This window comes from Schistocerca serialis, chromosome 12 (genome assembly GCF_023864345.2).
Source record: "Schistocerca serialis cubense isolate TAMUIC-IGC-003099 chromosome 12, iqSchSeri2.2, whole genome shotgun sequence".
NCBI classification, from domain to species: domain Eukaryota; kingdom Metazoa; phylum Arthropoda; class Insecta; order Orthoptera; family Acrididae; genus Schistocerca; species Schistocerca serialis.
The window spans coordinates 149,624,223-149,696,311 of record NC_064649.1 but is presented as its reverse complement, the minus strand read 5'-3'; positions in this window follow the sequence as shown (position 1 = coordinate 149,696,311).

The following is a 72,089-nucleotide window of genomic DNA, read 5'->3' as shown; positions in this document are numbered from 1 at the left end:
GAATTAAATACAAAAGGCACAATGCCGACTTAAGTACAAGAAGACTGACTCATCTTACTGTCTATGACTTGAACCTTACCTGTGAGACCAGTTTTAGATTCCGATGCTTCACTTCAGGTTTACTGTATCCCTTAGACCTTCTTTTTACGATGAAACACAGATAAAGAATCGGAGTTAGTACAAGAGGACTGACTCTTCTTACATTCTATGATGTGAGCCTTTCCTGTGAGACCAGTTTTAGATATCGATGCTTCACTCTAGGTTTACAGTATCACATGGACCTTCTTATTGACACTGAAACAAAGAAATTGCATCGGAATTAAATACAAAAGGCACAATACCGACAGAAGTACAAAAGGACTGACTCTTCTTACATTCTATGATTTTAGCCTTTCTTGTGAGACTTGTTTTTGATATCGACGCTTCACTTCAGGTTTACAGTATCCCTTGGACGTTCTTATTGACACTGAAACAAAGAAATTGCATCGGAAATAAATACAAAAGACACAATGCCGACTTAAGTACAAGAAGACTGACTCATCTTACTGTCTATGTCTTGAACTTTTCCTGTGAGACCAGTTTGAGATATCGATTCTTCACTTCAGGTTTACTGTAATCCTTGGACCTTCTTTTTACGATGAAACACAGAAAAAGCATCGGAATTAAATGCAAAAGGCACAATGCCGACTTAAGTACAAGAAGACTGATTCTTCTTACTGTCTATGTTTTGAACCTTTTCCGTGAGACCAGTTTTAGATTCCGATGATTCACTTCAGGTTTACTGTATCCCTTGGACCTTCTTATTTACGATGAAACACAGAAATTGCATCAAAATTAAATACAAAAGTCACAATGTCGGCTTAAGTACAAGAGGACTGACTCTTCTAAAATGCTATGATTTGAGCTTTTCCTGTGAGACCAGTTTTAGATTACGATGCTGCACTTCAGGTTTCCTGTATCCCTTGGACCTTCTTATTGACGATGAACACAGAAATTGCAGCGGAATTAAATACAAAAGGCACAATGCCGACTTAAGTACAATAAGACTGACTCTTCTTACTGTCTATGTTTTGAACCTTTTCTGTGGGACCAGTTTCACATTCCGCTGCTTCACTTCAGGTTTACTGTATTCCTTGGACCTTCTTATTGACGATGGAACATAGAAATTGCATCGGAATTAAATACAAAGGGCACAATGTTGACTTAAATACAAGAGGACTGACTCTTCTTACATTCTATGAATTTAGCCTTTCCTGTGAGACCGGTTTTAGATATCGATGCTTCACTTCAGGTTTACAGTATCCCTTGGACGTTCTTATTGACACTGAAACACAGAAATTGCATCGGAATTAAATACAAAGGGCACAATGATGACTTAAATACAAGAAGACTGACTCTTCTTACTGTCTATGTTTGAACCTTTCCTGTGAGACCAGTTTTATATTCGGAAGCTTCACTTCGGGTTTACTGTATCCCTTGGACCTTCTTATTGACGATGAAACACTAAAATTGCATCGGAATTAAATACAAAAGACACAATGCCGACTTAAGTACAAGAGGACTGACTCTTCTTACATTCTATGATTTGAGCCCTTCCTGTGAGAACAGTTTTAAATATTGAAGCTTCACTTCAGGTTTCCTGTAGCCCTTGGACCTTCTTATTGACGATGAAACACAGAAATTGCAGCGGAATTAAATACAAAAGGCACAATGCCGACTTAAGTACAAGAAGACTGACTCTTCTTACTGTCTATGTTTTGAACCTTTCCTGTGGGACCAGTTTTAGATTCCGCTGCTTCACTTCAGGTTTACTGTATCCCTTGGACCTTCTTATTGACGATGGAACATAGAAATTGCATCGGAAACAAATTCAAAGGGCACAATGCCGACGTAAATACATGAGCACTGACTCTTCTTACATTCTATGAATTTAGCCTTTCCTGTGAGAAAAGTTTTGGATATCGATGCTTCACTTCAGGTTTACAATATCCCTTGGACGTTCTTTTTGACATTGAAACAAAGACATTGCATCGGAATTAAATACAAAAGGCACAATGCCCACAGAAGTACAAAAGGACTGACTCTTCTTACATTCTATGATTTTAGCCTTTCTTGTGAGACCAGTTTTTGATATCGATGCTTCACTTCAGGTTTACAGTATCCCTTGGACGTTCTTATTGACACTGAAACAAAGAAATTGCATCGGAATTAAATACAAAAGGCACAATGCTGACTTAAGTACAAGAAGACTGACTCATCTTACTGTCTAAGTTTGAACCTTTCCTGTGAGACCAATTTTAGATTCGTATGCGTCACATCATGTTTACTGTATCCCTTGGACCTTCATATGGACGATGAAACACAAGAATTGCATCGGAATTAAATACAAAACGCACAATGCCCACAGAAGTACAAAAGGACTGACTCTTCTTACATTCTATGGTTTTAGACTTTCTTGTGAGACCAGTTTTTGATATCGATGCTTCACTTCAGGTTTACAGTATCCCTTGGACGTTCTTATTGACACTGAAACAAAGAAATTGCATCGGAATTTAAAAAAAAGGCACAATGCCGACTTAAATACAAGAAGACTGACTCATCTTACTGTCTATGTTATTAACCTTTCCTCTGAGACCAGTTTTAGATATCGATGCTTCACTTCAGGTTTACTGTATCCCTTGGACCTTCTTTTTACGATGAAACACAGAAAAAGCATCGGAATTAAATACAAAATGCACAATGCCAACTTAAGTACAAGAGGACTGACTCTTCTTACATTCTATGATATGAGCCTTTCTATGAGACCATTTTTAGATATCGATGCTTCACATTAGGTTTACTGTATCCCTTGGACGTTCTTATTGTCGATCAAACAAAGAAATTGCATCGGAAATAAGTATAAAACGCACAATGCCGACTTAAGTACAAGTAGTCTGACTCTTCTTACTCTCTATGTTTCGAACCTTTCCTGTGAGACCAGTTTTACATTCCGATGCTTCACTTCAGGTTTACTGTATCCCTTGGACCTTCATATTGACGATGGAACACAGAAACTGCATCGGAATTAAATACAAAAGACACAATGCCGACTTAAGTACAAGAAGACTGACTCTTCATACTGTCTATGTTTTGAACCTTTCCTGAGAGACCAGTTTTAGATTCCGATGCTTCACTTCAGGTTTACTGTATCCCTTGGACCTTCTTATTGACGATGAAACACAGAAATTGCATCGGAATTAAATACAAAAGCACAATGGCGAATTAAGTACAAGAGGACTGACTCTTCTTACATTCTATGATATGAGCCTTTCCTGTGAGAACAGTTTTCGATATCGATGCTTCACTTCAGGTTTCCTGTAGCCCTTGGACCTTCTTATTGACGATGAAACACAGAAATTGCATCGCAATTAAATACAAAAGCACAATGCCGACTTAAGTACAAGAGGTCTGACTCTTCTTGCATTCTATGATACCAGCCTTTCCTGTGAGACCAGATTTAGATATAGATGCTTCACTTCAGGTTTACAGTATCACTTGGACCTTCTTATTGACACTGAAACAAAGAAATTGCATCGGAATTAAATACAAAAGGCACATTGCAGACTTAAGTACAAGAGGACTGACCCTTCTTACATTCTATGATTTGAGCCTTTCCTGTGAGAACAGTTTTAGATATCGATGCTTCACTTCAGGTTTCCTGTAGCCCTTGGACCTTCTTATTGACGATGAAACACAGAAATTGCAGCGGAATTAAATACAAATGCACAATGCCAACTTAAGTACAAGAAGACTGACTCTTCTTACTGTCTATGTTTTGAACCTGTCGTGTGGGACCAGTTTTAGATTCCGCTGCTTCACTTCAGGTTTACTGTATTCCTTGGACCTTCTTATTGACGATGGAAGATAGAAATTGCATCGGAATTAAATACAAAGGGCACAATGATGACTTAAATACAAGAGGACTGACTCTTCTTACATTCTATGAATTTAGCCTTTCCTGTGAGACCAGTTTTAGATATCGATGCTTCACTTCAGCTTTCCTGTAGCCCTTGGACCTTCTTATTGACGATGAAACACAGAAATTGCTGCGGAATTAAATACAAAAGGCACAATGCCGACTTAAGTAGAAGAAGACTGACTCTTCTTACTGTCTATGTTTTGAACCTTTCCTGTGGGACCAGTTTTAGATTCCGCTGCTACACTTCAGGTTTACTGTATCCCTTGGACCCTCTTATTTACGATGGAACATAGAAATTGCATCGGAATTAAATACAAAGGGCACAATGCCGACTTAAATACAAGAGGACTGACACTTCTTACATTCTATGAATTTAGCCTTTCCTATGAGAAAAGTTTTAGATATCGATGCTTCACTTCCGGTTTACATTATCCCTTGGACTTTCTTTTTGACATTGAAACAAAGAAATTGCATCGGAATTAAATACAAAAGGCACAATGCCGACTTAAGTACAAGAAGACTGACTCTTCTTACTGTCTATGTTTTGAACATTTCCTGTGGGACCAGTTTTAGATTCCGCTGCTTCACTTCAGGTTTACTGTATCCCTTGGACCTTCTTATTGACGATGGAACATAGAAATTGCATCGGAATTACATACAAATGGCACAATGCCGACCTAAATACAAGAGGACTGACTCTTCTTACATTCTATGAATTTAGCCTTTCCTGTGAGACCAGTTTTAGATATCAATGCTTCACTTCAGGTTTACAGTATCCCTTGGACCTTCTTATTGACACTGAAACAAAGAAATTGCATCGGAATTAAATACAAAAGGCACAATGCCGACTTAAGTACAAGAAGACTGACTCATCTTACTGTCTATGTCTTGAACCTTTCCTCTGAGACCAGTTTTAGATATCGATGCTTCACTTCAGGTTTTGTGTATCCCTTGGACCTTCTTATTGACGATGAAACACAGAAATTGCATCGGAAATAAATATAAAACGCACAATGCGCGACTTAAGTACAAAAAGACTGACTCTTCTTAGTGTCAATGTTTTGAACCTTTCCTGTGAGACCAGTTTTAGATTCCGATGCTTCACTTCAGGTTTACTGTATCCCTTGGACCTTCTTTTTACGATGAAACACAGAAAAAGCATCGGAGTTAAATACAAAAGGCACAATGCCCACTTAAGTACAAGAGGACTGACTCTTCTTACATTCTATGATATGAGCCTTTCCTGTGAGACCAGTTTTAGATATCGATGCTTCACATTACGTTTACTGTATCCCTTGGACGTTCTTATTGACGATGAAACAAAGAAATTGCATCGGAAATAAATATAAAACGCGCAATGCCGACTTAAGTACAAGTAATCTGACTCTTCTTACTGTCTATGTTTTGAACCTTTCCTGTGAGATCAGTTTTAGATTCCGATGATTCACTTCAGGTTTACTGTATCCCTTGGACGTTCTTTTTGACATTGAAACAAAGAAATTGCATCGGAATTAAATACAAAAGGCACAATGCCGATTTAAGCACAAGAACACTGACTCTTCTTACTGTCTATGTTTGAACCTTTCCTGTGAGACCAGTTTTAGATTCGGATGCTTCACATCATGTTTACTGTATCCCTTGGACCTTCATATGGACGATGAAACACAGGAATTGCATCGGAATTAAATACAAAACGCACAGTGCCCACAGAAGTACAAAAGGACTGACTCTTCTTACATTCTATGATTTTAGCCTTTCTTGTGAGACCAGTTTTTGATATCGATGCTTCACTTCAGGTTTACAGTATCCCTTGGACGTTCTTATTGACACTGAAACAAAGAAATTGCATCGGAATTAAATACAAAAGGCACAATGCTGACTTAAGTACAAGAAGACTGACTCATCTTACTGTCTATGTCTTGAACCTTTCCTCTGAGACCAGTTTTAGATATCGATGCTTCACTTCATGTTTAGTGTATCCCTTGGACCTTCTTATTGACGATGAAACACAGAAATTGCATCGGAAATAAATATAAAACGCACAATGCCGACTTCAGTACATGAAGACTGACTCTTCTTAGTGTCAATGTTTTGAACCTTTCCTGTGAGACCAGTTTTAGATTCCGATGCTTCACTTCAGGTTTACTGTATCCCTTGGACCTTCTTTTTACGATGAAACACAGAAAAAGCAACGGAGTTAAATACAAAAGGCACAATGCCCACTTAAGTACAAGAGGACTGACTCTTCTTACATTCTATGATATGAGCCTTTCCTGTGAGACCAGTTTTAGATATCGATGCTTCACATTACGTTTACTGTATCCCTTGGACGTTCTTATTGACGATGAAACAAAGAAATTGCATCGGAAATAAATATAAAACGCACAATGCCGACTTAAGTACAAGTAATCTGACTCTTCTTACTGTCTATGTTTTGAACCTTTCCTGTGAGATCAGTTTTAGATTCCGATGATTCACTTCAGGTTTACTGTATCCCTTGGACGTTCTTTTTGACATTGAAACAAAGAAATTGCATCGGAATTAAATACAAAAGGCACAATGCCGATTTAAGCACAAGAAGGCTGACTCTTCTTACTGTCTATGTTTGAACCTTTCCTGTGAGACCAATTTTAGATACGGATGCTTCACATCATGTTTACTGTATCCCTTGGACCTTCATATGGACGATGAAACACAGGAATTGCATCGGAATTAAATACAAAACGCACAATGCCCACAGAAGTACAAAAGGACTGACTCTTCTTACATTCTATGATTTTAGCCTTTCTTGTGAGACCAGTTTTTGATATCGATGCTTCACTTCAGGTTTACAGTATCCCTTGGACGTTCTTATTGACACTGAAACAAAGAAATTGCATCGGAATTAAATACAAAAGGCACAATGCCGACTTAAGTACAAGAAGACTGACTCATCTTACTGTCTATGTCTTGAACCTTTCCTCTGAGACCTGTTTTAGATATCGATGCTTCACTTCAGGTTTAGTGTATCCCTTGGACCTTCTTATTGACGATGAAACACAGATATTGCATCGGAAATAAAATATAAAACGCACAATGCCGACTTAAGTACAAGAAGACTGACTCTTCTTAGTGTCAATGTTTTGAACCTTTCCTGTGAGACCAGTTTTAGATTCCGATGCTTCACTTCAGGTTTACTGTATCCCTTGGACCTTCTTTTTACGATGAAACACAGAAAAAGCATCGGAGTTAAATACAAAAGGCACAATGCCCACTTAAGTACAAGAGGACTGACTGTTCTTACATTCTATGATATGAGCCTTTCCTGTGAGACCAGTTTTAGATATCGATGCTTCACATTACGTTTACTGTATCCCTTGGACGTTCTTATTGACGATGAAACAAAGAAATTGCATCGGAAATAAATATAAAACGCGCAATGCCGACTTAAGTACAAGTAATCTGACTCTTCTTACTGTCTATGTTTTGAACCTTTCCTGTGAGATCAGCTTTAGATTCCGATGATTCACTTCAGGTTTACTGTATCCCTTGGACGTTCTTTTTGACATTGAAACAAAGAAATTGCATCGGAATTTAATACAAAAGACACAATGCCGAGATAAGTACAAGAAGACTGACTCTTCTTACTGTCTATGTTTTGAACCTTTCCTGAGTGACCAGTTTTAGATTCCGATGCTTCACTTCAGGTTTACTGTATCCCTTGGACCTTCTTATTGACGATGAAACACAGAAATTGCATCGCAATTAAATACAAAAGCATAATGCCGACTTAAGTACAAGAGGTCTGACTCTTCTTACATTCTATGATACCATCCTTTCCTGTGAGACCAGATTAAGAATTCGATGCTTCACTTCAGGTTTACAGTATCACTTGGACCTTCTTATTGACTTTGAAAAAAAGAAATTGCATCGGAATTAAATACAAAAGGCACAATACCGACTTAAGTACAAGAAAACTGACTCATCTTAATGTCTATGTCTTGAACCTTTCCTGTGAGAGCAGTTTTAGATTCGGATGCTTCACTTCATGTTTACTGTATCCCTTGGACCTTCGTATGAACGATGAAACACAGGAATTGCATCGGAATTAAATCCAAAACGCACAATGCCCACAGAAGTACAAAAGGACTGACTCCTCTTACATTCTATGATTTTAGCCTTTCTTGTGAGACCAGTTTTTGATATCGATGCTTCACTTGAGGTTTACAGTATCCCCTGGACGTTCTTATTGACACTGAAACAAAGAAATTGCATCGGAATTAAATACAAAAGGCACAATGCCGACTTAAGTGCAAGAGGACTGACCCTTCTTACATTCTATGATTCGAGCCTTTCCTGTGAGAACAGTTTTAGATATCGATGCTTCACTTCTGGTTTCCTGTTGCCCTTGGACCTTCTTATTGACGATGAAACACAGAAATTCCAGCGGAATTAAATACAAAAGGCACAATGCCGACATAAGTACAAGAAGACTGACTCTTCTTACTGTCTATGTTTTGAACCTTTCCTGTGGGACCAGTTTTAGATTCCGCTGCTTCACTTCAGGTTTACTGCATTCCTTGGACCTTCTTATTGACGATGGAACATAGAAATTGCATCGGAATTAAATACAAAGGGCACAATGATGACTTAAATACAAGAGGACTGACTCTTCTTACATTCTATGAATTTAGCCTTTCCTGTGAGACCAGTTTTAGATATCGATGCTTCACTTCAGGTTTCCTGTAGCCCTTGGACCTTCTTATTGACGATGAAACACAGAAATTGCAGCGGAATTAAATACAAAAGGCACAATGCTGACTTAAGTACAAGAAGACTGACTCTTCTTACTGTCTATGTTTTGAACCTTTCCTGTGGGACCAGTTTTAGATTCCGCTGCTACACTTCAGGTTTACTGTATCCCTTGGACCCTCCTATTTACGATGGAACATAGAAATTGCATCGGAATTAAATACAAAGTGCACAATGCCGACTTAAATACAAGAGGACTGACTCTTCTTACATTCTATGAATTTAGCCTTTCCTATGAGAAAAGTTTTAGATATCGATGCTTCACTTCAGGTTTACAGTATCCCTTGGACGTTCTTATTGACACTGAAACAAAGAAATTGCATCGGAATTAAATACAAAAGGCACAATGCCGACTTAAGTACAAGAAGACTGACTCATCTTACTGTCTATGTCTTGAACCTTTCCTCTGAGACCAGTTTTAGATATCGATGCTTCACTTCAGGTTTCCTGTAGCCCTTGGACCTTCTTATTGACGATGAAACACAGAAATTGCAGCGGAATTAAATACAAAAGGCACAATGCCGACATAAGTACAAGAAGACTGACTCTTCTTAGTGTCAATGTTTTGAACCTTACCTGTGAGACCAGTTTTAGATTCCGATGCTTCACTTCAGGTTTACTGTATCCCTTGGACCTTCTTTTTACGATGAAACACAGAAAAAGAATCGGAGTTAGTACAAGAGGACTGACTCTTCTTACATTCTATGATATGAGCCTTTCCTGTGAGACCAGTTTTAGATATCGATGCTTCACATTACGTTTACTGTATCCCTTGGACGTTCTTATTGACGATGAAACAAAGAAATTGCATCGGAAATAAATATAAAACGCACAATGCCGACTTAAGTACAAGTAATCTGACTCTTCTTACATTCTATGTTTTGAACCTTTCCTGTGAGACCAGTTTTAGATTCCAATGCTTCACTTCAGGTTTACTGTATCCCTTCGACCTTCATATTGACGATGGAACACAGAAATTGCATCGGAATTAAATACAAAAGACACAATGCCGACTTAAGTACAAGAAGACTGACTCTTCTTACTGTCTATGTTTTGAACCTTTCCTGAGAGACCAGTTTTAGATTCCGATGCTTCACTTCAGGTTTACGGTATCCCTTGGACCTTCTTATTTACGATGAAGCACAGAAATTGCATCGCAATTAAATACAAAAGCACAATGCTAACTTAAGTACAAGAGGTCTGACTCTTCTTACATTCTATGATACCAGCCTTTCCTGTGAGACCAGATTTAGATATCGATGCTTCACTCTCGGTTTACAGTATCACTTGGACCTTCTTATTGACACTGAAACAAAGAAATTGCATCGGAATTAAATACAAAAGGCACAATACCGACTTAAGTACAAGAAGACTGACTCATCTTAATGTCTATGTCTTGAACCTTTCCTGTGAGAGCAGTTTTAGATTCGGATGCTTCACTTCATGTTTACTGTATCCCTTGGACCTTCATATGGACGATGAAACACAGAAATTGCAGCGGAATTAAATACAAAACGCACAATGCCCACAGAAGTACAAAAGGACTGACTCTTCTTACATTCTATGATTTTAGCCTTGCTTGTGAGACCAGTTTTTGATATCGATGCTTCACTTCAGGTTTACAGTATCTCTTGGACGTTCTTATTGACACTGAAACAAAGAAATTGCATCGGAATTAAATACAAAAGGCACAATGCCGACTTAAGTACAAGAGGACTGACCCTTCTTACATTCTATGATTTGAGCCTTTCCTGTGAGAACAGTTTTTGATATCGATGCTTCACTTCAGGTTTACAGTATCCCTTGGACCTTCTTATTGACGATGAAACACAGAAATAGCAGCGGAATTAAATACAAAAGGCACAATGCCGACTTAAGTACAAGAAGACTGACTCTTCTTACTGTCTATGTTTTGAACCCTTCCTGTGGGACCAGTTTTAGATTCCGCTGCTTCACCTCAGGTTCACTGTATCCCTTGGACCTTCTTATTTACGATGGAACATAGAAATTGCATCGGAATTAAACACAAAACGCACAATGCCCACAGAAGTACAAAAGGACTGACTCTCCTTAAATTCTATGATTTTAGACTTTCTTGTGAGACCAGTTTTTGATATCGATGCTTCACTTCAGGTTTACAGTATCCCTTGGACGTTCTTATGACACTGAAACAAAGAAATTGCATCGGAATTAAATACAAAAGGCACAATGCCGACTTAAGTACAAGACGACTGACTCATCTTACTGTCTATGTCTTGAACCTTTCCTCTGAGACCAGTTTTAGATATCGATGATTCACTTCAGGTTTACTGTATCCCTTGGACCTTCTTATTGACGATGAAACACAGAAATTGCATCAGAATTAAATATAAAACGCACAATGCCGACTTAAGTACAAGAAGACTGACTCTTCTTAGTGTCAATGTTTTGAACCTTTCCTGTGAAACCAGTTTTAGATTCCGATGTTTCACTTCAGGTTTACTGTATCCCTTGGACCTTCTTTTTACGATGAAACACAGAAAAAGCATCGGAATTAAATACAAAAGGCACAATGCCGACTTAAGTACAAGAGGTCTGCCTCTTCTTACATTCTATGATACCAGCCTTTCCTGTGAGACCAGTTTTAGATATCGATGCTTCACTTCAGGTTTACAGTATCACTTGGACCTTCTTATTGACACTGAAACAAAGAAATTGCATCGCAATTAAATACAAAAGGCACAATACCGACTTAAGTACAAAAAGACTGACTCATCTTACTGTCTATGTCTTGAACCTTTCCTGTGAGACCAGTTTTAGATTCGGATGCTTCACTTCATGTTTACTGTATCCCTTGGACCTTCATATGGACGATGAAACACAGGAATTGCATCGGAATTAAATACAAAACGCACAATGCCCACAGAAGTACAAAAGGACTGACTCTTCTTGCATTCTATGATTTTAGCCTTTCTTGTGAGACCAGTTTTTGATATCGATGCTTCACTTCAGGTTTACAGTATCCCTTGGACGTTCTTATTGACATTGAAACAAAGAAATTGCATCGGAATTAAATACAAGAGGCACAATGCCGACTTAAGTACAAGAAGACTGACTCATCTTACTGTCTATGTCTTGAACCTTTCCTGTGAGACCAGTTTTAGATATCGCTACTTTACTTCAGGTTTACTGTATCCCTTGGACCTTCTTATTGACGATGAAACACAGAAATTGCATCGGAAATAAATATAAAACGCACAATGCCGACTTAAGTACAAAAAGACTGACTCTTCATAGTGTCAATGTTTTGAACCTTTCCTGTGAGACCAGTTTTAGATTCCGATGCTTCACTTCAGGTTTACTGTATCCCTTGGACCTTCTTTTTACGATGAAACACAGAAAAAGCATCGGAGTTAAATACAAAAGGCACAATGCCCACTTAAGTACAAGAGGACTGACTCTTCTTACATTCTATGATATGAGCCTTTCCTGCGAGACCAGTTTTAGATATCGATGCTTCACATTACGTTTACTGTATCCCTTGGACGTTCTTATTGACGATGAAACAAAGAAATTGCATCGGAAATAAATATAAAACGCGCAATGCCGATTTAAGCACAAGAAGACTGACTCTTCTTACTGTCTATGTTTTGAACCTGTCGTGTGGGACCAGTTTTAGATTCCGCTGCTTCACTTCAGGTTTACTGTATTCCTTGGACCTTCTTATTGACGATGGAAGATAGAAATTGCATCGGAATTAAATACAAAGGGCACAATGATGACTTAAATACAAGAGGACTGACTCTTCTTACATTCTATGAATTTAGCCTTTCCTGTGAGACCAGTTTTAGATATCGATGCTTCACTTCAGCTTTCCTGTAGCCCTTGGACCTTCTTATTGACGATGAAACACAGAAATTGCTGCGGAATTAAATACAAAAGGCACAATGCCGACTTAAGTAGAAGAAGACTGACTCTTCTTACTGTCTATGTTTTGAACCTTTCCTGTGGGACCAGTTTTAGATTCCGCTGCTACACTTCAGGTTTACTGTATCCCTTGGACCCTCTTATTTACGATGGAACATAGAAATTGCATCGGAATTAAATACAAAGGGCACAATGCCGACTTAAATACAAGAGGACTGACACTTCTTACATTCTATGAATTTAGCCTTTCCTATGAGAAAAGTTTTAGATATCGATGCTTCACTTCCGGTTTACATTATCCCTTGGACTTTCTTTTTGACATTGAAACAAAGAAATTGCATCGGAATTAAATACAAAAGGCACAATGCCGACTTAAGTACAAGAAGACTGACTCTTCTTACTGTCTATGTTTTGAACATTTCCTGTGGGACCAGTTTTAGATTCCGCTGCTTCACTTCAGGTTTACTGTATCCCTTGGACCTTCTTATTGACGATGGAACATAGAAATTGCATCGGAATTACATACAAATGGCACAACGCCGACCTAAATACAAGAGGACTGACTCTTCTTACATTCTATGAATTTAGCCTTTCCTGTGAGACCAGTTTTAGATATCAATGCTTCACTTCAGGTTTACAGTATCCCTTGGACCTTCTTATTGACACTGAAACAAAGAAATTGCATCGGAATTAAATACAAAAGGCACAATGCCGACTTAAGTACAAGAAGACTGACTCATCTTACTGTCTATGTCTTGAACCTTTCCTCTGAGACCAGTTTTAGATATCGATGCTTCACTTCAGGTTTTGTGTATCCCTTGGACCTTCTTATTGACGATGAAACACAGAAATTGCATCGGAAATAAATATAAAACGCACAATGCGCGACTTAAGTACAAAAAGACTGACTCTTCTTAGTGTCAATGTTTTGAACCTTTCCTGTGAGACCAGTTTTAGATTCCGATGCTTCACTTCAGGTTTACTGTATCCCTTGGACCTTCTTTTTACGATGAAACACAGAAAAAGCATCGGAGTTAAATACAAAAGGCACAATGCCCACTTAAGTACAAGAGGACTGACTCTTCTTACATTCTATGATATGAGCCTTTCCTGTGAGACCAGTTTTAGATATCGATGCTTCACATTACGTTTACTGTATCCCTTGGACGTTCTTATTGACGATGAAACAAAGAAATTGCATCGGAAATAAATATAAAACGCGCAATGCCGACTTAAGTACAAGTAATCTGACTCTTCTTACTGTCTATGTTTTGAACCTTTCCTGTGAGATCAGTTTTAGATTCCGATGATTCACTTCAGGTTTACTGTATCCCTTGGACGTTCTTTTTGACATTGAAACAAAGAAATTGCATCGGAATTAAATACAAAAGGCACAATGCCGATTTAAGCACAAGAAGGCTGACTCTTCTTACTGTCTATGTTTGAACCTTTCCTCTGAGACCAGTTTTAGATATCGATGCTTCACTTCATGTTTAGTGGATCCCTTGGACCTTCTTATTGACGATGAAACACAGAAATTGCATCGGAAATAAATATAAAACGCACAATGCCGACTTCAGTACATGAAGACTGACTCTTCTTAGTGTCAATGTTTTGAACCTTTCCTGTGAGACCAGTTTTAGATTCCGATGCTTCACTTCAGGTTTACTGTATCCCTTGGACCTTCTTTTTACGATGAAACACAGAAAAAGCAACGGAGTTAAATACAAAAGGCACAATGCCCACTTAAGTACAAGAGGACTGACTCTTCTTACATTCTATGATATGAGCCTTTCCTGTGAGACCAGTTTTAGATATCGATGCTTCACATTACGTTTACTGTATCCCTTGGACGTTCTTATTGACGATGAAACAAAGAAATTGCATCGGAAATAAATATAAAACGCACAATGCCGACTTAAGTACAAGTAATCTGACTCTTCTTACTGTCTATGTTTTGAACCTTTCCTGTGAGATCAGTTTTAGATTCCGATGATTCACTTCAGGTTTACTGTATCCCTTGGACGTTCTTTTTGACATTGAAACAAAGAAATTGCATCGGAATTAAATACAAAAGGCACAATGCCGATTTAAGCACAAGAAGGCTGACTCTTCTTACTGTCTATGTTTGAACCTTTCCTGTGAGACCAATTTTAGATTCGGATGCTTCACATCATGTTTACTGTATCCCTTGGACCTTCATATGGACGATGAAACACAGGAATTGCATCGGAATTAAATACAAAACGCACAATGCCCACAGAAGTACAAAAGGACTGACTCTTCTTACATTCTATGATTTTAGCCTTTCTTGTGAGACCAGTTTTTGATATCGATGCTTCACTTCAGGTTTACAGTATCCCTTGGACGTTCTTATTGACACTGAAACAAAGAAATTGCATCGGAATTAAATACAAAAGGCACAATGCCGACTTAAGTACAAGAAGACTGACTCATCTTACTGTCTATGTCTTGAACCTTTCCTCTGAGACCTGTTTTAGATATCGATGCTTCACTTCAGGTTTAGTGTATCCCTTGGACCTTCTTATTGACGATGAAACACAGATATTGCATCGGAAATAAAATATAAAACGCACAATGCCGACTTAAGTACAAGAAGACTGACTCTTCTTAGTGTCAATGTTTTGAACCTTTCCTGTGAGACCAGTTTTAGATTCCGATGCTTCACTTCAGGTTTACTGTATCCCTTGGACCTTCTTTTTACGATGAAACACAGAAAAAGCATCGGAGTTAAATACAAAAGGCACAATGCCCACTTAAGTACAAGAGGACTGACTGTTCTTACATTCTATGATATGAGCCTTTCCTGTGAGACCAGTTTTAGATATCCATGCTTCACATTACGTTTACTGTATCCCTTGGACGTTCTTATTGACGATGAAACAAAGAAATTGCATCGGAAATAAATATAAAACGCACAATGCCGACTTAAGTACAAGTAATCTGACTCTTCTTACTGTCTATGTTTGAACCTTTCCTGTGAGATCAGTTTTAGATTCCGATGATTCACTTCAGGTTTACTGTATCCCTTGGACGTTCATATTGACGATGGAACACAGAAATTGCGTCGGAATTTAATACAAAAGACACAATGCCCAGATAAGTACAAGAAGACTGACTCTTCTTACTGTCTATGTTTTGAACCTTTCCTGAGTGACCAGTTTTAGATTCCGATGCTTCACTTCAGGTTTACTGTATCCCTTGGACCTTCTTATTGACGATGAAACACAGAAATTGCATCGCAATTAAATACAAAAGCATAATGCCGACTTAAGTACAAGAGGTCTGACTCTTCTTACATTCTATGATACCATCCTTTCCTGTGAGACCAGATTAAGAATTCGATGCTTCACTTCAGGTTTACAGTATCACTTGGACCTTCTTATTGACTTTGAAAAAAAGAAATTGCATCGGAATTAAATACAAAAGGCACAATACCGACTTAAGTACAAGAAAACTGACTCATCTTAATGTCTATGTCTTGAACCTTTCCTGTGAGAGCAGTTTTAGATTCGGATGCTTCACTTCATGTTTACTGTATCCCTTGGACCTTCGTATGAACGATGAAACACAGGAATTGCATCGGAATTAAATCCAAAACGCACAATGCCCACAGAAGTACAAAAGGACTGACTCCTCTTACATTCTATGATTTTAGCCTTTCTTGTGAGACCAGTTTTTGATATCGATGCTTCACTTGAGGTTTACAGTATCCCCTGGACGTTCTTATTGACACTGAAACAAAGAAATTGCATCGGAATTAAATACAAAAGGCACAATGCCGACTTAAGTGCAAGAGGACTGACCCTTCTTACATTCTATGATTTGAGCCTTTCCTGTGAGAACAGTTTTAGATATCGATGCTTCACTTCAGGTTTCCTGTAGCCCTTGGACCTTCTTATTGACGATGAAACACAGAAATTGCAGCGGAATTAAATACAAAAGGCACAATGCCGACATAAGTACAAGAAGACTGACTCTTCTTACTGTCTATGTTTTGAACCTTTCCTGTGGGACCAGTTTTAGATTCCGCTGCTTCACTTCAGGTTTACTGCATTCCTTGGACCTTCTTATTGACGATGGAACATAGAAATTGCATCGGAATTAAATACAAAGGGCACAATGATGACTTAAATACAAGAGGACTGACTCTTCTTACATTCTATGAATTTAGCCTTTCCTGTGAGACCAGTTTTAGATATCGATGCTTCACTTCAGGTTTCCTGTAGCCCTTGGACCTTCTTATTGACGATGAAACACAGAAATTGCAGCGGAATTAAATACAAAAGGCACAATGCTGACTTAAGTACAAGAAGACTGACTCTTCTTACTGTCTATGTTTTGAACCTTTCCTGTGGGACCAGTTTTAGATTCCGCTGCTACACTTCAGGTTTACTGTATCCCTTGGACCCTCCTATTTACGATGGAACATAGAAATTGCATCGGAATTAAATACAAAGTGCACAATGCCGACTTAAATACAAGAGGACTGACTCTTCTTACATTCTATGAATTTAGCCTTTCCTATGAGAAAAGTTTTAGATATCGATGCTTCACTTCAGGTTTACAGTATCCCTTGGACGTTCTTATTGACACTGAAACAAAGAAATTGCATCGGAATTAAATACAAAAGGCACAATGCCGACTTAAGTACAAGAAGACTGACTCATCTTACTGTCTATGTCTTGAACCTTTCCTCTGAGACCAGTTTTAGATATCGATGCTTCACTTCAGGTTTCCTGTAGCCCTTGGACCTTCTTATTGACGATGAAACACAGAAATTGCAGCGGAATTAAATACAAAAGGCACAATGCCGACATAAGTACAAGAAGACTGACTCTTCTTAGTGTCAATGTTTTGAACCTTACCTGTGAGACCAGTTTTAGATTCCGATGCTTCACTTCAGGTTTACTGTATCCCTTGGACCTTCTTTTTACGATGAAACACAGAAAAAGAATCGGAGTTAGTACAAGAGGACTGACTCTTCTTACATTCTATGATATGAGCCTTTCCTGTGAGACCAGTTTTAGATATCGATGCTTCACATTACGTTTACTGTATCCCTTGGACGTTCTTATTGACGATGAAACAAAGAAATTGCATCGGAAATAAATATAAAACGCACAATGCCGACTTAAGTACAAGTAATCTGACTCTTCTTACATTCTATGTTTTGAACCTTTCCTGTGAGACCAGTTTTAGATTCCAATGCTTCACTTCAGGTTTACTGTATCCCTTCGACCTTCATATTGACGATGGAACACAGAAATTGCATCGGAATTAAATACAAAAGACACAATGCCGACTTAAGTACAAGAAGACTGACTCTTCTTACTGTCTATGTTTTGAACCTTTCCTGAGAGACCAGTTTTAGATTCCGATGCTTCACTTCAGGTTTACGGTATCCCTTGGACCTTCTTATTTACGATGAAGCACAGAAATTGCATCGCAATTAAATACAAAAGCACAATGCTAACTTAAGTACAAGAGGTCTGACTCTTCTTACATTCTATGATACCAGCCTTTCCTGTGAGACCAGATTTAGATATCGATGCTTCACTCTCGGTTTACAGTATCACTTGGACCTTCTTATTGACACTGAAACAAAGAAATTGCATCGGAATTAAATACAAAAGGCACAATACCGACTTAAGTACAAGAAGACTGACTCATCTTAATGTCTATGTCTTGAACCTTTCCTGTGAGAGCAGTTTTAGATTCGGATGCTTCACTTCATGTTTACTGTATCCCTTGGACCTTCATATGGACGATGAAACACAGAAATTGCAGCGGAATTAAATACAAAACGCACAATGCCCGCAGAAGTACAAAAGGACTGACTCTTCTTACATTCTATGATTTTAGCCTTGCTTGTGAGACCAGTTTTTGATATCGATGCTTCACTTCAGGTTTACAGTATCTCTTGGACGTTCTTATTGACACTGAAACAAAGAAATTGCATCGGAATTAAATACAAAAGGCACAATGCCGACTTAAGTACAAGAGGACTGACCCTTCTTACATTCTATGATTTGAGCCTTTCCTGTGAGAACAGTTTTTGATATCGATGCTTCACTTCAGGTTTACAGTATCCCTTGGACCTTCTTATTGACGATGAAACACAGAAATAGCAGCGGAATTAAATACAAAAGGCACAATGCCGACTTAAGTACAAGAAGACTGACTCTTCTTACTGTCTATGTTTTGAACCCTTCCTGTGGGACCAGTTTTAGATTCCGCTGCTTCACCTCAGGTTCACTGTATCCCTTGGACCTTCTTATTTACGATGGAACATAGAAATTGCATCGGAATTAAATACAAAACGCACAATGCCCACAGAAGTACAAAAGGACTGACTCTCCTTAAATTCTATGATTTTAGACTTTCTTGTGAGACCAGTTTTTGATATCGATGCTTCACTTCAGGTTTACAGTATCCCTTGGACGTTCTTATGACACTGAAACAAAGAAATTGCATCGGAATTAAATACAAAAGGCACAATGCCGACTTAAGTACAAGACGACTGACTCATCTTACTGTCTATGTCTTGAACCTTTCTTCTGAGACCAGTTTTAGATATCGATGATTCACTTCAGGTTTACTGTATCCCTTGGACCTTCTTATTGACGATGAAACACAGAAATTGCATCAGAATTAAATATAAAACGCACAATGCCGACTTAAGTACAAGAAGAGTGACTCTTCTTAGTGTCAATGTTTTGAACCTTTCCTGTGAAACCAGTTTTAGATTCCGATGTTTCACTTCAGGTTTACTGTATCCCTTGGACCTTCTTTTTACGATGAAACACAGAAAAAGCATCGGAATTAAATACAAAAGGCACAATGCCGACTTAAGTACAAGAGGTCTGCCTCTTCTTACATTCTATGATACCAGCCTTTCCTGTGAGACCAGTTTTAGATATCGATGCTTCACTTCAGGTTTACAGTATCACTTGGACCTTCTTATTGACACTGAAACAAAGAAATTGCATCGCAATTAAATACAAAAGGCACAATACCGACTTAAGTACAAAAAGACTGACTCATCTTACTGTCTATGTCTTGAACCTTTCCTGTGAGACCAGTTTTAGATTCGGATGCTTCACTTCATGTTTACTGTATCCCTTGGACCTTCATATGGACGATGAAGCACAGGAATTGCATCGGAATTAAATACAAAACGCACAATGCCCACAGAAGTACAAAAGGACTGACTCTTCTTGCATTCTATGATTTTAGCCTTTCTTGTGAGACCAGTTTTTGATATCGATGCTTCACTTCAGGTTTACAGTATCCCTTGGACGTTCTTATTGACATTGAAACAAAGAAATTGCATCGGAATTAAATACAAGAGGCACAATGCCGACTTAAGTACAAGAAGACTGACTCATCTTACTGTCTATGTCTTGAACCTTTCCTGTGAGACCAGTTTTAGATATCGCTACTTTACTTCAGGTTTACTGTATCCCTTGGACCTTCTTATTGACGATGAAACACAGAAATTGCATCGGAAATAAATATAAAACGCACAATGCCGACTTAAGTACAAAAAGACTGACTCTTCATAGTGTCAATGTTTTGAACCTTTCCTATGAGACCAGTTTTAGATTCCGATGCTTCACTTCAGGTTTACTGTATCCCTTGGACCTTCTTTTTACGATGAAACACAGAAAAAGCATCGGAGTTAAATACAAAAGGCACAATGCCCACTTAAGTACAAGAGGACTGACTCTTCTTACATTCTATGATATGAGCCTTTCCTGCGAGACCAGTTTTAGATATCGATGCTTCACATTACGTTTACTGTATCCCTTGGACGTTCTTATTGACGATGAAACAAAGAAATTGCATCGGAAATAAATATAAAACGCGCAATGCCGACTTAAGTACAAGTAATCTGACTCTTCTTACTGTCTATGTTTTGAACCTTTCCTGTGAGATCAGTTTTAGATTCCGATGATTCACTACAGGTTTACTGTATCCCTTGGACGTTCTTTTTGACATTGAAACAAAGAAATTGCATCGGAATTAAATACAAAAGGCACAATGCCGATTTAAGCACAAGAAGACTGACTCTTCTTACTGTCTATGTTTGAACATTTCCTGTGAGACCAGTTTTAGATTTGGATGCTTCACATCATGTTTACTGTATCCCTTGGACCTTCATATGGACGATGAAACACAGGAATTGCATCGGAATTAAATACAAAACGCACAGTGCCCACAGAAGTACAAAAGGACTGACTCTTCTTACATTCTATGATTTTAGCCTTTCTTGTGAGACCAGTTTTTGATATCGATGCTTCACTTCAGGTTTACAGTATCCCTTGGACGTTCTTATTGACACTGAAACAAAGAAATTGCATCGGAATTAAATACAAAAGGCACAATGCTGACTTAAGTACAAGAAGACTGACTCATCTTACTGTCTATGTCTTGAACCTTTCCTCTGAGACCAGTTTTAGATATCGGTGCTTCACTTCATGTTTAGTGTATCCCTTGGACCTTCTTATTGACGATGAAACACAGAAATTGCATCGGAAATAAATATAAAACGCACAATGCCGACTTAAGTACAAGAAGACTGACTCTTCTTAGTGTCAATGTTTTGAACCTTTCCTGTGAGACCAGTTTTAGATTCCGATGCTTCACTTCAGGTTTACTGTATCCCTTGGACCTTCTTTTTACGATGAAACACAGAAAAAGCAACGGAGTTAAATACAAAAGGCACAATGCCCACTTAAGTACAAGAGGACTGACTCTTCTTACATTCTATGATATGAGCCTTTCCTGTGAGACCAGTTTTAGATATCGATGCTTCACATTACGTTTACTGTATCCCTTGGACGTTCTTATTGACGATGAAACAAAGAAATTGCATCGGAAATAAATATAAAACGCACAATGCCGACTTAAGTACAAGTAATCTGACTCTTCTTACTGTCTATGTTTTGAACCTTTCCTGTGAGATCAGTTTTAGATTCCGATGATTCACTTCAGGTTTACTGTATCCCTTGGACGTTCTTTTTGACATTGAAACAAAGAAATTGCATCGGAATTAAATACAAAAGGCACAATGCCGATTTAAGCACAAGAAGGCTGACTCTTCTTACTGTCTATGTTTGAACCTTTCCTGTGAGACCAATTTTAGATTCGGATGCTTCATATCATGTTTACTGTATCCCTTGGACCTTCATATGGACGATGAAACACAGGAATTGCATCGGAATTAAATACAAAACGCTCAATGTCCACAGAAGTACAAAAGGACTGACTCTTCTTACATTCTATGATTTTAGCCTTTCTTGTGAGACCAGTTTTTGATATCGATGCTTCACTTCAGGTTTACAGTATCCCTTGGACGTTCTTATTGACACTGAAACAAAGAAATTGCATCGGAATTAAATACAAAAGGCACAATGCCGACTTAAGTACAAGAAGACTGACTCATCTTACTGTCTATGTCTTGAACCTTTCCACTGAGACCAGTTTTAGATATCGATGCTTCACTTCAGGTTTAGTGTATCCCTTGGACCTTCTTATTGACCATGAAACACAGAAATTGCATGGGAAATAAATATAAAACGCACAATGCCGACTTAAGTACAAGAAGACTGACTCTTCTTAGTGTCAATGTTTTGAACCTTTTCTGTGATACCAGTTTTAGATTCCGATGCTTCACTTCAGGTTTACTGTATCCCTTGGACCTTCTTTTTACGATGAAACACAGAAAAAGCATCGGAGTTAAATACAAAAGGCACAATGCCCACTTAAGTACAAGAGGACTGACTCTTCTTACATTCTATGATATGAGCCTTTCCTGTGAGACCAGTTTTAGATAACGATGCTTCACATTACGTTTACTGTATCCCTTGGACGTTCTTATTGACGATGAAACAAAGAAATTGCATCGGAAATAAATATAAAACGCACAATGCCGACTTAAGTACAAGTAATCTGACTCTTCTTACTGTCTATGTTTTGAACCTTTCCTGTGAGATCAGTTTTAGATTCCGATGATTCACTTCAGGTTTACTGTATCCCTTGGACCTTCATATTGACGATGGAACACAGAAATTGCGTCGGAATTTAATACAAAAGACACAATGCCGAGATAAGTACAAGAAGACTGACTCTTCTTACTGTCTATGTTTTGAACCTTTCCTGAGTGACCAGTTTTAGATTCCGATGCTTCACTTCAGGTTTACTGTATCCCTTGGACCTTCTTATTGACGATGAAACACAGAAATTGCATCGCAATTAAATACAAAAGCATAATGCCGACTTAAGTACAAGAGGTCTGACTCTTCTTACATTCTATGATACCATCCTTTCCTGTGAGACCAGATTAAGAATTCGATGCTTCACTTCAGGTTTACAGTATCACTTGGACCTTCTTATTGACTTTGAAAAAAAGAAATTGCATCGGAATTAAATACAAAAGGCACAATACCGACTTAAGTACAAGAAGACTGACTCATCTTAATGTCTATGTCTTGAACCTTTCCTGTGAGAGCAGTTTTAGATTCGGATGCTTCACTTCATGTTTACTGTATCCCTTGGACCTTCATATGGACGATGAAACACAGGAATTGCATCGGAATTAAATCCAAAACGCACAATGCCCACAGAAGTACAAAAGGACTGACTCCTCTTACATTCTATGATTTTAGCCTTTCTTGTGAGACCAGTTTTTGATATCGATGCTTCACTTGAGGTTTACAGTATCCCCTTGACGTTCTTATTGACACTGAAACAAAGAAATTGCATCGGAATTAAATACAAAAGGCACAATGCCGACTTAAGTGCAAGAGGACTGACCCTTCTTACATTCTATGATTTGAGCCTTTCCTGTGAGAACAGTTTTAGATATCGATGCTTCACTTCAGGTTTCCTGTAGCCCTTGGACGTTCTTATTGACGATGAAACACAGAAATTGCAGCGGAATTAAATACAAAAGGCACAATGCCGACATAAGTACAAGAAGACTGACTCTTCTTACTGTCTATGTTTTGAACCTTTCCTGTGGGACCAGTTTTAGATTCCGCTGCTTCACTTCAGGTTTACTGTATCCCTTGGACCTTCTTATTGACGATGGAACATAGAAATTGCATCGGAATTAAATACAAAGGGCACAATGATGACTTAAATACAAGAGGACTGACCCTTCTTACATTCTATGAATTTAGCCTTTCCTGTGAGACCAGTTTTAGATATCGATGCTTCACTTCAGGTTTCCTGTAGCCCTTGGACCTTCTTATTGACGATGAAACACAGAAATTGCAGCGGAATTAAATACAAAAGGCACAATGCCGACTTAAGTACAAGAAGACTGACTCTTCTTACTGTCTATGTTTTGAACCTTTCCTGTGGAACCAGTTTTAGATTCCGCTGCTACACTTCAGGTTTACTGTATCCCTTGGACCCTCCTATTTACGATGGAACATAGAAATTGCATCGGAATTAAATACACAGTGCACAATGCCGACTTAAATACAAGAGGACTGACTCTTCTTACATTCTATGAATTTAGCCTTTCCTATGAGAAAAGTTTTAGATATCGATGCTTCACTTCAGGTTTACAGTATCCCTTGGACGTTCTTATTGACACTGAAACAAAGAAATTGCATCGGAATTAAATACAAAAGGCACAATGCCGACTTAAGTACAAGAAGACTGACTCATCTTACTGTCTATGTCTTGAACCTTTCCTCTGAGACCAGTTTTAGATATCGATGCTTCACTTCAGGTTTCCTGTAGCCCTTGGACCTTCTTATTGACGATGAAGCACAGAAATTGCATCGCAATTAAATACAAAAGCACAATGCCAACTTAAGTACAAGAGGTCTGACTCTTCTTACATTCTATGATACCAGCCTTTCCTGTGAGACCAGATTTAGATATCGATGCTTCACTCTAGGTTTACAGTATCACTTGGACCTTCTTATTGACACTGAAACAAAGAAATTGCATCGGAATTAATTACAAAAGGCACAATACCGACTTAAGTACAAGAAGACTGACTCATCTTAATGTCTATGTCTTGAACCTTTCCTGTGGGAGCAAGTTTAGATTCGGATGCTTCACTTCATGTTTACTGTATCCCTTGGACCTTCATATGGACGATGAAACACAGAAATTGCAGCGGAATTAAATACAAAACGCACAATGCCCACAGAAGTACAAAAGGACTGACTCTTCTTACATTCTATGATTTTAGCCTTGCTTGTGAGACCAGTTTTTGATATCGATGCTTCACTTCAGGTTTACAGTATCCCTTGGACGTTCTTATTGACACTGAAACAAAGAAATTGCATCGGAATTAAATACAAAAGGCACAATGCCGACTTAAGTACAAGAGGACTGACCCTTCTTACATTCTATGATTTGAGCCTTTCCTGTGAGAACAGTTTTTGATATCGATGCTTCACTTCAGGTTTACAGTATCCCTTGGACCTTCTTATTGACGATGAAACACAGAAATAGCAGCGGAATTAAATACAAAAGGCACAATGCCGACTTAAGTACAAGAAGACTGACTCTTCTTACTGTCTATGTTTTGAACCCTTCCTGTGGGACCAGTTTTAGATTCCGCTGCTTCACCTCAGGTTCACTGTACCCCTTGGACCTTCTTATTTACGATGGAACATAGAAATTGCATCGGAATTAAATACAAAACGCACAATGCCCACAGAAGTACAAAAGGACTGACTCTCCTTAAATTCTATGATTTTAGACTTTCTTGTGAGACCAGTTTTTGATATCGATGCTTCACTTCAGGTTTACAGTATCCCTTGGACGTTCTTATGACACTGAAACAAAGAAATTGCATCGGAATTAAATACAAAAGGCACAATGCCGACTTAAGTACAAGAAGACTGACTCATCTTACTGTCTATGTCTTGAACCTTTCCTCTGAGACCAGTTTTAGATATCGATGATTCACTTCAGGTTTACTGTATCCCTTGGACCTTCTTATTGACGATGAAACACAGAAATTGCATCAGAATTAAATATAAAACGCACAATGCCGACTTAAGTACAAGAAGACTGACTCTTCTTAGTGTCAATATTTTGAACCTTTCCTGTGAAACCAGTTTTAGATTCCGATGTTTCACTTCAGGTTTACTGTATCCCTTGGACCTTCTTTTTACGATGAAACACAGAAAAAGCATCGGAATTAAATACAAAAGGCACAATGCCGACTTAAGTACAAGAGGTCTGCCTCTTCTTACATTCTATGATACCAGCCTTTCCTGTGAGACCAGTTTTAGATATCGATGCTTCACTTCAGGTTCACAGTATCACTTGGACCTTCTTATTGACACTGAAACAAAGAAATTGCATCGCAATTAAATACAAAAGGCACAATACCGACTTAAGTACAAAAAGACTGACTCATCTTACGGTCTATGTCTTGAACCTTTCCTGTGAGACCAGTTTTAGATTCGGATGCTTCACTTCATGTTTACTGTATCCCTTGGACCTTCATATGGACGATGAAACACAGGAATTGCATCGGAATTAAATACAAAACGCACAATGCCCACAGAAGTACAAAAGGACTGACTCTTCTTGCATTCTATGATTTTAGCCTCTCTTTTGAGACCAGTTTTTGATATCGATGTCTCACTTCAGGTTTACAGTATCCCTTGGATGTTCTTATTGACACTGAAACAAACAAATTGCATCGGAATTAAATACAAAAGGCACAATGCCGACTTAAGTACAAGAAGACTGACTCATCTTACTGTCTATGTCTTGAACCTTTCCTGTGAGACCAGTTTTAGATATCGATACTTTACTTCAGGTTTACTGTATCCCTTGGACCTTCTTATTGACGATGAAACACAGAAATTGCATCGGAAATAAATATAAAACGCACAATGCCGACTTAACTACAAGAAGGCTGACTCTTCTTAGTGTCAATGTTTTGAACCTTTCCTGTGAGACCAGTTTTAGATTCCGATGCTTCACTTCAGGTTTACTGTATCCCTTGGACTTTCTTTTTACAATGAAACACAGAAAAAGCATCGGAATTAAATACAAAAGGCACAATGCCGACTTAAGTACAAGACGACTGACTCTTCTTACTGTCTATGTCTTGAACCTTTCCCGTGAGACCAGTTGTATATATCGATGCTTCACTTCAGGTTTACTGTATCCCTTGGACCTTCTTTTTACGATGAAACACAGAAGAATCATCGGAATTAAATACAGAAGGCACAATGCCGACTTAAGTACAAGAAGACTGATTCTTCTTACTGTCTATGTTTTGAACCTTTCCCGTGTGACCAGTACGAGATTCCGATGCTTCATTTCAGGTTTACTGTATCCCTTGGACCTTCTTATTTACGATGAAATAAAGAAATTGCATCGGAAATTAATATAAAACGCACAATGCCGACTTAAGTACAAGTAGTCTGACTCTTCTTACTGTCTATGTTTGAACCTTTCCTGTGAGACCAATTTTAGATTCGGATTCTTCACATCATGTTTACTGTATCCCTTGGACCTTCATATGGACGATGAAACACAGGAATTGCATCGGAATTAAATACAAAACGCACAATGCCGACAGAAGTACAAAAGGACTGACTCTTCTTACATTCTATGATTTTAGCCTCTCTTTTGAGACCAGTTTTTGATATCGATGTCTCACTTCAGGTTTACAGTATCCCTTGGATGTTCTTATTGACACTGAAACAAACAAATTGCATCGGAATTAAATACAAAAGGCACAATGCCGACTTAAGTAGAAGAAGACTGACTCATCTTACTGTCTATGTCTTGAACCTTTCCCGTGAGACCAGTTTTAGATTTCGATGCTTCACTTCAGGTTTTCTGTATCCCTTGGACCTCCTTTTTACGATGAAACACAGAAAAATCATCGGCATTAAATACAAAAGGCACAATGCCGACTTAAGTACAAGAAGACTGATTCTTCTTACAGTCTATGTTTTGAACCTTTCCCGTCAGACCAGTTTTAGATTCCGATGCTTCACTTCAGGTTTACTGTATCCCTTGGACCTTCATATTGACGATGGAACACAGAAATTGCCACAGAATTAAATACAAAAGACACAATGCCGACTTAAGTACAAGAAGACTGAGTCTTCTTACTGTCTATGTTTTGAACCTTTCCTGAGAGACCAGTTTTAGATTCCGATGCTTCACTTCAGGTTTACTGTATCCCTTGGACCTTCTTTTTACGATGAAACACAGAAAAAGCATCGGAATTAAATACAAAAGGCACAATGCCGAGAGAAGTACAAAAGGACTGACTCTTCTTACATTCTATGATTTTAGCCTTTCTTGTGAGACCTGTTTTTGATATCGATGCTTTACTTCAGGTTTACAGTATCCCTTGGACGTTCTTATTGACACTGAAACAAAGAAATTGCTTCGGAATTAAATACAAAAGGCACAATGCCGACTTAAGTACAAGAAGACTGGCTGATCTTACTGTCTATGTGCTGCACCTTTCCCGTGAGACCAGTTTTAGATATCGATGCTTCACTTCAGGTTTACTGTATCCCTTGGACCTTCTCTTTGCTATGAAACACAGAAAAATCATCGGAATTAAATACAAAAGGCACAATGCCGACTTAAGTACAAGAATACTGATTCTTCTTACTGTCTATGTTTTGAACTGTATCCCTTGGACCTTCTTATTTACGATGAAACACAGAAATTGCATCGGAATTAAATACAAAAGTCACAATGTCGGCTTAAGTACAAGAGGACTGACTCTTCTAAAATTCTATGATTTGAGCCTCTCCTGTGAGACCAGTTTTACATAACGATGCTTCACTTCAGGTTCACTGTATCCCTTGGACCTTCTTATTGACGATGAAACACAGAAATTGCAGCGGAATTAAATACAAAAGGCACAATGCCGATTTAAGTACAAGAAGACTGACTCTTCTTACTGTCTATGTTTTGAACCTTTCCTGTGGGACCAGTTTTAGATTCCGCTGCTTCACTTCAGGTTTACTGTATCCCTTGGACCTTCTTATTGCAGTTTTAGATAACGATGCTTCACTTCATGTTTACTGTATCCCTTGGACCTTTGTATTGACGACGAAACACAGAAATTGCAGCGGAATTAAATACAAAAGACACAATGCCGACTTAAGTACAAGAGGACTGACTCTTCCTACATTCTATGATTTGAACCTTTCTGTGAGAACTGTTTTAGATATCGATGCTTCACTTCAGGTTTACAGTATCCCTTGGACGTTCTTATTGACACTGAAACAAAGAAATTGCATCGGAATTAAATACAAAAGGCACAATGCCGATTTAAGTACAAGAAGACTGACTCTTCTTACTGTCTATGTTTTGAACCTTTCCTGTGGGACCAGTTTTAGATTCCGCTGCTTCACTTCAGGTTTACTGTATCCCTTGGACCTCTTATTGACGATGGAACTTAGAAATTGCATCGGAATTAAATACAAAGGGCACAATGCCGACTTATATACAAGAGGACTGACTCTTCTTACATTCTATGAATTTAGCCTTTCCTGTGAGACCAGTTTTAGATAACGATGCTTCACTTCAGGTTTACAGTATCCCTTGGACGTTCTTATTGACAGTGAAACAAAGAAAATGCATCGGAATTAAATACAAAAGGCACAATGCCGATTTAAGTACAAGAAGACTTACTCTTCTTACTGTCTATGTTTGAACCTTTCCTGTGAGACCAGTTTTAGATTCCGAAGCTTCACTTCGGGGTTACTGTATCCCTTGGACCTTCTTATTGAGGGTGAAACACAGAAATTGCATCGGAATTTAATTCAAAAGGCACAATGCCGACTTTAGTACAAGAGGACTGACTTTCTTACATTCTATGATTTGAGCCCTTCTGTGAGAACAGTTTTAGATATCGATGCTTCACTTCAGGTTTCCTGTAGCCCTTGGACCTTCTTCTTGACGATGAAACACAGAAATTGCATCGGAATTAAATACAAAAGGCACAAAGCCGACTTAAGTACAAGAAGACTGACTCAGCTTACTGTCTATGTTTTGAACCTTTCATGTGAGACCAGTTTTAGATATCGATGCTTCACTTCAGGTTTACTGTATCCCTTGGACCTTCTTATTGACGATGAAACACAGAAATTGCATCGGAAATAAATATAAAACGCACAATGCCGACTTAAGTACAAGAAGACTGACTCTTCTTAGTGTCAATGTTTTGAACCTTTCCTGAGAGACCAGTTTTAGATTCCGATGCTTCACTTCAGGTTTACTGTATCCCTTGGACCTTCTTATTGTCGATGAAACACAGAAATTGCATCGGAATTAAATACAAAAGCACAATGCCGACTTAAGTACAAGAGGTCTCACTCTTCTTACATTCTATGATACCAGCCTTTCCTGTGAGATCAGTTTTAGATATCGATGCTTCACTTCAGGTTTACAGTATCACTTGGACCTTCTTATTGACACTGTAACAAAGAAATTGCATCGGAATTAATTACAAAAGGCACAATACCGACTTAAGTACAGGAAGACTGACTCATCTTACTGTCTATGTCTTGAAACTTTCCTGTGAGACCAGTTTTAGATTCGGATGCTTCACTTCACTTTTACTGTATCCCTTGGACCTTCATATGGACGATGAAACACAGGAATTGCATCGGAATTAAATACAAAACGCACAATGCCGACAGAAGTACAAAAGGACTGACTCTTCTTACATTCTATGATTTTAGCCTTTCTTGTGAGACCAGTTTTTGATATCGATGCCTCACTTCAGGTTTACAGTATCCCTTGGACGTTCTTATTGACACTGAAACAAAGAAATTGCATCGGAATTAAATATAAAAGGCACAATGCCGACTTAAGTACAAGAAGACTGACTCATCTTACAGTCTATGTGTTGAACCTTTTCCGTGAGACCAGTTTTAGATTTCGATGCTTCACTTCAGGCTTACTGTATCCCTTGGACCTTCTTTTTACGATGAAACACAGAAAAATCATCGGAATTAAATACAAAAGGCACAATGCCGACTTAAGTACAAGAAGACTGATTCTTCTTACTGTCTAAGAATTTAGCCTTTCCTGTGAGACCAGTTTTAGATATCAATGTTTCACTTCAGGTTTACAGTATCCCTTGGACGTTCTTATTGACACTGAAACAAAGAAATTGCATCGGAATTAAATACAAAAGGCACAATAACGACTTAAATACAAGAGGACTGACTCTTCTTACATTCTATGAATTTAGCCTTTCCTGTGAGACCAGTTTTAGATTCCGCTGCTTCACTTCAGGTTTACTGTATCCCTTGGACCTTCTTATTGACGATGGAACATAGAAATTGCATCGGAATTAAATACAAAGGGCACAATGCCGACTTAAATACAAGAGGACTGACTCTTCTTATATTCTATGAATTTAGCCTTTCCTGTGAGACCAGCTTTAGATATCGATGTTTCACTTCAGGTTTACAGTATCCCTTGGACGTTCTTATTGACACTGAAACAAAGAAATTGCATCGGAATTAAATACAAAAGGCACAAAGCCGACTTACGTACAAGAAGACTGACTCAGCTTACTGTCTATGTTTTGAACCTTTCCTGTGAGACCAGTTTTAGATTCGGATGCTTCACTTCATGTTTACTGTATCACTTGGACCTTCATATGGACGATGAAACACAGGAATTGCATCGGAATTAAATACAAAACGCACAGTGCCCACAGAAGTACGAAAGGACTGACTCTTCTTACATTCTATGATTTTAGCCTTTCTTGTGAGACCAGTTTTTGATATCGATGCTTCACTTCAGGTTTACAGTATCCCTTGGACGTTCTTATTGACACTGAAACAAAGAAATTGCATCGGAATTAAATACAAAAGGCACAATGCCGACTTAAGTACAAGAAGACTGACTCATCTTACTGTCTATGTCTTGAACCTTTCCTCTGAGACCAGTTTTAGATATCGATGCTTCACTTCAGGTTTACTGTATCCCTTGGACCTTCTTATTGACGATGAAACACAGAAATTGCATCGGAAATAAATATAAAACCCACAATGCCGACTTAAGTACAAGAAGACTGACTCTTCTTAGTGTCAATGTTTTGAACCTTTCCTGTGAGACCAGTTTTAGATTCCGATGCTTCACTTCAGGTTTACTGTATCCCTTGGACCTTCTTTTTACGATGAAACACAGAAAAAGCATCGGAGTTAAATACAAAAGGCACAATGCCCACTTAAGTACAAGAGGACTGACTCTTCTTACATTCTATGATATGAGCCTTTCCTGTGAGACCAGTCTTAGATATCGATGCTTCACATTACGTTTACTGTATCCCTTGGACGTTCTTATTGACGATGAAACAAAGAAATTGCATCGGAAATAAATATAAAACGCACAATGCCGACTTAAGTACAAGTAATCTGACTCTTCTTACTGTCTATGTTTTGAACCTTTCCTGTGAGACCAGTTTTAGATTCCGATGCTTCACTTCAGGTTTACTGTATCCCTTGGACCTTCATATTGACGATGGAACACAGAAATTGCATCGGAATTAAATACAAAAGACACAATGCCGACTTAAGTACAAGAAGACTGACTTTTCCTACTGTCTATGTTTTGAACCTTTCCTGAGAGACCAGTTTTAGATTCCGATGCTTCACTTCAGGTTTACGGTATCCCTTGGACCTTCTTATTTACGATGAAACACAGAAATTGCATCGCAATTAAATACAAAAGCACAATGCCGACTTAAGTACAAGAGGTCTGACTCTTCTTACGTTCTATGATACCAGCCTTTCCTGTGAGACCAGATTTAGATATCAATGCTTCACTCTAGGTTTACAGTATCACTTGGACATTCTTATTGACACTGAAACAAGGAAATTGCATCGGAATTAAATACAAAAGGCACAATATCGACTTAAATACAAGAAGACTGACTCATCTTAATGTCTATGTCTTGAACCTTTCCTCTGAGACCAGTTTTAGATTCCGATGCTTCACTTCAGGTTTACTGTATCCCTTGGACCTTCTTATTGACGATGAAACACAGAAATTGCATCGGAATTAAATACAAAAGCACAATGCCGACTTAAGTACAAGAGGTCTGCCTCTTCTTACATTCTATGATACCAGCCTTTCCTGTGACACCAGTTTTAGATATCGATGCTTCACATCAGGTTTACAGTATCACTTGGACCTTCTTATTGACACTTAAACAAAGAAATTGCATCGGAATTAAATACAAAGGGCACAATGCCGACTTAAATACAAGAGGACTGACTCTTCTCATATTCTATGAATTTAGCCTTTCCTGTGAGACCAGTTTTAGATATCGATGTATCACTTCAGGTTTACTGTATCCCTTGGACTTTCTTTTTACGATGAAACACAGAAAAAGCATCGGAATTAAATACAAAAGGCACAATGCCGACTTAAGTACAAGAAGACTGACTCATCTTACTGTCTATGTCTTGAACCTTTCCTGTGAGACCAATTTCAGATATCGATACTTCACTTCAGGTTTACTGTATCCCTTGGACCTTCTTATTGACGATGAAACACAGAAATTGCATCGGAAATAAATATAAAACGCACAATGCCGACTTAACTACAAGAAGACTGACTCTTCTTAGTGTCAATGTTTTGAACCTTTCCTGTGAAACCAGTTTTAGATTCCGATGCTTCACTTCAGGTTTACTGTATCCCTTGGACTTTCTTTTTACGATGAAACACAGAAAAAGCATCGGAATTAAATACAAAAGGCACAATGCCGACTTAAGTAAAAGACGACTGACTCTTCTTACTGTCTATGTCTTGACCCTTTCCTGTGATACCAGTTTTAGATATGGATGCTTCACTTCAGGTTTACTGTATCCCTTGGACCTTCTAATTACGATGAAACACAGAAAAAGCATCGGAAATAAATACAAAAGGCACAATACCGACTTAAGTACAAGAAGACTGACTCATCTTACTGTCTATGTCTTGAACCCTATCCTGTGAGACCAGTTTTAGATTCGGATGCTTCACTTAATGTTTACTGTATCGCATGGACCTTGATATGGACGATGAAACACAGGAATTGCATCGGAATTAAATACAAAACACACTATGCCGACAGAAGTACAAAAGGACCGACTCTTCTTACATTCTATGATTTTAGCCTTTCTTGTGAGACCAGTTTTTGATATCGATGCCTCACTTCAGGTTTACAGTATCCCTTGGACGTTCTTATTGACACTGAAACAAAGAAATTGCATCGGAATTAAATACAAAAGGCACAATGCCGACTTAAGTACAAGAAGACTGACTCATCTTACTGTCTATGTGTTGAACCTTTTCCGTGAGACCAGTTTTAGATTTCGATGCTTCACTTCAGATTTACTGTATCCCTTGGACCTTCTTTTTACGATGAAACACAGAAAAATCATCGGAATTAAATACAAAAGGCACAATGCCGACTTAAGTACAAGAAGACTGATTCTTCTTACTGTCTATGAATTTAGCCTTTCCTGTGAGACCAGTTTTAGATATCAATGTTTCACTTCAGGTTTACAGTATCCCTTGGACGTTCTTATTGACACTGAAACAAAGAAATTGCATCGGAATTAAATACAAAAGGCACAATAACGACTTAAATACAAGAGGACTGACTCTTCTTACATTCTATGAATTTAGCCTTTCCTGTGAGACCAGTTTTAGATTCCGCTGCTTCACTTCAGGTTTACTGTATCCCTTGGACCTTCTTATTGACGATGGAACATAGAAATTGCATCGGAATTAAATACAAAGGGCACAATGCCGACTTAAATACAAGAGGACTGACTCTTCGTATATTCTATGAATTTAGCCTTTCCTGTGAGACCAGTTTTAGATATCGATGTTTCACTTCAGGTTTACAGTATCCCTTGGACGTTCTTATTGACACTGAAACAAAGAAATTGCATCGGAATTAAATACAAAAGGCACAAAGCCGACTTACGTACAAGAAGACTGACTCAGCTTACTGTCTATGTTTTGAACCTTTCCTGTGAGACCAGTTTTAGATTCGGATGCTTCACTTCATGTTTACTGTATCACTTGGACCTTCATATGGACGATGAAACACATGAATTGCATCGGAATTAAATACAAAACGCACAATGCCGACAGAAGTACAAAAGGACTGACTCTTCTTACATTCTATGATTTTAGCCTTTCTTGTGAGACCAGTTTTTGATATCGATGCTTCACTTCAGGTTTACAGTATCCCTTGGACGTTCTTATTGACACTGAAACCAAGAAATTGCATCGGAATTAAATACAAAAGGCACAATGCCGACTTAAGTACAAGAGGACTGACCCTTCTTACATTCTATGATTTGAGCCTTTCCTGTGAGAACAGTTTTAGATATCGATGCTTCACTTCAGGTTTCCTGTAGCCCTTGGACCTTCTTATTGACGATGAAACACAGAAATTGCAGCGGAATTAAATACAAAAGGCACAATGCCGACTTAAGTACAAGAAGACTGACTCTTCTTACTGTCTGTGTTTTGAACCTTTCCTGTGGGACCAGTTTTAGATTCCGCTGCTACACTTCAGGTTTACTGTATCCCTTGGACCCTCTTATTTACGATGGAACATAGAAATTGCATCGGAATTAAATACAAAGGGCACAATGCCGACTTAAATACAAGAGGACTGATTCTTCTTACATTCTATGAATTTAGCCTTTCCTATGAGAAAAGTTTTAGATATCGATGCTTCACTTCAGGTTTTCAGTATCCCTTGGACGTTCTTTTTCACATTGAAACAAAGAAATTGCATCCGAATTAAATACAAAAGGCACAATGCCGATTTAAGCACAAGAAGACTGACTCTTCTTACTGTCTATGTTTGAACCATTCCTGTGAGACCAATTTTAGATTCGGATGCTTCACATCATGTTTACTGTATCCCTTGGACCTTCATATGGACGATGAAACACAGGAATTGCATCGGAATTAAATACAAAACGCACAATGCCCACAGAAGTACAAAAGGACTGACTCTTCTTACATTCTATGATTTTAGCCTTTCTTGTGAGACCAGTTTTTGATATCGATGCTTCACTTCTGGTTTACAGTATCCCTTGGACGCTCTTATTGACACTGAAACAAAGAAATTGCATCGGAATTAAATACAAAAGGAACAATGCCGACTTAAGTACAAGAAGACTGACTCATCTTACTGTCTATGTCTTGAACCTTTCCTCTGAGACCAGTTTTAGATATCGATGCTTCACTTCAGGTTTACTGTATCCCTTGGACCTTCTTTTTACGATGAAACACTGAAAATGCATCGGAGTTAAATACAAAAGGCACAATGCCGATTTAAGCACAAGAAGACTGACTCTTCTTACTGTCTATGTTTGAACCATTCCTGTGAGACCAATTTTAGATTCGGATGCTTCACATCATGTTTACTGTATCCCTTGGACCTTGATATGGACGATGAAACACAGCAATTGCATCGGAATTAAATACAAAACGCACAATGCCGACAGAAGTACAAGAGGACTGACTCTTCTTACATTCTATGATATGAGCCTTTCCTGTGAGACCAGTCTTAGATATCGATGCTTCACATTACGTTTACTGTATCCCTTGGACGTTCTTATTGACGATGAAACAAAGAAATTGCATCGGAAATAAATATAAAATGCACAATGCCGACTTAAGTACAAGTAGTCTGACTCTTCTTACTGTCTATGTTTTGAACCTTTCCTGTGAGACCAGTTTTAGATTCCGATGCCTCACTTCAGGTTTACTGTATCCCTTGGACCTTCTTATTGACGATGAAACACAGAAATTGCATCGGAAATAAATATAAAACGCACAATGCCGACTTAAGTACAAGAAGATTGACTCTTCTTAGTGTCAATGTTTTGAACCTTTCCTGTGAGACCAGTTTTAGATTCCGATGCTTCACTTCAGGTTTACTGTATCCCTTGGACCTTCTTTTTACGATGAAACACAGGAAAAGCATCGGACTTAAATACAAAAGGCACAATGCCGACTTAAGTACAAGAAGACTGACTCATCTTACTGTCTATGTCTTGAACCTTTCCTGTGAGACCAATTTTAGATATCGATACTTCACTTCAGGTTTACTGTATCCCTTGGACCTTCTTATTGACGATGAAACACAGAAATTGCATCGGAAATAAATATAAAACGCACAATGCCGACTTAAGTACAAGAAGATTGACTCTTCTTAGTGTCAATGTTTTGAACCTTTCCTGTGAGACCAGTTTTAGATTCCGATACTTCACTTCAGGTTTACTGTATCCCTTGGACCTTCTTTTTACGATGAAACACAGGAAAAGCATCGGACTTAAATAGAAAAGGCACAATGCCCACTTAAGTACAAGAGGACTGACTCTTCTTACATTCTATGATATGAGCCTTTCCTGTGAGATCAGTCTTAGATATCGATGCTTCACATTACGTTTACTGTATCCCTTGGACGCTCTTATTGACGATGAAACAAAGAAATTGCATCGGAAATAAATATAAAACGCACAATGCCGACTTAAGTACAAGTAATCTGACTCTTCGTACTGTCTATGCTTTGAACCTTTCCTGTGAGACCAGTTTTAGATTCCGATGCTTCACTTCAGGTTTACTGTATCCCTTGGACCTTCATATTGACGATGGAACACAGAAATTGCATCGGAATTAAATACAAAAGACACAATGCCGACTTAAGTACAAGGAGACTGACTCTTCTTACTGTCTATGTTTTGAACCTTTCCTGAGAGACCAGTTTTAGATTCCGATGCTTTACTTCATGTTTACGGTATCCCTTGGACCTTCTTATTTACGATGAAACACAGAAATTGCATCGCAATTAAATACAAAAGCACAATGCCGACTTAAGTACAAGAGGTCTGACTCTTCTTACATTCTATGATACCAGCCTTTCCTGTGAGACCGGATTTAGATATCGATGCTTCACTCTAAGTTTACAGTATCACTTGGACCTTCTTTTTGACACTGAAACAAAGAAATTGCATCGGAATTAAATACAAAAGGCACAATACCGACTTAAATACAAGAAGACTGACTCATCTTAATGTCTATGTCTTGAACCTTTCCTGTGAGAGCAGTTTTAGATTCGGATGCTTCACTTCATGTTTACTGTATCCCTTGGACCTTCATATGGACGATGAAACACAGGAATTGCATCGGAATTAATTACAAAACGCACAACGCCCACAGAAGTACAAAAGGACTGACACTTCTTACATTCTATGATTTTAGCCTTTCTTGTGAGACCAGTTTTTGATATCGATGCTTCACTTCAGGTTTACAGTATCCCTTGGACTTTCTTATTGACACTGAAACAAAGAAATTGCATCGGAATTAAATACAAAAGGCACAATGCCGACTTAAGTACAGGAGGACTGACCCTTCTAACATTCTATGATTTGAGCCTTTCCTGTGAGAACAGTTTTAGATATCGATGCTTCCCTTCAGGTTTCCTGTAGCCCTTGGACGTTCTTATTGACGATGAAACACAGAAATTGCAGCGGAATTAAATATAAAACGCACAATGCCGACTTAAGTACAAGAAGACTGTCTCTTCTTACTGTCTATGTTTTGAACCTTTCCTGTGAGACCAGTTTTAGATTCCGATGCTTCACTTCAGGTTTTCTGTATCCCTTGGACTTTCTTTTTACGATGAAACACAGAAAAAGCATCGGAATTAAATACAAAAGGCACAATGCAGACTTAATTACAAGAGGACTGACTCTTCTTACATTCTATGATATGAGCCTTTCCTGTGAGAACAGTTTTAGATATCGAAGCTTCACATTAGGTTTACTGTATCCCTTGCACGTTCTTATTGACGATGAAACAAAGAAATTGCATCGGAAATAAATATAAAACGCACAATGCCGACTTAAGTACAAGTAGTCTGACTCTTCTTACTGTCTATGTTTTGAACCTTTCCTGTGAGACCAGTTTTAGATTCCGATGCCTCACTTCAGGTTTACTGTATCTCTTGGACCTTCATATTGACGATGGAACACAGAAATTGCATCGGAATTAAATACAAAAGACACAATGCCGACTTAAATACAAGAAGACTGACTCTTCTTACTGTCTATGTTTTGAACCTTTCCTGAGAGACCAGTTTTAGACTCCGATGCTTCACTTCAGGTTTACTGTATCCCTTGGACCTTCTTATTGACGATGAAACACAGAAATTGCATCGGTATTAAATACAAAAGCACAATGCCGACTTAAGTACAAGAGGTCTGCCTCTTCTTACATTCTATGATACCAGCCTTTCCTGTGAGACCAGTTTTAGATATCGATGCTTCACTTCAGGTTTACTGTATCCCTTGGACCTTCTTATTGACGATGAAACACAGAAATTGCATCGGTATTAAATACAAAAGCACAATGCCGACTTAAGTACAAGAGGTCTGCCTCTTCTTACATTCTATGATACCAGCCTTTCCTGTGAGACCAGTTTTATATATCGATGCTTCACTTCAGGTTTACTGTATCCCTTGGACCTTCTTTTTACGATGAAACACAGAAGAATCATCGGAATTAAATACAGAAGGCACAATGCCGACTTAAGTACAAGAAGACTGATTCTTGTTACTGCCTATGTTTTGAACCTTTCCCGTGAGACCAGTTCTAGATTCAGATGCTTCACTTCAGGTTTACTGTATCCCTTGGACCTTCTTATTTACGATGAAACAAAGAAATTGCATCGGCATTAAATACAAAAGTCACAATGTCGGCTTAAGAACAAGAGGACTGACTCTCCTAAAATTCTATGATATGAGCCTTTCCTGTGAGAACAGTTTTAGATATCGAAGCTTCACATTAGGTTTACTGTATCCCTTGGACGTTCTTATTGACGATGAAACAAAGAAATTGCATCGGAAATAAATATAAAACGCACAATGCCGACTTAAGTACAAGTAGTCTGACTCTTCTTAGTGTCAATGTTTTGAACCTTTCCTGTGAGACCAGTTTTAGATTCCGATGCTTCACTTCAGGTTTACTGTATCCCTTGGACTTTCTTTTTACGATGAAACACAGAAAAAGCATCGGAATTAAATACAAAAGGCACAATGCCGACTTAAGTACAAGACGACTGACTCTTCTTACTGTCTATGTCTTGACCCTTTCCTGTGATACCAGTTTTAGATATGGATGCTTCACTTCAGGTTTACTGTATCCCTTGGACCTTCTAATTACGATGAAAGACAGAAAAAGCATCGGAATTAAATACAAAAGGCACAATACCGACTTAAGTACAAGAAGACTGACTCATCTTACTGTCTATGTCTTGAACCCTATCCTGTGAGACCAGTTTTAGATTCGGATGCTTCACTTAATGTTTACTGTATCGCATGGACCTTCATATGGACGATGAAACACAGGAATTGCATCGGAATTAAATACAAAACACACTATGTCGACAGAAGTACAAAAGGACTGACTCTTATTACAGTCTATGATTTTAGCCTTTCTTGTGAGCCCAGTTTTTGATATCGATGCTTCACTTCAGGTTTACAGTATCCCTTAGACGTTCTTATTGACACTGAAACAAAGAAATTGCATCGGAATTAAATCCAAAAGGCACTATGTCGACTTAAGTACAATAAGACTGACTCATCTTACTGTCTATGTCTTGAACCTTTCCCGTGAGACCAGTTTTATATATCGATGCTTCACTTCAGGTTTACTGTATCCCTTGGACCTTCTTTTTACGATGAAACACAGAAGAATCATCGGAATTAAATACAGAAGGCACAATGCCGACTTAAGTACAAGAAGACTGATTCTTGTTACTGTCTATCTTTTGAACCTTTCCCGTGAGACCAGTTCTAGATTCAGATGCTTCACTTCAGGTTTACTGTATCCCTTGGACCTTCTTATTGACGATGAAACACAGAAATTGCATCGGTATTAAATACAAAAGCACAATGCCGACTTAAGTACAAAAGGTCTGCCTCTTCTTACATTCTATGATACCAGCCTTTCCTGTGAGACCAGTTTTAGATATCGATGCTTCACTTCAGGTTTACTGTATCCCTTGGACCTTCTCATTGACGATGAACACAGAATTTGCAGCGGAATTAAATACAAAAGGCACAATGCCGACTTAAGTACAAGAAGACTGACTCTTCTTACTGTCTATGTTTTGAAGCTTTCCTGTGGGACCAGTTTTAGATTCCGCTGCTTCACTTCAGGTTTACTGTATCCCTTGGACCTTCTTATTGACGATGGAACATAGAAATTGAATCGGAATTAAATACAAATGGCACAATGCCGACCTAAATATAATAGGACTGACTCTTCTTACATTCTATGAATTTAGCCTTTCCTGTGAGACCAATTTTAGATATCGATGCTTCACTTCAGGTTTACAGTATCCCTTGGACGTTCTTTTTGACATTGAAACAAAGAAATTGCATCGGAATTAAAAACAAAAGGCACAATGCCGACTTAAGTACAAGAAGACTGACTAATCTTACTGTCTATGTCTTGAACCTTTCCTGTGAGACCAGTTTTAGATATCGATGCTTCACTTCAGGTTTACTGTATCCCTTGGACCTTCTTATTGACGATGAAACACAGAAATTGCATCGGAAATAAATATAAAACGCACAATGCCGACTTAAGTACAAGTAATCTGACTCTTCTTACTGTCTATGTTTTGAACCTTTCCTGTGAGACCAGGTTTAGATTCCGATGCTTCACTTCAGGTTTACTGTATCCCTTGGACCTTCATATTGACGATGGAACACAGAAATTGCATCGGAATTAAATACAAAAGACACAATGCCGACTTAAATACAAGAAGACTGACTCATCTTAATGTCTATGTCTTGAACCTTTCCTGTGAGAGCAGTTTTAGATTCGGATGCTTCACTTCATGTTTACTGTATCCCTTGGACCTTCATATGGACGATGAAACACAGGAATTGCATCGGAATTAATTACAAAACGCACAATGCCCACAGAAGTACAAAAGGACTGACTCTTCTTACATTCTATGATTTTAGCCTTTCTTGTGAGACCAGTTTTTGATATCGATGCTTCACTTCAGGTTTACAGGTATCCCTTGGACGTTCTTATTGACACTGAAACAAAGAAATTGCATCGGAATTAAATACAAAAGGCACAATGCCGACTTAAGTACAAGAGGACTGACCCTTCTAACATTCTATGATTTGAGCCTTTCCTGTGAGAACAGTTTTAGATATCGATGCTTCCCTTCAGCTTTCCTGTAGCCCTTGGACCTTCTTATTGACGATGAACACAGAAATTGCAGCGGAATTAAATACAAAAGGCACAATGCCGACTTAAGTACAAGAAGACTGACTCTTCTTACTGTCTATGTTTTGAACCTTTCCTGTGGGACCAGTTTTAGTTTCCGCTGCTTCACCTCAGGTTTACTGTATCCCTTGTACGTTCTTATTTACGATGGAACATAGAAATTGCATCGGAATTAAATACAAAGGGAACAATGCCGACTTAAATACAAGAGGACTGACTCTTCTTACATTCTATGAATTTAGCTTTTCCTGTGAGAAAAGTTTTAGATATCGATGCTTCACTTCAGGTTTACAATATCCCTTGGACGTTCTTTTTGACATTGAAACAAAGAAATTGCATCGGAATTAAATACAAAAGGCACAATGCCGGTTTAAGCACAAGAAGACTGACTCTTCTTACTGTCTATGTTTGAACCTTTCCTGTGAGACCAATTTTACATTCGGATGCTTCACATCATGTTTACTGTATCCCTTGGACCTTCATATGGACGATGAAACACAGGAATGGCATCGGAATTAAATACAAAACGCACAACGCCCACAGAAGTACAAAAGGACTGACTCTTCTTACATTCTATGATTTTAGCCTTTCTTGTGAGACCAGTATTTGATATCGATGCTTCACTTCAGGTTTACAGTATCCCTTGGACGTTCTTATGACACTGAAACAAAGAAATTGCATCGGAATTAAATACAAAAGGCACAATGCCGACTTAAGTACAAGAAGACTGACTCATCTTACTGTCTATGTCTTGAACCTTTCCTCTGAGACCAGTTTTAGATATCGATGATTCACTTCAGGTTTACTGTATCCCTTGGACCTCCTTATTGACGATGGAACACAGAAATTGCATCGGAATTAAATATAAAACGCACAATGCCGACTTAAGTACAAGAAGACTGACTCTTCTTAGTGTCAATGTTTTGAACCTTTCCTGTGAAACCAGTTTTAGATTCCGATGCTTCACTTCAGGTTTACTGTATCCCTTGGACCTTCTTTTTACGATGAAACACAGAAAAAGCATCGGATTTAAATACAAAAGGCACAATGCCGACTTAAGTACAAGAGGACTGACTCTTCTTACATTCTATGATATGAGCCTTTCCTGTGAGACCAGTTTTAGATATCGATGCTTCACATTAGGTTTACTGTATCCCTTGGACGTTCTTAATGACGATGAAATAAAGAAATTGCATCGGAAATAAATATAAAACGCACAATGCCGACTAAAGTACAAGTAGTCTGACTCTTCTTACTGTCTATGTTTTGAACCTTTCCTGTGAGACCAGTTTTAGATTCCGATGCCTCACTTATGTTTACTGTATCTCTTGGACCTTCATATTGACGATGGAACACAGAAATTGCATCGGAATTAAATACAAAAGACACAATGCCGACTTAAATACAAGAAGACTGACTCTTCTTACTGTCTATGTTTCGAACCTTTCCTGAGAGACCAGTTTTAGATTCCGATGCTTCACTTCAGGTTTACTGTATCCCTTGGACTTTCTTATTGACGATGAAACACAGAAATTGCATCGGAATTAAATACAAAGGGCACAATGCCGACTTAAATACAAGAGGACTGACTCTTCTCATATTCTATGAATTTAGCCTTTCCTGTGAGACCAGTTTTAGATATCGATGTATCACTTCAGGTTTACTGTATCCCTTGGACTTTCTTTTTACGATGAAACACAGAAAAAGCATCGGAATTAAATACAAAAGGCACAATGCCGACTTAAGTACAAGAAGACTGACTCATCTTACAGTCTATGTCTTGAACCTTTCCTGTGAGACCAGTTTTAGATATCGATACTTCACTTCAGGTTTACTGTATACCTTGGACCTTCTTATTGACGATGAAACACAGAAATTGCATCGGAAATAAATATAATACGCACAATGCCAACTTAACTACAAGAAGACTGACTCTTCTTAGTGTCAATGTTTTGAACCTTTCCTGTGAGACCAGTTTTAGATTCCGATGCTTCACTTCAGGTTTACTGTATCCCTTGGACTTTCTTTTTACGATGAAACACAGAAAAAGCATCGGAATTAAATACAAAAGGCACAATGCCGACTTAAGTACAAGACGACTGACTCTTCTTACTGTCTATGTCTTGACCCTTTCCTGTGATACCAGTTTTAGATATGGATGCTTCACTTCAGGTTTACTGTATCCCTTGGACCTTCTAATTACGATGAAAGACAGAAAAAGCATCGGAATTAAATACAAAAGGCACAATACCGACTTAAGTACAAGAAGACTGACTCATCTTACTGTCTATGTCTTGAACCCTATCCTGTGAGACCAGTTTTAGATTCGGATGCTTCACTTAATGTTTACTGTATCGCATGGACCTTCATATGGACGATGAAACACAGGAATTGCATCGGAATTAAATACAAAACACACTATGCCGACAGAAGTACAAAAGGACTGACTCTTATTACATTCTATGATTTTAGCCTTTCTTGTGAGACCAGTTTTTGATATCGATGCTTCACTTCACGTTTACAGTATCCCTTAGACGTTTTTATTGACACTGAAACAAAGAAATTGCATCGGAATTAAATCCAAAAGGCACTATGTCGACTTAAGTACAAGAAGACTGACTCATCTTACTGTCTATGTCTTGAACCTTTCCCGTGAGACCAGTTTTATATATCGATGCTTCACTTCAGGTTTACTGTATCCCTTGGACCTTCTTTTTACGATGAAACACAGAAGAATCATCCGAATTAAATACAGAAGGCACAATGCCGACTTAAGTACAAGAAGACTGATTCTTCTTACTGTCTATGTTTTGAACCTTTCCCGTGAGACCAGTTCTAAATTCCGATGCTTCACTTCAGGTTTACTGTATCCCTTGGACCTTCTTATTTACGATGAAACAAAGAAATTGCATCGGCATTAAATACAAAAGTCCCAATGTCGGCTTAAGTACAAGAGGACTGACTCTTCTAAAATTCTATGATATGAGCCTTTCCTGTGAGACCAGTTTTAGATTCTGATGCTTCACTTCAGGTTTCCTGTATCCCTTGGACCTTCTTATTGACGATGAACACAGAATTTGCAGCGGAATTAAATACAAAAGGCACAATGCCGACTTAAGTACAAGAAGACTGACTCTTCTTACTGTCTATGTTTTGAAGCTTTCCTGTGGGACCAGTTTTAGATTCCGCTGCTTCACTTCAGGTTTACTGTATCCCTTGGACCTTCTTATTGACGATGGAACATAGAAATTGCATCGGAATTAAATACAAATGGCACAATGCCGACCTAAATATAAGAGGACTGACTCTTCTTACATTCTATGAATTTAGCCTTTCCTGTGAGACCAATTTTAGATATCGATGCTTCACTTCAGGTTTACAGTATCCCTTGGACGTTCTTTTTGACATTGAAACAAAGAAATTGCATCGGAATTAAAAACAAAAGGCACAATGCCGATTTAAGCACAAGAAGACTGACTCTTCTTACTGTCTATGTTTGAACATTTAATGTGAGACCAATTTTAGATTCGGATTCTTCACATCATGTTTACTGTATCCCTTGGACCTTCATATGGACGATGAATCACAGGAATTGCATCGGAATTAAATACAAAACGCACAATGCCGACAGAAGTACAAAAGGACTGACTCTTCTTACATTCTATGATTTTAGCCTCTCTTGTGAGACCAGTTTTTGATATCGATGCCTCACTTCAGGTTTACAGTATCCCCTGGACGTTCTTATTGACACTGAAACAAAGAAATTGCATCGGAATTAAATACAAAAGGCACAATGCCGACTTAAGTACAAGAAGACTGATTCTTCTTACTGTCTATGTTTTGAACCTTTCCCGTGAGACCAGTTTTAGATTCCGATGCTTCACTTCAGGTTTACTGTATCCCTTGGACCTTCATATTGACGATGGAACACAGAAATTGCATCAGAATTAAATACAAAAGACACAATGCCGACTTAAGTACAAGAAGACTGACTCTTCTTACTGTCTATGTTTTGAACCTTTCCTGAGAGACCAGTTTTAAATTCTGATGCTTCACTTCAGGTTTACTGTATCCCTTGGACCTTCTCTTTGCGATGAAACACAGAAAAATCATCGCAATTAAATACAAAAGGCACAATGCCGACTTAAGTACAAGAATACTGATTCTTCTTACTGTCTATGTTTTGAACTGTATCCCTTGGAACTTCTTATTTACGATGAAACACAGAAATTGCAGCGGAATTAAATACAAAAGGCACAATGCCGACTTAAGTACAAGAGGACTGACTCTTCTTACATTCTATGATTTGAGCCTTTCCTGTGAGAACAGTTTTAGATATCGATGCTTCACTTCAGGTTTACAGTATCCCTTGGACGTCCTTATTGACACTGAAACAAAGAAATTGCATCGGAATTAAATACAAAAGGCACAATGCCGATTTAAGTACAAGAAGACTGACTCTTCTTACTGTCTATGTTTGAACCTTTCCTGTGAGACCAGTTTTAGATTCTGAAGCTTCACTTCGGGGTTACTGTATCCCTTGGACCTTCTTATTGACGGTGAAACACAGAAATTGCATCGGAATTTAATTCAAAAGGCACAATGCCGACTTAAGTACAAGAGGACTGACTTTCTTACATTCTATGATTTGAGCCCTTCTGTGAGAACAGTTTTAGATGTCGATGCTTCACTTCAGGTTTCCTGTAGCCCTTGGACCTTCTTATTGACGATGAAACACAGAAATTGCATCGGAATTAAATACAAAAGGCACAAAGCCGACTTAAGTACAAGAAGACTGACTCAGCTTACTGTCTATGTTTTGAACCTTTCCTGTGAGACCAGTTTTAGATTCGGATGCTTCACTTCAAGTTTACTGTATCACTTGGACCTTCATATGGACGATGAAACACAGGAATTGCATCGGAATTAAATACAAAACGCACAATGCCGACAGAAGTACAAAAGGACTGACTCTTCTTACATTCTATGATTTTAGCCTTTCTTGTGAGACCAGTTTTAGATTCCGATGCTTCACTTCAGGTTTACTGTATCCCTTGGACCTTCTTATTGACGATGAAACACAGAAATTGCATCGGAATTAAATACAAAAGCACAATGCCGACTTAAGTACAAGAGGTCTCACTCTTCTTACATTCTATGATACCAGCCTTTCCTGTGAGATCAGTTTTAGATATCGATGCTTCACTTCAGGTTTACAGTATCACTTGGACCTTCTTATTGACACTGTAACAAAGAAATTGCATCGGAATTAAATACAAAAGGCACAATACCGACTTAAGTACAAGAAGACTGACTCATCTTAATGTCTATGTCTTGAACCTTTCCTGTGAGACCAGTTTTAGATTCGGATGCTTCACTTCATTTTTACTGTATCCCTTGGACCTTCATACGGACGATGAAACACAGGAATTGCATCGGAATTAAATACAAAACGCACAACGTTGACAGAAGTACAAAAGGACTGACTCTTCTTACATTCTATGATTTTAGCCTTTCTTGTGAGACCAGTTTTTGATATTGATGACTCACTTCAGGTTTGCAGTATCCCTTGGACGTTCTTATTGACACTGAAACAAAGAAATTGCATCGGAATTAAATACAAAAGGCACAATGCCGACTTAAGTACAAGAAGACTGACTCATCTTACTGTCTATGTGTTAAACCTTTCCCGTGAGACCAGTTTTAGACTTCGATGCTTCACTTCAGGTTTACTGTATCCCTTGGACCTTCTTTTTACGATGAAACATAGAAAAATCATCGGAATTAAATACAAAAGGCACAATGCCGACTTAAGTACAAGAAGCCTGATTCTTCTTACTGTCTATGAATTTAGCCTTTCCTGTGAGACCAGTTTTAGATATCGATGTTTCACTTCAGGTTTACAGTATATCTTGGACGTTCTTATTGACACTGAAACAAAGAAATTGCATCGGAATTAAATACAAAAGGCACACTGCCGACTTAAGTACAAGAGGACTGACTCTTCTCATATTCTATGAATTTAGCCTTTCCTGTGAGACCAGTTTTAGATATCGATGTTTCACTTTAGGTTTACAGTATCCCTTGGACGTTCTTATTGACACTGAAACAAAGAAATTGCATCGGAATTAAATACAAAATGCACAAAGCCGACTTACATACAAGAAGAATGACTCAGCTTACTGTCTTTGTTTTGAACCTTTCCTGTGAGACCAGTTTTAGATTCGGATGCTTCACTTCATGTATACTGTATTACTTGGACCTTCATATGGACGATGAAACACAGGAATTGCATCGGAATTAAATACAAAGCGTACAATGCCGACAGAAGTACAAAAGGACTGACTCTTCTTACATTCTATGATTTTAGCCTTTCTTGTGAGACCAATTTTTGATATCGATGCTTCACTTTAGGTTTACAGTATCCCTTGGACGTTCTTATTGACACTGAAACAAAGAAATTGCATCGGAATTGAATACAAAAGGCACAATGCCGACCTAAGTACAAGAAGACAGACTAATCTTACTGTCTATGTCTTGAACCTTTCCTCTGAGACCAGTTTTAGATTCTGATGCTTCACTTCAGGTTAACTGTATCCCTTGGACCTTCTTTTTACGATGAAACACAGAAAAAGTATCGGAATTAAATACAAAAGGCACAATGCCGACTTAAATACAAGAAGGCTGACCTATCTTATTGTCAATGTTTTGAACCTTTCCTGTGAGACCAGTTTTAAATTCTGATGCTTCACTTCAGGTTTACTGTATCCCTTGGACCTTCTCTTTGCGATGAAACACAGAAAAATCATCGCAATTAAATACAAAAGGCACAATGCCGACTTAAGTACAAGAATACTGATTCTTCTTACTGTCTATGTTTTGAACTGTATCCCTTGGACCTTCTTATTTACGATGAAACACAGAAATTGCAGCGGAATTAAATACAAAAGGCACAATGCCGACTTAAGTACAAGAGGACTGACTCTTCTTACATTCTATGATTTGAGCCTTTCCTGTGAGAACAGTTTTAGATATCGATGCTTCACTTCAGGTTTACAGTATCCCTTGGACGTCCTTATTGACACTGAAACAAAGAAATTGCATCGGAATTAAATACAAAAGGCACAATGCCGATTTAAGTACAAGAAGACTGACTCTTCTTACTGTCTATGTTTGAACCTTTCCTGTGAGACCAGTTTTAGATTCTGAAGCTTCACTTCGGGGTTACTGTATCCCTTGGACCTTCTTATTGACGGTGAAACACAGAAATTGCATCGGAATTTAATTCAAAAGGCACAATGCCGACTTAAGTACAAGAGGACTGACTTTCTTACATTCTATGATTTGAGCCCTTCTGTGAGAACAGTTTTAGATATCGATGCTTCACTTCAGGTTTCCTGTAGCCCTTGGACCTTCTTATTGACGATGAAACACAGAAATTGCATCGGAATTAAATACAAAAGGCACAAAGCCGACTTAAGTACAAGAAGACTGACTCAGCTTACTGTCTATGTTTTGAACCTTTCCTGTGAGACCAGTTTTAGATTCGGATGCTTCACTTCAAGTTTACTGTATCACTTGGACCTTCATATGGACGATGAAACACAGGAATTGCATCGGAATTAAATACAAAACGCACAATGCCGACAGAAGTACAAAAGGACTGACTCTTCTTACATTCTATGATTTTAGCCTTTCTTGTGAGACCAGTTTTAGATTCCGATGCTTCACTTCAGGTTTACTGTATCCCTTGGACCTTCTTATTGACGATGAAACACAGAAATTGCATCGGAATTAAATACAAAAGCACAATGCCGACTTAAGTACAAGAGGTCTCACTCTTCTTACATTCTATGATACCAGCCTTTCCTGTGAGATCAGTTTTAGATATCGATGCTTCACTTCAGGTTTACAGTATCACTTGGACCTTCTTATTGACACTGTAACAAAGAAATTGCATCGGAATTAAATACAAAAGGCACAATACCGACTTAAGTACAAGAAGACTGACTCATCTTAATGTCTATGTCTTGAACCTTTCCTGTGAGACCAGTTTTAAATTCGGATGCTTCACTTCATTTTTACTGTATCCCTTGGACCTTCATACGGACGATGAAACACAGGAATTGCATCGGAATTAAATACAAAACGCACAACGTTGACAGAAGTACAAAAGGACTGACTCTTCTTACATTCTATGATTTTAGCCTTTCTTGTGAGACCAGTTTTTGATATTGATGACTCACTTCAGGTTTGCAGTATCCCTTGGACGTTCTTATTGACACTGAAACAAAGAAATTGCATCGGAATTAAATACAAAAGGCACAATGCCGACTTAAGTACAAGAAGACTGACTCATCTTACTGTCTATGTGTTAAACCTTTCCCGTGAGACCAGTTTTAGATTTCGATGCTTCACTTCAGGTTTACTGTATCCCTTGGACCTTCTTTTTACGATGAAACATAGAAAAATCATCGGAATTAAATACAAAAGGCACAATGCCGACTTAAGTACAAGAAGCCTGATTCTTCTTACTGTCTATGAATTTAGCCTTTCCTGTGAGACCAGTTTTAGATATCGATGTTTCACTTCAGGTTTACAGTATATCTTGGACGTTCTTAATGACACTGAAACAAAGAAATTGCATCGGAATTAAATACAAAAGGCACACTGCCGACTTAAATACAAGAGGACTGACTCTTCTCATATTCTATGAATTTAGCCTTTCCTGTGAGACCAGTTTTAGATATCGATGTTTCACTTTAGGTTTACAGTATCCCTTGGACGTTCTTATTGACACTGAAACAAAGAAATTGCATCGGAATTAAATACAAAATGCACAAAGCCGACTTACATACAAGAAGAATGACTCAGCTTACTGTCTTTGTTTTGAACCTTTCCTGTGAGACCAGTTTTAGATTCGGATGCTTCACTTCATGTATACTGTATTACTTGGACCTTCATATGGACGATGAAACACAGGAATTGCATCGGAATTAAATACAAAACGTACAATGCCGACAGAAGTACAAAAGGACTGACTCTTCTTACATTCTATGATTTTAGCCTTTCTTGTGAGACCAATTTTTGATATCGATGCTTCACTTTAGGTTTACAGTATCCCTTGGACGTTCTTATTGACACTGAAACAAAGAAATTGCATCGGAATTGAATACAAAAGGCACAATGCCGACCTAAGTACAAGAAGACAGACTAATCTTACTGTCTATGTCTTGAACCTTTCCTCTGAGACCAGTTTTAGATTCTGATGCTTCACTTCAGGTTAACTGTATCCCTTGGACCTTCTTTTTACGATGAAACACAGAAAAAGTATCGGAATTAAATACAAAAGGCACAATGCCGACTTAAATACAAGAAGGCTGACCTATCTTATTGTCAATGTTTTGAACCTTTCCTGTGAGACCAGTTATAGATTCCGAAGCTTCACTTCGGGTTTACTGTATCCCTTGGACCTTCTTATTGACACTGAAACAAAGAAATTGCATCGGAATTAAATACCAAAGGCACAATACCGATTTAAGTACAAGAAGACTGACTCTTCTTACTGACTATGTTTGAACCTTTCCTGTGAGACCAGTTTTAGATTCCGAAGCTTCACTTCGGGTTTACTGTATCCCTTGGACCATCTTATTGACGATGAAACACAGAAACTGCATCGCAATTAAATAGAAAAGGCACAATGCCGACCTAAGTACAAGAGGACTGACTCATCTTACTGTCTATGTTTTGAACCTTTCTTGTGAGACCAGTTTTAGATTCCGATGCTTCACTTCAGGTTTACTGTATCCCTTGGACCATCTTATTGACGATGAAACACAGAAATTGCATCCGAATTAAATGCAAAACGCACAATGCCGACTTTAGTAGAAGAAGACTGCCTCTTCTTACATTCTATGATTTGAACCATTCCTGTGAGAGCAGTTTTAGATCCGATGCTTCACTTCAGGTTTACTGTATCCCTTGAACCTTCTTATTGAAGATGAAACACAGATATTGCATCGCAAATAAATATAAAACGCACAATGCCGACTTAAGTAAAAGAAGACTGACTCTTCCTACTGTCTATGCTTTTAACCTTTCCTGTGAGACCAGTTTTAGAACCCGTTGCTTCACTTCAGGTTTACTGTATCCCTTGGACCTTCTTATTGACGATGAAACACAGAAATTGCATCGGAATTAAATACAAAAGGCACAATGCCGACTTAAGTACAAGAAGACTAACTCTTCTTACTGTCTATGTTATGAACCTTTCCTGTGAGATTAGTTTTAGATTCCGATGCTTCACTTCAGGTGTACTGTATCTCTTGGACCTTCTTATTGACGATGAAACACAAATTGCACAGGAATTAAATACAAAAGTCACAATGGCGACTTAAGTACAAGGGGACTGACTTTTCTTAAATTCTATGATTTGAGATATTCCTGTGAGACCACTTTTAGATTCCGATGCCTCGTTACAGGTTTACTCTATCCCTTGCACCTTCTTATTGACGATTAAACACAGAAGTTGCATCGGTATTAAATACAAAAGGGACAATGCCGACTTAATTATAAGAAGACTGACTCTTCTTACCGTCTATGTTTTGAACCTTGCCTGTGAGACCAGTTTTAGATTCCAATGCTTCACTTCAAGTTTACTGTATCCCTTGGTCCTTCTTATTGACGATGTAACACTGAAATTGAATCTGAATTAAATACAAAAGTCACAATGCCGACGTAAGAACTAGAGGACTGACTCTTCTTACTGTCTATGTTTTGAACCTTTCCTGTGTGACCTGTTTTACATCCCGATGCTTCACTTCAGGTTTACTGTATTTCTTGGACCTTCTTATTGACGATGAAACTAAGAAATTGCATCGGAATTAAATACAAAAGTCACAATGTCGACTTAAGTACAAGAGGACTGACTCTTCTAAAATTCTATGATTCGGGCCTTTCCTGTGGGACCAGTTTTAGAAATCGATGCTTCACTTCAGGTTTACTGTATCCCTTGGACCTTCTTATTGACGATTAAACACAGAAATTGCATCGGAATTTAATACAAAAGGGACAATGCCGACTTAAGTAAAAGAAGACTAACTCTTCTTACTGTCTATATTTTGAACATTTCCTGTGAGACCAGTTTTAGATTCCAAAGCTTCACTTGAGGTTTACTGTATCCCTTGAACCCTCTTATTGACGATGAAACACAGAAATTGCATCGAAATTAAATACAAAAGGCACAATGCCGACTTAAGTACAAGAGTACGGACTCTTCTTACATTCTATGATTTGTGCCTTTCCTGTGAGACCAGTTTTAGATATCGATGCTTCACTTCAGGTTTCCTGTAGCCCTTGGACCTTCTTATTGACGATGAAACACAGAAATTGCATCGGATTTAAATACAAAAGGCACAAAGCCGACTTAAGTACTAGAAGACTGACTCAGCTTACTGTCTATGTTTTGAACCTTTCCTGTGAGACCAGTTTTAGATTCGGATGCTTCACTTCAAGTTTACTGTATCACTTGGACCTTCATATGGACGATGAAACACAGGAATTGCATCGGAATTAAATACAAAACGCACAATGCCGACAGAAGTACAAAAGGACTGACTCTTCTTACATTCTATGATTTTAGCCTTTCTTGTTAGACCAGTTTTTGATATCGGTGCTTCACTTCAGGTTTACAGTATCCCTTGGACGTTCTTTTGACACTGAAACAAAGAAATTGCATCGGAATTAAATACAAAAGGCACAATGCCGACTAAAGTACAAGAAGACTGACTAATCTTACTGTCTATGTCTTGAACCTTTCCTGTGAGACCAGTTTTAGATATCGATGCTTCACTTCAGGTTTACTGTATCCCTTGGACCTTCTTATTGACGATGAAACACAGAAATTGCATCGGAAATAAATATAAAACGCACAATGCCGACATAAGTACAAGAAGACTGACTCTTCTTAGTGTCAATGTTTTGAACCTTTCCTGAGACACCAGTTTTAGATTCCGATGCTTCACTTCAGGTTTACTGTGTCCCTTGGACCTTCTTATTGACGATGAAACACAGAAATTGCATCGGAATTAAATACAAAAGCACAATGCCGACTTAAGTACAAGAGGTCTCACTCTTGTTACATTCTATGATACCATCCTTTCCTGTGAGATCAGTTTTAGATATCGATGCTTCACTTCAGGTTTACAGTATCACTTGGATCTTCTTATTGACACTGTAACAAAGAAATTGCATCGGAATTAAATACAAAAAGCACAATACCGACTTAAGTACAACAAGACTGACTCATCTTACTGTCTATGTCTTGAACCTTTCCTGTGAGACCAGTTTTAGATTCGGATGCTTCACTTCATATTTACTGTATCCCTTGGACCTTCATATGGACGATGAAACACAGGAATTGCATCGGAATTAAATACAAAACGCACAATGCCGACAGAAGTACAAAAGGACTGACTCTTCTTACATTCTATGATTTTAGCCTTTCTTGTGAGACCAGTTTTTGATATCGATGCCTCACTTCAGGTTTACAGTATCCCTTGGACGTTCTTATTGACACTGAAACAAAGAAATTGCATCGGAATTAAATACAAAAGGCACAATAACGACTTAAATACAAGAGGACTGACTCTTCTTACATTCTATGAATTTAGCCTTTCCTGTGAGACCAGTTTTAGATTCCGCTGCTTCACTTCAGGTTTACTGTATCCCTTGGACCTTCTTGTTGACGATGGAACATAGAAATTGCATCGGAATTAAATACAAAGGGCACAATGCCGAATTAAATACAAGAGGACTGACTCTTCTTATATTCTATGAATTTAGCCTTTCCTGTGTGATCAGTTTTAGATATCGATGTTTCACTTCAGGTTTACAGTATCCCTTGGACGTTCTTATTGACACTGAAACAAAGAAATTGTATCGGAATTAAATACAAAAGGCACAAAGCCGACTTACGTACAAGAAGACTGACTCAGCTTACTGTCTATATTTTGAACCTTTCCTGTGAGACCAGTTTTAGATTCGGATGCTTACTTCATGTTTACTGTATCACTTGGACCTTCATATGGACGGTGAAACACAGGAATTGCATCGGAATTAAATACAAAACGCACAATGCCGACAGAAGTACAAAAGGACTGACTCTTCTTACATTCTATGATTTTAGCCTTTCTTGTGAGACCAGTTTTTGATATCGATGCTTCACTTCAGGTTTACAGTATCCCTTGGACGTTCTTATTGACACTGAAACAAAGTAATTGCATCGGAATTGAATACAAAAGGCACAATGCCGACCTAAGTACAAGAAGACAGATTAATCTTACTGTCTATGTCTTGAACCTTTCCTCTGAGACCAGTTTTAGATTCTGATGCTTCACTTCAGGTTAACTGTATCCCTTGGACCTTCTTTTTACGATGAAACACAGAAAAAGTATCGGAATTAAATACAAAAGGCACAATGCCGACTTAAGTACAAGAAGGCTAACCTATCTTATTATCAATGTTTTGAACCTTTCCTGTGAGACCAGTTATAGATTCCGAAGCTTCACTTCGGGTTTACTGTATCCCTTGGACCTTCTTATTGACACTGAAACAAAGAAATTGCATCGGAATTAAATACAAAAGGCACAAAGCCGACTTAAGTACAAGAAGACTGACTCAGCTTACTGTCTATGTTTTGAACCTTTCCTGTGAGACCAGTTTTAGATTCGGATGCTTCACTTCAAGTTTACTGTATCACTTGGACCTTCATATGGACGATGAAACACAGGAATTGCATCGGAATTAAATACAAAAGGCACAATGCCGAAAGAAGTACAAAAGGACTGACTCTTCTTACATTCTATGATTTTAGCCATTCTTGTTAGACCAGTTTTTGATATCGGTGCTTCACTTCAGGTTTACAGTATCCCTTGGACGTTCTTATTGACGATGAAACACAGAAATTGCATCGGAAATAAATATAAAACGCACAATGTCGACTTAAGTACAAGAAGACTGACTCTTCTTACTGTCAATGTTTTTTCCTTTCCTGAGAGACCAGTTTTAGATTCTGATGCTTCACTTCAGGTTTACTGTATCCCTTGGACCTTCTTATTGACGATGAAACACAGAAATTGCATCGGAATTAAATACAAAAGCACAATGCCGACTTAAGTACAAGAGGTCTCACTCTTCTTACATTCTATGATACCAGCCTTTCCTGTGAGATCAGTTTTAGATATCGATGCTTCACTTCAGGTTTACAGTATCACTTGGACCTTCTTATTGACACTGTAACAAAGAAATTGCATCGGAATTAAATACAAAAGGCACAATACCGACTTAAGTACAAGAAGACTGACTCATCTTAATGTCTATGTCTTGAACCTTTCCTGTGAGACCAGTTTTAGATTCGGATGCTTCACTTCATTTTTACTGTATCCCTTGGACCTTCATACGGACGATGAAACACAGGAATTGCATCGGAATTAAATACAAAACGCACAACGGCGACAGAAGTACAAAAGGACTGACTCTTCTTACATTCTAAGATTTTAGCCTTTCTTGTGAGACCAGTTTTTGATATCGATGACTCACTTCAGGTTTGCAGTATCCCTTGGACGTTCTTATTGACACTGAAACAAAGAAATTGCATCGGAATTAAATACAAAAGGCACAATGCCGACTTAAGTACAAGAAGACTGACTCATCTTACTGTCTATGTGTTGAACCTTTCCCGTGAGACCAGTTTTAGATTTCGATGCTTCACTTCAGGTTTACTGTATCCCTTGGACCTTCTTTTTACGATGAAACATAGAAAAATCATCGGAATTAAATACAAAAGGCACAATGCCGACTTAAGTACAAGAAGCCTGATTCTTCTTACTGTCTATGAATTTAGCCTTTCCTGTGAGACCAGTTTTAGATATCGATGTTTCACTTCAGGTTTACAGTATCCCTTGGACGTTCTTATTGACACTGAAACAAAGAAATTGCATCGGAATTAAATACAAAAGGCACAATGCCGACTTAAGTACAAGAAGGCTGACCTATCTTATTGTCAATGTTTTGAACCTTTCCTGTGAGACCAGTTATAGATTCCGAAGCTTCACTTCGGGTTTACTGTATCCCTTGGACCTTCTTATTGACACTGAAACAAAGAAATTGCATCGGAATTAGATACAAAAGGCACAATACCGATTTAAGTACAAGAAGACTGACTCTTCTTACTGAGTATGTTTGAACCTTTCCTGTGAGACCAGTTTTAGATTCCAAAGCTTCACTTCGGGTTTACTGTATCCCTTGGACCATCTTATTGACGATGAAACACAGAAATTGCATCGCAATTAAATAGAAAAGGCACAATGCCGACCTAAGTACAAGAGGACTGACTCATCTTATTGTCTATGTTTTGAAACTTTCTTGTGAGACCAGTTTTAGATTCCGATGCTTCACTTCAGGTTTACCGTATCCCTTGGACCTTCTTATTGACGATGAAACACAGAAATTGCATCCGAATTAAATGCAAAACGCACAATGCCGACTTAAGTAGAAGAAGACTGCCTCTTCTTACATTCTATGATTTGAACCATTCCTGTGAGACCAGTTTTAGATCCGATGCTTCACTTCAGGTTTACTGTATCCCTTGAACCTTCTTATTGAAGATGAAACACAGATATTGCACCGCAAATAAATATAAAACGCACAATGCCGACTTAAGTAAAAGAAGACTGACTCTTCCTACTGTCTATGCTTTTAACCTTTCCTGTGAGACCAGTTTTAGAACCCGTTGCTTCACATCAGGTTTACTGTATCCCTTGGACCTTCTTATTGACGATGAAACACAGAAATTGCATCGGAATTAAATACAAAAGGCACAATGCCGACTTAAGTACAAGAAGACTAACTCTTCTTACTGTCTATGTTATGAACCTTTCCTGTGAGACTAGTTTTAGATTCCGATGCTTCACTTCAGGTTTACTGTATCTCTTGGACCATCTTATTGACAATGAAACACAAATTGCACAGGAATTAAATACAAAAGTCACAATGGCGACTTAAGTACAAGGGGACTGACTCTTCTTAAATTCTATGATTTAAACCAATTCTGTGAGACCACTTTTAGATTCCGATGCCTCGTTTCAGGTTTACTCTATCCCTTGGACCTTCTTATTGACGATTAAACACAGAAATTGCATCGGTATTAAATACAAAAGGGACAATGCCGACTTAATTATAAGAAGACTGACTCTTCTTACCGTTTATGTTTTGAACCTTGCCTGTGAGACGAGTTTTAGATTCCAATGCTTCACTTCAAGTTTACTGTATCCCTTGGACCTTCTTATTGACGATGTAACACTGAAATTGAATCTGAATTAAATACAAAAGTCACAATGCCGACGTAAAAACTAGAGGACTGACTCTTCTTACTGTCTATGTTTGAACCTTTCCTGTGTGACCTGTTTTACATCCCGATGCTTCACTTCAGGTTTACTGTATTTCTTGGACCTTCTTATTGACGATGAAACTAAGAAATTGCATCCGAATTAAATACAAAAGTCACAATGTCGACTTAAGTACAAGAGGACTGACTCTTCTAAAATTCTATGATTTGGGCCTTTCCTGTGAGACCAGTTTTAGAAATCGATGCTTCACTTCAGGTTTACTGTATCCCTTGGACCTTCTTATTGACGATTAAACACAGAAATTGCATCGGAATTAAATACAAAAGGGACAATGCCGACTTAAGTAAAAGAAGACTAACTCTTCTTACTGTCTATGTTGTGAACATTTCCTGTGAGACCAGTTTTAGATTCCAAAGCTTCACTTGAGGTTTACTGTATCCCTTGAACCTTATTATTGACGATGAAACACCGAAATTGCATCGAAATTAAATACAAAAGGCACAATGCCGACTTAAGTACAAGAGTACTGACTCTTCTTACATTCTATGATTTGTGCCTTTCCTGTGAGACCAGTTTTAGATATCGATGCTTCACTTCAGGTTTACTGTATCCCTTGGACCTTCTTTTTGACGATGAAACACAGAAATTGCATCGGAATTTAATACAAAAGGCACAATGCCGACTTAAGTGCAAGAACAGACTCTTCTTACTGTCTATGTTTTGAACCTTTCCTGTGAGACCAGTTTTAGAATCCGATGCTTCACTTCAGGTTTACTGTATTACTTGGACTTTCTCATTGACGATGAAAGACAGAAATTGCATCGGAATTAAATACAAATGGCACAATGCCGACTTAAGTACAAGAATACTGATTCATCTTACTGTCTATGTTTTGAACTGTATCCCTTGGACCTTCTTATTTACGATGAAACACAGAAATTGCATCGGAATTAAATACATAAGTCACAATGTCGGCTTAAGTACAAGAGGACTGACTCTTCTAAAATTCTATGAATTGAGCCTGTCCTGTGAGACCAGTTTTAGATAACGATGCTTCACTTCAGGTTTACTGTATCCCTTGGACCTTCTTACTGCAGTTTTAGATAACGATGCTTCACTTCAGGTTTACTGTATCCCTTGGACCTTTGTATTGACGATGAAACACAGAAATTGCAGCGGAATTAAATACAAAAGACACAATGCCGACTTAAGTACAAGAGGACTGACTTTCTTACATTCTATGATTTGAGCCCTTCTGTGAGAACAGTTTTAGATATCGATGCTTCACTTCAGGTTTCCTGTAGCCCTTGGACCTTCTTATTGACGATGAAACACAGAAATTGCATCGGATTTAAATACAAAAGGCACAAAGCCGACTTAAGTACTAGAAGACTGACTCAGCTTACTGTCTATGTTTTGAACCTTTCCTGTGAGACCAGTTTTAGATTCCGCTGCTTCACTTCAGGTTTACTGTATCCCTTGGACCTTCTTATTGACGATGGAACATAGAAATTGCATCGGAATTAAATACAAATGGCACAATGCCGACCTAAATATAAGACGACTGACTCTTCTTACATTCTATGATTTTAGCCTTTCTTGTTAGACCAGTTTTTGATATCGGTGCTTCACTTCAGGTTTACAGTATCCCTTGGACGTTCTTACTGACACTGAAACAAAGAAATTGCATCGGAATTAAATACAAAAGGCACAATGCCGACTAAAGTACAAGAAGACAAGCTAATCTTACTGTCTATGTCTTGAACCTTTCCTGTGAGACCAGTTTTAGATATCGATGCTTCACTTCAGGTTTACTGTATCCCTTGGACCTTCTTATTGACGATGAAACACAGAAATTGCATCGGAAATAAATATAAAACGCACAATGCCGGCTTAAGTACAAGAAGACTGACTCTTCTTAGTGTCAATGTTTTGAACCTTTCCTGAGAGACCAGTTTTAGATTCCGATGCTTCACTTCAGGTTTACTGTATCCCTTGGACCTTCTTATTGACGATGAAACACAGAAATTGCATCGGAATTAAATACAAAAGCACAATGCCGACTTAAGTACAAGAGGTCTCACTCTTCTTACATTCTATGATACCAGCCTTTCCTGTGAGATCAGTTTTAGATATCGATGCTTCACTTCAGGTTTACAGTATCAATTGGACCTTCTTATTGACACTGTAACAAAGAAATTGCATCGGAATTAAATACAAAAGGCACAATACCGACTTAAGTACAAGAAGACTGACTCATCTTACTGTCTATGTCTTGAACCTTTCCTGTGAGACCAGTTTTAGATTCGGATGCTTCACTTAATATTTACTGTATCCCTTGGACCTTCATATGGACGATGAAACACAGGAATTGCATCGGAATTAAATACAAAACGCACAATGCCGACAGAAGTACAAAAGGACTGACTCTTCTTACATTCTATGATTTTAGCCTTTCTTGTGAGACCAGTTTTTGATATCGATGCCTCACTTCAGGTTTACAGTATCCCTTGGACGTTCTTATTGACACTGAAACAATGAAATTGCATCGGAATTAAATACAAAAGGCACAATGCCGACTTAGGTACAAGAAGACTGACTCATCTTACTGTCTATGTGTTGAACCTTTCCCGTGAGACCAGTTTTAGATTTCGATGCTTCACTTCAGGTTTACTGTATCCCTTGGACCTTCTTTTTACGATGAAACACAGAAAAATCATCGGAATTAAATACAAAAGGCACAATGCCGACTTAAGTACAAGAAGACTGTCTATGAATTTAGCCTTTCCTGTGAGACCAGTTTTAGATATCGATGTGTCACTTCAGGTTTACAGTATCCCTTGGACGTTCTTATTGACACTGAAACAAAGAAATTGCATCGGAATTAAATACAAAAGGCACAATAACGATTTAAATACAAGAGGACTGACTCTTCTTACATTCTATGAATTTAGCCTTTCCTGTGAGACCAGTTTTAGATTCCGCTGCTTCACTTCAGGTTTACTGTATCCCTTGGACCTTCTTGTTGACGATGGAACATAGAAAATGCATCGGAATTAAATACAAAGGGCACAATGCCGACTTAAATACAAGAGGACTGACTCTTCTTATATTCTATGAATTTAGCCTTTCCTGTGAGATCAGTTTTAGATATCGATGTTTCACTTCAGGTTTACAGTATCCCTTGGACGTTCTTATTGACACTGAAACAAAGAAATTGTATCGGAATTAAATACAAAAGGCACAAAGCCGACTTACGTACAAGAAGACTGACTCAGCTTACTGTCTATGTTTTGAACCTTTCCTGTGAGACCAGTTTTAGATTCGGATGCTTCACTTCATGTTTACTGTATCACTTGGACCTTCATATGGACGGTGAAACACAGGAATTGCATCGGAATTAAATACAAAACGCACAATGCCGACACAAGTACAAAAGGACTGACTCTTCTTACATTCTATGATTTTAGCCTTTCTTGTTAGACCAGTTTTTGATATCGGTGCTTCACTTCAGGTTTACAGTATCCCTTGGACGTTCTTACTGACACTGAAACAAAGAAATTGCATCGGAATTAAATACAAAAGGCACAATGCCGACTAAAGTACAAGAAGACTGACTAATCTTACTGTCTATGTCTTGAACCTTTCCTGTGAGACCAGTTTTAGATATCGATGCTTCACTTCAGGTTTACTGTATCCCTTGGACCTTCTTATTGACGATGAAACACAGAAATTGCCTCGGAATTAAATATAAAACGCACAATGCCGACTTAAGTACAAGAAGACTGACTCTTCTTAGTGTCAATGTTTTGAACCTTTCCTGAGAGACCAGTTTTAGATTCCGATGCTTCACTTCAGGTTTACTGTATCCCTTGGACCTTCTTATTGACGATGAAACACAGAAATTGCATCGGAATTAAATACGAAAGCACAATGCCGACATAAGTACAAGAGGTCTCACTCTTCTTACATTCTATGATACCAGCCTTTCCTGTGAGATCAGTTTTAGATATCGATGCTTCACTTCAGGTTTACAGTATCACTTGGACGTTCTTATTGACACTGTAAAAAAGAAATTGCATCGGAATTAAATACAAAAGGCACAATACCGACTTAAGTACAAGAAGACTGACTCATCTTACTGTCTATGTCTTAAACCTTTCCTGTGAGACCAGTTTTAGATTCGGATGCTTCACTTCATTTTTACTGTATCCCTTGGACCTTCATATGGACGATGAAACACAGGAATTGCATCGGAATTAAATACAAAACGCACAATGCCGACAGAAGTACAAAAGGACTGACTCTTCTTACATTCTATGATTTTAGCCTTTCTTGTGAGACCAGTTTTTGATATCGATGCCTCACTTCAGGTTTACAGTATCCCTTGGACGTTCTTATTGACACTGAAACAATGAAATTGCATCGGAATTAAATACAAAAGGCACAATGCCGACTTAGGTACAAGAAGACTGACTCTTCTTAGTGTCAATGTTTTGAACCTTTCCTGAGAGACCAGTTTTAGATTCCGATGCTTCACTTCAGGTTTACTGTATCCCTTGGACCTTCTTATTGACGATTAAACACAGAAATTGCATCGGTATTAAATACAAAAGGGACAATGCCGACTTAAGTATAAGAAGACTGACTCTTCTTACCGTCTATGTTTTGAACCTTGCCTGTGAGACCAGTTTTAGATTCCAATGCTTCACTTCAAGTTTACTGTATCCCTTGGACCTTCTTATTGACGATGTAACACTGAAACTGAATTAAATACAAAAGTCACAATGCCGACGTAAGAACTAGGGGACTGACTCTTCTTACTGTCTATGTTTTGAACCTTTCCTGCGTGACCTGTTTTACATCCCGATGCTTCACTTCAGGTTTACTGTATTTCTTGGACCTTCTTATTGAAGATGAAACACAGATATTGCATCGGAATTAAATACAACAGTCACAATGTCGACTTAAGTACAAGAGGACTGACTCGTTTAAAATTCTATGATTTGAGCCTTTCCTGTGAGACCAGTTTTAGAAATCGATGCTTCACTTCAGGTTTACTGTATCCCTTGGACCTTCTTATTGACGATTAAACACAGAAATTGCATCGGAATTAAATACAAAAGGGACAATGCCGACTTAAGTAAAAGAAGACGAACTCTTCTTACTGTCTATGTTGTGAACATTTCCTGTGAGACCAGTTTTAGATTCCAAAGCTTCACTTGAGGTTTACTGTATCCCTTGAACCTTCTTATTGACGATGAACCACAGAAATTGCATCGAAATTAAATACAAAAGGCACAATGCCGACTTAAGTACAAGAGTACTGACTCATCTTACATTCTATGATTTGTGCCTTTCCTGTGAGACCAGTTATAGATATCGATGCTTCACTTCAGGTTTACTGTATCCCTTGGACCTTCTTTTTGACGATGAAACACAGAAATTGCATCGGAATTTAATACAAAAGGCACAATGCCGACTTAAGTGCAAGAACACTGACTCTTCTTACTGTCAATGTTTTGAACCTTTCCTGTGAGACCAGTTTTAGAATCCGATGCTTCACTTCAGGTTTACTGTATCCCTTGGACCTTCTTATTGACGATGAAACACAGAAATTGCATCGAAATTAAATACAAAAGGCACAATGCCGACTTAAGTACAAGAGTACTGACTCTTCTTACATTCTATGATTTGAGCCTTTCCTGTGAGACCAGTTTTAGATATCGATGCATCACTTCAGGTTTACTGTATCCCTTGGACATTCTTTTTGACGATGAAACACAGAAATTGCATCGGAATTTAATACAAAAGGCACAATGCCGACTTACGTGCAAGAACACTGACTCTTCTTACTGTCTATGTTTTGAACCTTTCCTGTGAGACCAGTTTTAGAATCCGATGCTTCACTTCAGGTTTACTGTATCTCTTGGACCTTAATATTGACGATGAAACACAGAAATTGCATCGGAATTAAATACAAATGGCACAATGCCAACTTAAGTAAAGGAAGACTGACTCTTCTTACTGTCTATGTTTTGAACCTTCCCTATGAGACCAGTTTTAGGTTCCGTTGCTTCACTTCAGGTTTACTGTATCACTTGGACCTTCTCATTGACGATGAAAGACAGAAATTGCATCGGAATTAAATACAAAAGGCACAATGCCGACTTATGTACAGGAAGACTGACTCTTCTTACTGTCTATGTTTAGAACCTTTCCTGTGAGACCAGTTTTAGATTCCCATGCTTCACTTCAGTTTACTCTATCCCTTGGACCTTCTTATTGACGATGAAACACAGAAATTGCACCGGAATTAAAAACAAAAGTCACAATGTCGACTTAAGTACAAGGGGACTGCTTCTTCTAAAATTCTATGATTTGAGCCTTTCCTGTGAGACCAGTTTTAGATATCGATGCTTCACTTCAGGTTTACTGTATCCCTTGGACCATCCTATTGACGATGAAACACAGAAATTGCATCGGAATTAAATACAAAAGGCACAATGCCGACGTAAGTACAAGAAGACTAACTCTTGTTACTGTCTATGTTTTGAACCTTTCCTGTGAGACCAGTTTTAGATTCCGATGCTTCACTTCAGGTTTACTGTATCTCTTGGACCTTCTTATTGACGATGAAACACAGAAATTGCACCGGATTTAAATACAAAAGTCACAATGTCGACTTAAGTACAAGGGGGCTGACTCTTCTAAAATTCTATGATTTGAGCGTTTCCTGTGAGACCAGTTTTAGATTCCGATGCTTCACTTCAGGTTTACTGTATCCCTTGGACTTTCTTATTGAGGAAGAAACACAAAAATTGCATCTGAATTAAATACAAAATGCACAAAGCCGACATAAGTAGAAGAAGACTAACTCTTCTTACTGTCTATGTTTTGAACCGTTCCTGTAAGACCAGTTTCAGATTCCAATGCTTCTCTTCAGGTTTACTGTATCCCGTGGACCTTCTTATTGACGATGAAACACAGAAATTCCATCTGAATTAAATACAAAACGCACAATGCCGACTTAAGTATAAGAAGACTGACTCTTCCTACTGTCTATGATTTGAACCTTGCCTGTGAGACCAGTTTTAGATTCCGATGCTTCACTTCAAGTTTACTGTATCCCTTGGACCTTCTTATTGACGATGAAACACTGAAATTGAATCTGAATTAAATACAAAAGTCACAATGCCGACGTATGAACTAGAGGACTGACTCTTCTTACTGTCTATGTTATGAACCTTTCCTGTGTGACGTGTTTTACATCCCGATGCTTCACTTCAGGTTTACTGTATACCTTGGAGCTTCTTTTTGACGATTAAACACGGAAATTGCATCGGAATTAAATACAAAAGGCACAATGCCGACTTACGTACAAGAAGACTAACTCTTATTACTGTCTATGTTTTGAACCTTTCCTGTGAGTCCAGTTTTGGATTCCGATGCTTCACTTCAGGTTTACTGTATTTCTTGGATCTTCTTATTGACGATGAAACACAGAAATTGCATCGGTATTAAATACAAAAGGCACAATGCCGACTTAAGTACAAGAAGACTGTCTCCTCTTACTGTCAAATGTTTTGAACCTTTCCTGCAAGACCAGTTTTAGATTCCGATGCTTCACTTCAGGTTTACTGTATCCCGTGGACCTTCTTATTGACGATGAAACACAGAAATTTCATCGGAATTAAATACAAAAAGCTCAATGCCGACGTAAGTACAAGAAGACTGACTCTTCTTACTGTCTATGTTTTGAACCTTTCATGTGGGACCAGTTTTAGATTCCGCTGCTTCACTTCAGGTTTACTGTATCCCTTGGACCTTTTTATTGACGATGGAACATAGAAATTGCATCGGAATTAAATACAAATGGCACAATGCCGACCTAAATATAAGAGGACTGACTCTTCTTACATTCTATGAATTTAGCCTTTCCTGTGAGACCAATTTTAGATATCGATGCTTCACTTCAGGTTTACAGTATCCCTTGGACGTTCTTTTTGACATTGAAATAAAGAAATTGCATCGGAATTAAAAACAAAAGGCACAATGCCGATTTAAGCACAAGAAGACTGACCCTTCTTACTGTCTATGTTTGAACCTTTAATGTGAGACCAATTTTTAGATTCGGATTCTTCACATCATGTTTACTGTATCCCTTGGACCTTCTTATGGACGATGAAACACAGGAATTGCATCGGAATTAAATACAAAACGCACAATGCCCACAGAAGTACAAAAGGACTGACTCTTCTTACATTCTATGATTTTAGCCTTTCTTGTGAGACCAGTTTTTGATATCGATGCTTCACTTCAGGCGTACAGTATCCCTTGGACGTTCTTATTGAAACTGAAACAAAGAAATTGCATCGGAATTAAATACAAAAGAAACAATGCCGACTTAAGTACAAGAAGACTGACTCATCTTACTGTCTATGTCTTGAACCTTTCCTCTGAGACCAGTTTTAGATATCGATGCTTCACTTCCGGTTTACTGTACCCCTTGGACCGTCTTTTTACGATGAAACACAGAAAAAGCATCCGAATTAAATACAAAAGGCACAATGCCGACTTAAGTACAAGAGGACTGACTCTTCTTACATTCTATGATATGAGCCTTTCCTGTGAGACCAGTTTTAGATATCGATGCTTCACATTAGGTTTACTGTATCCCTTGGACGTTCTTATTGACGATGAAACAAAGAAATTGCATCGGAAATTAATATAAAACGCACAATGCCGACTTAAGTACAAGTAGTCTGACTCTTCTTACTGTCTATGTTTGAACCTTTCCTGTGAGACCAATTTTTGATTCGGATTCTTCACATCATGTTTACTGTATCCCTTGGACCTTCATATGGACGATGAAACACAGGAATTGCATCGGAATTAAATACAAAACGCACAATGCCGACAGAAGTACAAAAGGACTGACTCTTCTTACATTCTATGATTTTAGCCTTTCTTGTGAGACCAGTTTTTGATATCGATGCCTCACTTCAGGTTTACAGTATCCCTTGGACGTTCTTATTGACACTGAAACAATGAAATTGCATCGGAATTAAATACAAAAGGCACAATGCCGACTTAGGTACAAGAAGACTGACTCTTCTTAGTGTCAATGTTTTGAACCTTTCCTGAGAGACCAGTTTTAGATTCCGATGCTTCACTTCAGGTTTACTGTATCCCTTGGACCTTCTTATTGACGATTAAACACAGAAATTGCATCGGTATTAAATACAAAAGGGACAATGCCGACTTAAGTATAAGAAGACTGACTCTTCTTACCGTCTATGTTTTGAACCTTGCCTGTGAGACCAGTTTTAGATTCCAATGCTTCACTTCAAGTTTACTGTATCCCTTGGACCTTCTTATTGACGATGTAACACTGAAACTGAATTAAATACAAAAGTCACAATGCCGACGTAAGAACTAGGGGACTGACTCTTCTTACTGTCTATGTTTTGAACCTTTCCTGCGTGACCTGTTTTACATCCCGATGCTTCACTTCAGGTTTACTGTATTTCTTGGACCTTCTTATTGAAGATGAAACACAGAAATTGCATCGGAATTAAATACAACAGTCACAATGTCGACTTAAGTACAAGAGGACTGACTCGTCTCAAATTCTATGATTTGAGCCTTTCCTGTGAGACCAGTTTTAGAAATCGATGCTTCACTTCAGGTTTACTGTATCCCTTGGACCTTCTTATTGACGATTAAACACAGAAATTGCATCGGAATTAAATACAAAAGGGACAATGCCGACTTAAGTAAAAGAAGACTAACTCTTCTTACTGTCTATGTTGTGAACATTTCCTGTGAGACCAGTTTTAGATTCCAAAGCTTCACTTGAGGTTTACTGTATCCCTTGAACCTTCTTATTGACGATGAACCACAGAAATTGCATCGAAATTAAATACAAAAGGCACAATGCCGACTTAAGTACAAGAGTACTGACTCTTCTTACATTCTATGATTTGTGCCTTTCCTGTGAGACCAGTTATAGATATCGATGCTTCACTTCAGGTTTACTGTATCCCTTGGACCTTCTTTTTGACGATGAAACACAGAAATTGCATCGGACTTTAATACAAAAGGCACAATGCCGACTTAAGTGCAAGAACACTGACTCTTCTTACTGTCTGTGTTTGAACCTTTCCTGTGAGACCAGTTTTAGAATCCGATGCTTCACTTCAGGTTTACTGTATCCCTTGGACCTTCTTATTGACGAAGAACCCCAGAAATTGCATCGAAATTAAATACAAAAGGCACAATGCCCACTTAAGTACAAGAGTACTGACTCTTCTTTCATTCTATGATTTGAGCCTTTCCTGTGAGACCAGTTTTAGATATCGATGCATCACTTCAGGTTTACTGTATCCCTTGGACATTCTTTTTGACGATGAAACACAGAAATTGCATCGGAATTTAATACAAAAGGCACAATGCCGACTTACGTGCAAGAACACTGACTCTTCTTACTGTCTATGTTTTGAACCTTTCCTGTGAGACCAGTTTTAGAATCCGATGCTTCACTTCAGGAGTTACTGTATCTCTTGGACCTTCTTATTGACGATGAAACACAGAAATTGCATCGGAATTAAATACAAATGGCACAATGCCAACTTAAGTAAAGGAAAACTGACTCTTCTTACTGTCTATGTTTTGAACCTTCCCTATGAGACCAGTTTTAGGTTCCGTTGCTTCACTTCAGGTTTACTGTATCCCTTGGACCTTCTTATTGAGGATGAACCACAGAAATTCCATCGGAATTAAATACAAAACACACAATGCCGACTTAAGTATAAGAAGACTGATTCTACTTACTGTCTATGTTTGAACCTTTCCTGTGAGACCAGTTTTAGATTCCGATGCTACACTTCAGGTTTACTGTATCCCTTGGACCTTCTTATTGACGATGAAACACTGAAATTGCATCTGAATTAAATACAAAAGGCACAATGCCGACGTAAGAACTAGAGGACTGACTCATCTTACAGTCTATGTTTTGAACCTTTCCTGTGCCACCTGTTTTACATCCGGATGCATCACTACAGGTTTACTGTATCTCTTGGAGCTTCTTTTTGACGATGAAACACAGAAATTGCACCGGAATTAAATACAAAAGTCACAATGTCGACTTAAGTACAAGGGGACTGCTTCTTCTAACATTCTATGATTTGAGCCTTTCCTGTGAGACCAGTTTTAGATATCGATGCTTCACTTCAGGTTTACTGTATCCCTTGGACCATCCTATTGACGATGAAACACAGAAATTGCATCGGAATTAAATACAAAAGGCACAATGCCGACGTAAGTACAAGAAGACTAACTCTTGTTACTGTCTATGTTTTGAACCTTTCCTGTGAGACCAGTTTTAGATTCCGATGCTTCACTTCAGGTTTACTGTATCTCTTGGACCTTCTTATTGACGATGAAACACAGAAATTGCACCGGATTTAAATACAAAAGTCACAATGTCGACTTAAGTACAAGGGGGCTGACTCTTCTAAAATTCTATGATTTGAGCGTTTCCTGTGAGACCAGTTTTAGATTCCGATGCTTCACTTCAGGTTTACTGTATCCCTTGGACTTTCTTATTGAGGAAGAAACACAAAAATTGCATCTGAATTAAATACAAAATGCACAAAGCCGACATAAGTACAAGAAGACTGACTCTTCTTACTGTCTATGTTTTGAACCGTTCCTGTAAGACCAGTTTCAGATTCCAATGCTTCTCTTCAGGTTTACTGTATCCCGTGGACCTTCTTATTGACGATGAAACACAGAAATTCCATCTGAATTAAATACAAAACGCACAATGCCGACTTAAGTATAAGAAGACTGACTCTTCCTACTGTCTATGATTTGAACCTTGCCTGTGAGACCAGTTTTAGATTCCGATGCTTCACTTCAAGTTTACTGTTTCCCTTGGACCTTCTTATTGACGATGAAACACTGAAATTGAATCTGAATTAAATACAAAAGTCACAATGCCGACGTATGAACTAGAGGACTGACTCTTCTTACTGTCTATGTTATGAACCTTTCCTGTGTGACGTGTTTTACATCCCGATGCTTCACTTCAGGTTTACTGTATACCTTGGAGCTTCTTTTTGACGATTAAACACGGAAATTGCATCGGAATTAAATACAAAAGGCACAATGCCGACTTACGTACAAGAAGACTAACTCTTATTACTGTCTATGTTTTGAACCTTTCCTGTGAGTCCAGTTTTGGATTCCGATGCTTCACTTCAGGTTTACTGTATTTCTTGGACCTTCTTATTGACGATGAAACACAGAAATTGCATCGGTATTAAATACAAGTGGCACAATGCCGACTTAAGTACAAGAAGACTGTCTCCTCTTACTGTCAAATGTTTTGAACCTTTCCTGCAAGACCAGTTTTAGATTCCGATGCTTCACTTCAGGTTTACTGTATCCCGTGGACCTTCTTATTGACGATGAAACACAGAAATTTCATCGGAATTAAATACAAAATGCTCAATGCCGACGTAAGTACAAGAAGACTGACTCTTCTTACTGTCTATGTTTTGAACCTTTCATGTGGGACCAGTTTTAGATTCCGCTGCTTCACTTCAGGTTTACTGTATCCCTTGGACCTTCTTATTGACGATGGAACATACAAATTGCATCGGAATTAAATACAAATGGCACAATGCCGACCTAAATATAAGAGGACTGACTCTTCTTACATTCTATGAATTTAGCCTTTCCTGTGAGACCAATTTTAGATATCGATGCTTCACTTCAGGTTTACAGTATCCCTTGGACGTTCTTTTTGACATTGAAATAAAGAAATTGCATCGGAATTAAAAACAAAAGGCACAATGCCGATTTAAGCACAAGAAGACTGACTCTTCTTACTGTCTATGTTTGAACCTTTTATGTGAGACCAATTTTAGATTCGGATTCTTCACATCATGTTTACTGTATCCCTTGGACCTTCTTATGGACGATGAAACACAGGAATTGCATCGGAATTAAATACAAAACGCACAATGCCCACAGAAGTACAAAAGGACTGACTCTTCTTACATTCTATGATTTTAGCCTTTCTTGTGAGACCAGTTTTTGATATCGATGCTTCACTTCAGGCTTACAGTATCCCTTGGACGTTCTTATTGAAACTGAAACAAAGAAATTGCATCGGAATTAAATACAAAAGAAACAATGCCGACTTAAGTACAAGAAGACTGACTCATCTTACTGTCTATGTCTTGAACCTTTCCTCTGAGACCAGTTTTAGATATCGATGCTTCACTTCCGGTTTACTGTACCCCTTGGACCGTCTTTTTTCGATGAAACACAGAAAAAGCATCCGAATTAAATACAAAAGGCACAATGCTGACTTAAGTACAAGAGGACTGACTCTTCTTACATTCTATGATATGAGCCTTTCCTGTGAGACCAGTTTTAGATATCGATGCTTCACGTTAGGTTTACTGTATCCCTTGGACGTTCTTATTGACGATGAAACAAAGAAATTGCATCGGAAATTAATATAAAACGCACAATGCCGACTTAAGTACAAGTAGTCTGACTCTTCTTACTGTCTATGTTTGAACCTTTCCTGTGAGACCAATTTTTGATTCGGATTCTTCACATCATGTTTACTGTATCCCTTGGACCTTCATATGGACGATGAA